Source organism: Phalangium opilio, unplaced genomic scaffold (genome assembly GCF_054372755.1).
Source record: "Phalangium opilio isolate 3A_F unplaced genomic scaffold, DU_Popi_V2 ptg000009l_1, whole genome shotgun sequence".
NCBI lineage: Eukaryota > Metazoa > Arthropoda > Arachnida > Opiliones > Phalangiidae > Phalangium > Phalangium opilio.
Genome location: NW_028324146.1, coordinates 14,932,141 through 15,003,960, shown reverse-complemented (window position 1 = coordinate 15,003,960; position 71,820 = coordinate 14,932,141). Strand labels below are relative to the sequence as shown.

The 71,820-nt window shown below is 38.8% G+C and overlaps 5 protein-coding genes across 10 annotated transcripts in view; all 5 read right to left on the bottom strand.

The window, feature by feature from the left end:
• Positions 1–6,716, bottom strand: part of LOC149716477 (supervillin-like) — a 25,714-nt gene extending 18,998 nt beyond the window's left edge. For 3 of the 5 annotated variants that reach the window (XM_089849173.1, XM_089849178.1, XM_089849183.1), the window contains exons 1-7: positions 4,242–6,448; positions 3,958–4,009; positions 3,660–3,803; positions 2,392–2,865; positions 1,808–1,839; positions 847–995; positions 447–615 (exon numbers count right to left, since the gene is read on the bottom strand). In XM_089849173.1, the coding sequence (XP_089705299.1) occupies positions 447–615; positions 847–995; positions 1,808–1,839; positions 2,392–2,865; positions 3,660–3,803; positions 3,958–4,009; positions 4,242–4,353 (1,132 nt within the window). In that variant the 5' untranslated portion in view covers positions 4,354–6,448. Of the gene's footprint in view, positions 1–446; positions 616–846; positions 996–1,807; positions 1,840–2,391; positions 2,866–3,659; positions 3,804–3,957; positions 4,010–4,241; positions 6,449–6,581 lie in introns of those variants that run through there. The other 2 variants (XM_089849195.1, XM_089849189.1) reach the window with 2 other exon arrangements.
• Positions 6,717–11,741: 5,025 nt separating this feature from the next.
• Positions 11,742–12,675, bottom strand: LOC149716476 (uncharacterized). The gene is made up of 2 exons (XM_089843941.1): positions 12,120–12,675; positions 11,742–12,019 (listed from the first exon to the last, which is right to left on the bottom strand). The coding sequence occupies exon 1, from the start codon at positions 12,476–12,478 to the stop codon at positions 12,173–12,175; it is 306 nt and encodes a 101-aa protein (XP_089700067.1). The 5' UTR covers positions 12,479–12,675; the 3' UTR covers positions 11,742–12,019; positions 12,120–12,172.
• A 3,776-nt stretch (positions 12,676–16,451) lies between these two features.
• On the bottom strand, positions 16,452–25,411 carry LOC149716475 (uncharacterized). 2 transcript variants are annotated; one of them, XM_089849202.1, is made up of 9 exons: positions 25,298–25,411; positions 21,254–21,686; positions 21,140–21,184; positions 20,975–21,063; positions 20,780–20,905; positions 20,285–20,473; positions 17,766–17,819; positions 17,589–17,679; positions 16,452–17,524 (listed from the first exon to the last, which is right to left on the bottom strand). In XM_089849202.1, the coding sequence occupies exons 2-9, from the start codon at positions 21,682–21,684 to the stop codon at positions 17,416–17,418; spliced, it is 1,134 nt and encodes a 377-aa protein (XP_089705328.1). In that variant the 5' UTR covers positions 21,685–21,686; positions 25,298–25,411; the 3' UTR covers positions 16,452–17,415. The 2 variants fall into 2 exon arrangements, 1 of the variants encoding a protein (XP_089705328.1); XR_016371593.1 differs by having other exon boundaries at positions 17,447–17,501; positions 17,589–17,819.
• A 16,883-nt stretch (positions 25,412–42,294) lies between these two features.
• On the bottom strand, positions 42,295–43,449 carry LOC149716474 (uncharacterized). The gene has a single exon (XM_089844865.1). The coding sequence runs from the start codon at positions 43,447–43,449 to the stop codon at positions 42,295–42,297; it is 1,155 nt and encodes a 384-aa protein (XP_089700991.1).
• A 74-nt stretch (positions 43,450–43,523) lies between these two features.
• On the bottom strand, positions 43,524–47,776 carry LOC149716473 (uncharacterized). The gene is made up of 2 exons (XM_089844864.1): positions 43,626–47,776; positions 43,524–43,545 (listed from the first exon to the last, which is right to left on the bottom strand). Exons 1-2 carry the CDS (start codon positions 47,774–47,776, stop codon positions 43,524–43,526), a joined length of 4,173 nt encoding a protein of 1,390 aa, XP_089700990.1.
• Positions 47,777–71,820: the final 24,044 nt, after the last annotated feature.

The window sequence follows — 71,820 nt, the reverse complement described above, 5'->3', positions numbered from 1 at the left end:
TTTGAAAAAAACAACAATACAATAGAGTGGTATTAAGATGGGAGGAGCTACGGGACGTGACGTCAATATTGGTATTCTAAATTGCATGGCAAGAGCTGAGGTAAGAGATAGAATGGTGTGACGTCAGAAAAAGTTTCGTAATAGCAAATAATAAGAGAGAAACTTGTAGCTGATCTCGTTTAACTTATTGGAAGTAATTATTAACTTATGTTGCGAATTACACTTTGCACTACTAGCAAGGCTTACGAGAGCTTTCTATTTCATATGAACCAGGGCCAACACAGAGTATAATAGCGGACCCCAGCCGGTTGCTAGTGTCTTCATATAGGTTCTAAACAAACGTATACATTGGCAACTAGAAGTTTAGGCAACTTTTGACACCCACGCGTCTTTAACTCAAACAAAGCATATCTGATGAGTTAAGATTTAAAAGAAATATTTCTTACCGTGAGCTTCGGATGGAATAGGTCGAGGCTCGTCCAGTACATTGGCACGGTTCAAGTTGGACTTTCGTTTTCCACTTTTATCCATGGCTTTCCCCAAACTGCACACCTCCGAAGCGTCACTGGGTACGTCATCTTGACCAATTTTTGGAAGAGAACCACAACCGGCGATCTAATTACGATTAAAAATAGATAGCAATTAATTTTAAACGCGCCGCGCTAACTAATATCCTAACCGAGGAAAGAATAGGCCACCAATAGGCCTAGACATACTAGAATAAGGAAGACATGTCTGAGGAGAACAAAGCAATTACGCGTTAACAGATAAAGATAGTATATTGAGGCAGACCAAAGAGACATGTTCGTATGATAAGAAACGGAATGAAATACTGTAAGTACTTACATTTTTGGACGCCGTTAGATTATCGTTTAAGTCGTTTACAATTGACTTTGGATTTATTGATGATGAGGGATTGCGAGGGACATCGTTATCGGATGCTTTTATCTTGTGAGAGCACGCGTTGATGTCTGTACCACGAGATAAGCTATCCGCTGTATAAACACAAAACAAATTAAGTCATTATTAATTACACATGCTTATTTTGAAACTGGCTGGTAAAATTTGAGGCCAATTATCTAATTTGTGTTGCTTGGTTTTCGATTTTCTCGATTTTAATTAGGAACTAAAATATAGGGAAGGTCTACTTAATGTCTACTCGATTGTACCGAGCTTTTTTGAAATAGGAAATTTATCAAATTTGGGTATATTACACTATGGAATGTCTACTTTAATGGACTATTTTAAATTTTACTCGACGTAATATAGATTAAAAGATATAATCATTTAAAGAATAATATAGTTTCGAGAAAAAATTTTTTCGTAGGTCCTAAAGTTGATTGGATTGTGGTGAATATACTACAGGTATGATTTTAATAAAACTACAGGATAATAATTAGCCGAATGTCATTGTTTTAGCGGTAATCTCAAATTTTTAAATCTTTATTAGATCAAAAGATATAAGCAATTAAAGTTGGTTGAAAAATATTTCCATTCATCCAATGAAGGACTTTAGTAAGTGTAACTTAGAAATGCCTATACTTTTACATTTATAAAAGCTAATGTTTCACATCTAATTAAGTTTTCAAGGTCCGCCTAAAGTAACCCTGTAAGATGAACTCGAATTGAATGAGAAAAGGCAGAAACAAACAGTCTCGCAATAACCGCTTTCAAATTGAAATTTAATATATTCAAGACATAATTTGTAAGGAAATCGTTAATTCGTTTTTCTCTTTAATAAATCCATTTACGACAGAGGTTAAAGGTAACTCACGAATAATATATTAAAACGTATATTCATACTTACAATTATGTTTTACGATTGGTGTTACGTTGTTGCTAGAAACAAAAAAATTACTTGTATTATCCGACTGAGGAGAGGCGAAATAGCCCGGCCTCCTTTTACCCCCCCCCCTTGTATTTTGAAACGGGGGACTGGAACTATGGCGCGCGCGTGAATACCTAAGTATCTTCTGACTTCACCCTAATAAACTAGATATCACTTCTTGGTAAATAAAAATTAAAAAGTTCAGTATTTGTGGTCTCGAATAACTAACCCACTCATAATAAAAATAAAAGAAATGGAAAAAAGAATATTATTTGTTTAAAAGAAAGTTGATTAAAAAGAAATTTCTTCCATTCAATTAATTCATTTTCTTTGAAATCCTTTCAAAATGAAAATGAAATAATAACAGAACAGGAATTAACAAAAGCAGGCACGTTTCAGCGCAGGGGGTCGAGACCAAATTAACCTCAATTTGTTTCTTTGTAAAATATAATACAAAAAACATTTAGCCCCCCGCCTCTAAAGCCTAAACCCGCACCCATGAACTGATTCAATTTAACCCGGCATCCATTCTAAATATTTGCAAAAATTCAAATTGGACTCACCTAGACGCCCGTGTTGACCTAACTAGTCCAGGGTTGATAGACGCATTGTTGGTCGGCGGCAATGTACCAGTATCGGAGCTTTCACTCGGCTCTCTTTTGATAAATCTACGTTTAGAAGAAGGTGGTTGTTGACTCGATAACAAGGCACTTTCGGCGGTTGTAGTGTCTTGATGTTGTTGTTCCTGTTGTTGTTGGATACCTCCATCGATATCCGAAGCCGTTTTATTCGATTGTCTCAAGGAACGTCTGAAAAATTGGGGCTCGGTACTCAAGGCGTTCGTTTCGGGTTCAAACTTTATTTTGGCTTCGTTGAAACGAGCTTGGTGTAATTTACGACGTTCGTCTTTGATCTTGGCTACCCGGTCAGGGTTAACCGAGGATAAGGTACTTGGCATGCAGTCCGAACGGGGCATGTTCAAATCCAAATGGTTTGAACTTCCTAAAATCGAAGCGGGACTGTTGTTCGAAATAAATCTATATAAGACCAAGAAGAAGAAGGAAATATCTTAACAATTGCCGTCTGCCACGAGTCTGGGCTTAGATAAAGGTTATCATTTCATATCACAAGGGAGAACACTAATTTTATAGCTAATTAATCAAGATTTAATTAATTTGTTGAGCTATTTTCTAAATATATATTTAAATTGAATTGATGTATAAATCTGAACGTAATATTAGTGGTTTTTCGTATATATCACAATATCTAAAACACGTCGTAATTACACTTTCTCTTTGCTAATTACTCAGGTTCTAATTAAGGTATCAATTTGTCGTCAACGTGCACTTGTAGAGCAACAATTCTACATTGTAAATATGTATTTAAATTATACTGAGGTACAAATCTTAATATGAATTTAATATTTTTCAAAAATATCACCGGCCGAAACCCTAATTATATTTAAATTAAGGTGTTTAATTGAGTGTAAAAATGAAATGATAGAGCGATATGTGTACTCTTAGAACGCATACTTAATTATAAATTTAATTAAATTTGAATCCAATAGGTAAACATTATAAAATAAAACGCAAAAATCGAAATAAATAAATTATAATTTAAATAAATGAAAATTTAAATTATTTTGGTTATTAATCTTGATCTAATTAAGGTGTTTAATTGCTTGCAAAATTAAAAATGTAGAACGTAGAACGAAATGTGTACTTTTAGAATATGTATTCAATTATAATTAAATTTGAATCCAATAAGTAAACATTATAAAATAAAACGAAAAAAAAATAATAATTAAAAATAAAATAAAATGAAGACTGACCTATTACTATTAGCGGTGGTGGAATTTGAACGCGTCGATTCAACTCCATAAATGTTAAGTGTCTGATCACTCATGACGTCGTTGTCGACTTCGGAATTACACTTCGGCGGAGGAGTTTCTCGATGGGCACTTAAGGAATTAGGCCTAAAAAGAAAACCGGAATTAAAGGTTAAATAATTATAAATTTCGAAAGAAGGAGCCAGCCAGCGCCGAGGATTTGTTAAACGAGAAGCCTTGTATCGGTTCCAACTTCCACCTAAGGTTAATCAATTTTTTAAAAACAAAATAAAACACTCACTCATTTGGTAACGCGGCTGCTGGTAATGTCGCATTTTCAACATGACTCGAGGCTAATGGGGTAAAAAAGGGTCGTCTTAAATACAAAATAAATATGACATAACGACCTTCGTTTTAAAGTTTAACCTTAACCCTTTTCACAAGGTAAGATTTATTCGAGGGGTAATACACTTTTAACGAAAAATTTTAATAGACCCAAGTGTTTTAATTAATTTATAGTAGTCTGTGGATATTTAATATTAAATGATTTTAACTAATTTAAATTAAATATAAAGAAAGGCTTACCACTGTGGGGATTATCACTTAATGATTGATTTAGGTTAAGGTTTAAGAAGTCATTGTTGTCAGTAACAAAGTCACACCTTCGGTTCGAACCTAATTTAAAAAAAATATGCATAAATAAATATATAAATATTTTATAAAGGCTTATATCTTCAGATCTACACTAGATAGAAAAAAATGTAAAGGCATCCTCAGAAAGTAGACATTCCGTAGACCATTCCCTCAAAGGTTCATCAATTTCTTACTTTAAATAAAATGGCTATAATATTTTTTTATAATTATAACCAGAACTTTATACTGTATATTTTGAACTATAACGAGGTTTTGAATCATAATAACAAGCTTATTTAATATGCCGGGCCGCCCAAGTTGACGTTCGTCGAGTTTAACATAAAACGGGGTCAAAGATAACAGTCTCAAAAATTGATTTGAAAAAAATAACAGTTTTTTTGTTTTCTTGTATTTTATATAGTCTGCTTTAAATAACTAATTTGACGTAAATCTCTACTAACCAGTTACGTAATATAATAGAAACCAGATCCCCCTGATCAAACTAAAATACTTTAACCATTAATTTTAGGAATATATATTACGGACAGACAAACACAGAGGCAAAACGGACGCCCGTTTAAACTAGCTATCCATAAAAATCACAGGGAACCATATAAAAGTCCTAAAAAATAAAAAAACACCCGTACATATTTCAAACCAGGATATCTGAGAATATCAACGCCTTCCTAAAACACCATCCAGAATAACTAACCTTCACGCTAGTATAACACATTTATACAACTTCAAACCCAAATAATTATAAATCGTAATTAAATATTTGAGAAATTAATTAATTTAAATAAATAATGCCGTGGGGAATTTCTGAATTAACTATTATTGTAGGCCTATAACTAATAATTACGAATTACTAAATATTTAGGGAAAAATTCAATAGAAGTCGAAAAATATGAATATATAGTAATGAAATAATATATATGAAAACAGCCTTACTCTTACGTCATAAACAGAAATAAACGGATGTGTACGGGTATTATGAATTATTTTGAAGGTCTAATCGAGCGAAGACATGGACGTAAGTAATTAATAATAAGTTTAAAATGACTTCTATACTCGACTAACTTAAACCATTCTAGGAAAAATTGGTGGAAGTATAGGCCTTTGGTTAATTATTTGTCCCCTTATCAACAAGTAACCGCGATGGAGGGTTCATAGTGAGTAACACCTTTTTTAGGCCAAGATAACGGATAACACTTCGATGGATGACTCATTGTGCTTATATCTTTCTTATAAGCCTCAGGGTGGATTAGCTATGCATAGGTTTTTTTAGTATAATTTAGTAATTTTTCTCCTGTGGTATTAGAGAAATTCATTGGAACCGTGTTTGCGCGTCTAAGGTATAGAATTGACCTCGAATAGCTAAACCACCCTATAATCTAATCCCCGGGCAATTTTGGGGGGCCAACTATACACTAAGGGGCCATAAAAAGTTTCCTTAGCGTAGAATTTATTTAGTTGAACTTTAAACCCACCTTATTTTAATTTAACCTTATTCTTAACTGTAGTTTAATGACATGACAATACCACATGACGTTAAAATTCAAATTTCATTGTTGCCAGTGCCTAGGGCACGTTTCTAGTTGACCAATGAACTTGTTTTAACGGTTAAAAAACATAAATTTTGATATGTACATGTAAAAGGCGTGTTTTTCCATGTACATACACTTTAAGATAAATTTCTAACAAGATTTATAGTCTATGATAAAATTTAAACTTCCATCTTAACCTTAATAATATTTATTATGTCTATGTTGGCAAAGTTTGCATAGAAATAGGCTAAAACAAGGAAACACCTCTGAAGCCCCCTGTAGCACGATTTAGTATTTACGCTCATCTTCCAGGGAAGAGGCGTAGATCTAAGCCTTTGTCATATCTAAGTTAAACGTCAAGTCGTCAACCAGGGACAAACGTAGAGCCTATGTGGTTATTAAGTTAACGAGCTTACCATAAATTCCGGCAATATTTGCTTTTAACAGGTTGAGAGGTTCGTGCAATAATAAACACCACACTGTATCCAATTGACAAAGGCTTAAAATACACACGTAAAATTTAAACTACTAAGGGCGCGGGAGCCGCCAGCGTCTTTAAATACTTTCATATTTTGTCGCTAATTAAAATCTCAAATTCCCATTTATTCAAAATAAAAATTAAAAAATACTCTGATAAAAGCAAAAAATCCCCCCCCCCTTTTTTGTTGAAAAATATATAAGACCCCAAAACTGTAACCTCTTGGACATAATCGGTAAAAAAGAAATAAAAAACAGGTATACCTACGTCACGGGTTTTCTACCAAATTTTCCGCTCAGGCCAAAATCTACCCCCTTTTTTTGTTGTATGCACTCGGACCACCCCTAAGAAAAATTTGTAAAACCGAAGCCAGAGAGTGGCGGAGGTTAAGAAAAAAAAAACTCCTTATCTCACCCTTTCAATCAAAAAAAAACATAAACTGTACAATACGGCGTCTGCAGGCTAATAGCGTTTTCCTTTGGGTCCTCGCGGAGCGCTCCCAAGGAGCAATAAAAATGGTAGTAGTAGTTTCCAGCTTCGTTAAAGACTGTTTTTGAAGAATAGGATCTCCTATTTTTATTCCTCCATGGGAGCGCTCCGAGAGGACCCAAAGGAAAACGCTATTAGCCTTCCGCGCCCACTTGGATTCTCGTCGCTCATTGGTCAGGAGCGAAATTGGATTCTCTCTTCTGAGTGGCGGAAGCGCTTTCGTCACTATTTTGGATTCTGTGACGTGATAGACCGAAAAAACAGGCAGATGCTGTGTGGGAAGTTTAAAAAATTCTACATGGAAAAAGATGTCGTTCAACCTTAAAACCCGGTTAACCACTTTGGGATTTCGGTTACATTTCATTGCTGAACGCACCGAAAGCAGACGACAGCATTTATTCTCTTTCCTACAATGGCCGCGATCGGTGGTGTTCTGCTAGCTGATATTGCTTAGGAAGAAGAGGAACGGTTAATTTATCGAAGAATTAAAGGAGATGGATTTAAGTTACCCAACGCTGAATTTTTGCGCCAATATCGAATGTCGAAGGTGAAAGTAGAGAAGCTGTGCGAGATGTTAAAGCCCGAACTCGAGAAAGAGCGCACCGGAGGCTTATACGTTCTTACTGTTAAAGACGAAGTGTTGGTGACATTGCTTTTTTATGGCTCTGGCTCTTTCCAACACAGCCTTGCCAGTAACTATGAACATGGAATGAGCCAACCGTCAGTTAGTAGATCCATTGGTCGAGTTACTGATGCCATCAATGTCGTAATGCGGCACTACATTCGCTTTCCCACTGGAAATGCTGAAGTGGAAGCTATCAAGGTTCGTATTTATTTTGAGACGACAGATTGCGTTTCAGAATTTAATACTTCTTTTTCAGGCGTCATTCAGAGCCAGGTGCGTCTTTCCTGATGTTCTTGGAGCTATAGATTGTACCCATTTCCAAATTAAAGCACCAGCTGTGGAACCCAATGCCCATCTTGATAGGCATGGGAATTATTCCATTAATGTGCAATTGGTAAATGATATACTATCTAACAATAGGCAAACTGACAACTAACACTTCTTTATCATGCTATAGATATGTGACAATGAAACCCGTATAAGGGATTTTGTGGCTCAATGGGGTGGTGGCACTCATGATGCCTTTATTTGGCGTTTCTGTGGCGTGCTGGAAGATTTTAAGGCTCATAAAATGCCTGAAGGTTATCTTCTTGGAGACAGTGGCTATCCTCTTCAGCCATTTTTAATGACCCCCCTTCGTCAAGCCAGAACGCCGAATGAACAAAGATACAACCAACGTCACATGTCAGGTAATTGATGTTTATTAATCTACGCATTGTTACGTAAATAATATAGGCCTGTAATATAACGCTTCAATATTGTGCCAATTTGTTGTTGAGTTTCTTTGTTAAAAGCAGGAGCTACAGAGCAAGGCTTTGCAAAGGCACACACATTGACGTAAACATTTTTGTTCATTAGGTCGCAACGTTATAGAAAGGGTCAATGGCATTTTGAAAATGCGATTTCGATGTTTGGATTTGTCCGGAGGAGTCTTGTGCTACAAGCCTGAGAAAGTGAATGATATCATAAGTGCTTGCTGCCTCCTTCACAACTTCTTGTTGGGCGAAGCAATGCCTGCAGAAGACGGTAAATTACGTTTACTTATCGCGTTCATTTTAGTTGTCGTGTCCTCAACTGAATGCCTGTGTTTCGTTTTAGTATAGTTTTGTATGAGAGAAACCATGTGATCTACCTTTTCTCTTAGTTCACGTTAATTTCCTTTGTCACGTGTCAGTGTTTGTTTTAGTGTTCAATATTCCAATAAATTCACTATGAATCTCCTTTATACTCCTAAGTTTTAAACAGTTAAAGGAAGGGTGAAGTAGAAAATCAAGTGATTTTTTATTGATCCTTCTACTAATTTTAAGACCAGTTTGCATAGTGAAACCTTCAGGAAATACTTATGAATGATTTTAAAATTCAAATTCGGTTCAGATTTTAAGGATAATTTTAAATAAGGACCTCCGACCAATCGCGTAACCCCTGCCTTTATACAAACAAAATTCCGTGGCACGCTCCATGTCTCGCGCCACGATTATCACGTCGCGCGCGAATTTTATCAAATCTCGTGATAAATTTCATTCGACACGGAACGTGCCACGAGAATTTTGTTAATAAAAAGGCAGGGCGTTACGCGATTGGTCGGACGTCCTTATTTCAAATTATCCTTAAAATCTGAACCTAATTTGAATTTAAAAATCATTCCGAAGTATTTCTTGAATGTTTCACTATGCAGGCTGGTCTTATAATTAGTAGAAGAATCGATAAAAAATCACTTGATTTTCCACTTCACCCTCCCTTTAAGGTGCGTTTGCAAAGGAGCGTGTTGAGGGTGACAATCGAGCGGGAGCGAGAAAAAACCAAAAATTCTCGCACCCGCTCCGCGAGCAACCGTTTTCATTAACGCGATATTTTTTGCGGGTGCGAGTAAAAGCCGCGAGCTGGAACAAAATCGCTACCCGCTCCGATCAGATTCAATTAGATATTCTCGCTAAGCGTTTTTCTTTCACGCTTAATGTTTTTCGTAGCCAATAGGAGCGTCGAAAACTTTGGCGCGTGTTTTAAGTGCAGCGCGGGACTTAAAAGTCGACGTTTTAAGCCTAATTATTCAGAGTTTTAAAAGTGAATATAAAAATGGGTAAACAATTCTTAATAAACGAAAATATATGACTAATTTGAGCTGAGAATAAAAGGATTTCCGATGAAAAGAAAGAAAAATTGATAGATTTAGTTAGAAAAAGAGACATTATATGGAGCTTATCGCCACACAGATTTAAAGAGAATAAATCGATGGAAGTAGCGACGAATGTGGAGATGAATAGTACGTATTTTAGTGATATAGGCGTTTTTCTTCAGCTAAAATGTTTATCATTTTGAAAACGAATGTAAAACATTTACTGAAAAATTAGGCTTAACGATCTCTCTATGTAGGGTTATCGCGCACATGAAAACGGTTGGCAAAAAAGTATCGCTAGCGCAAGCGATAGCGACAAAAGGAAAATTTCTTGGCGAGAAACCAAATATCGATCGTTCCGCTTCTCGCTAAAAATACCCTCAACACGCGCCTTGAAAACACACCTTTAGTCCATTAATTTCCTAGAACTCAATTGTACATGCCCTATTGTTTGATAATAATTCAAATTAGTCACAATGGTCATCATGCAGGAAAATCCCTTCAATAGACACATTTTTAATTAGTTTTATATATATGGAACATGAGTGTTAAAGAAAACTATTCCATTGCAGCTGTACCAAATCCAAACGTGGTAAGAAACCTTGATGATGATGAGGACGACGATGAAGCCAGTGATGGTGATGATGATAATGAGCTGCTAAATGAAGGCAGAAGAATAAGACAAGCCTTGATTGATCTGGAATGTAAAGTCTTATTTATTTTTCATGAGTATCGTCATGGATAAAGAATGCGCGCGAGGAAATTTGTTTGCACGCTACAGGATAGGCAACTCCCTCTCTGGAGCGACCTCTTTTTCTGTATATCCTCTGTTAGAGCATCGGTTGTCAGCATGCGCAAAGCAAAGCAAGGGCTCTATGTAACCTAGCCTTGTACGTACTGTCAAGAGACAAAAAACGTTTAGGATCTTCAGGATTTCAAATATCCGCGAGTTTTCCGGGTCTTGCCAGCATGTACAAAGTTAGCGTACATACACAGAGACTTAGCTTTGCGCGTGCTGACAACCGATATTGTAACAGAGTATATACAGAATAAGCTGTCGCTCGAGATAGGGAGTTGCCTATCCTATAGCGTGAAAACAAATTTCCGCACGCGCATTCTTGATCCATGGTATCGTGTTATATCAACCGCGTGTTAATTCTGCAAGACGTGTTATCAACCATAGCTACACGTTTATGCCTTTGAATGGTAACAACCCATCTACATCAGTCATGTAGGGCTTATCGAAACGGTCAGGATGTCCCTTTCCGAGTGAAATTATTTTTGTTAAATGTAACATACCACAGGATAGGATTACGAATCGCGTGTGGGATAAGCCTTTCACTAGACATATTGAATAGTTTGGAACATACAGGGTGTTTCTGGAAAGTCTCGCACAAATTAACAGGCATGTTCCTTGGGTCAAAAGGAGTCCGAAAGGTCCTATGACGTTTTGGGGTAAAGCGCTCCGTTGCGACGTTATGGGCTCTCAAAAGTAGACCGAAAATCAAGGAGATTTAGCAGAATTATAGCACCAGTATTGTGGTTTTGACCCAATTGTTTTCGATTATTGAGCATAAGGCAATGATCGAAATAAGTTCAAACCTAGTGGAAGACCTTGAACGTGTTAAACGGCCAAAAGCGTTAATCCCTTTGTTTTTATTAATGATTGTATTTAAAGGTAAGGAAAGTAGCTCAGATATCGGTTACTTGTTAGTTCAGATGTACTGGTAACTGACCAGTCTTTAATTCTTTTTTTCAATTAGACACATTACTTTTACAATAATTCGAATGAACCCCTTAAATTTTACAATAAATCAAATCGATTCCATTAATTTTACAATAATTTGAATCGAACCCATTACATTAACAATAATTCGAATGAAACCCAATTACATTGTTCTACAAAAATTGTTCAAAATGGGCGTCGTTTGAAAGATTCACGAACACGTTCAAAGATTCCTGGCGTGTTACGGATGCTATCACATCCATCAATTATCCTTTGTCGTAAGTCTTCGACATCGCGAACTTCACTTCGGTATACCAAGTCCTTGAGATGTCCCCAAAGAAAAAAATCGCATGGGTTGAGATCGGGAGATCTTGCTGGCCACGCAACAGTTCCGCCTCGACCAATCCACCTCCGGGGAAACGCGACATCAAGATACGCTCTAACTTGAAGACTAAAATGGGGCGATGCGCCATCTTGCATGAACCACATTATTTGTCGCAGTCGTAACGGTACGTCTTCTAAAAGCTCCGGTAAATTGTCACGCAGAAAGGTCAAGTACGCCTCCCCATTTAGGCTCGGTTGCAAAAAGTTAGGCCCAATTAAATTATCTCCTACAATTCCGCACCAGACGTTCAAACTAAACTGAACTTGATGTTTCATGACAGTGGTAGCGTGCGGGTTTTGTTGCTTCCACTCGTGATAGTTATGCAAATTAAGCATCCCGTCACGCGAGAAATTGGCCTCGTTGGAAACTAGCAAAGTACGCGGAAAGTCTAAGTCATTTACCCGTGCCACAAACCACTGGCAGAAATCGACCCGTCTCGGATAATCAGCTTCGTTTAAAGCTTGTACCTTTTGCAAATGGTATGGGTGGAACTGATGTCCTCGAAGGATTTTCCAGACGATTACATGGTTAGCGCAGAATTGCCGCCCGACGTTCCTGGTACTGGTTGTTGGTAATCTTCGAAAATTGTCAAAACGGTGTCCTCTACATCCTCGGGAACAATCGACGCACGAGGTTCAGGTCCCGACGGTTGAAGTTTCCCGGTATCTCTCATGCGTCTGTCGACTGCCGTAAATGTTTGTCGATTGGTAACTTGTTGTTGAGGAAAGTGCTCCTGGTACAAGCGCCGAGCTTCCACCGCATTTCCCCGAGCCAGTCCATACATAACATGGATATCTGAGTACTTTGCATTCGTGAAGTAGACCATGATTAGTTCCAGATAAGCTTCCAAATGTCCACGTACGCCATGAAGCACGTTAAGGAAGACACATTTAAGCCGTCTGTAAAAAACCTACAACTTCTGACGTTGAAAACTACCCTAATGTTTAGACCAACACAGCATAATTGGTTTTTAACGGAGGTGGATAGGTCGAGGCGGAACTGTTGCGTGGCCAGCAAGATCTCCCGATCCCAACCCATGCGATTTATATCTTTGGGGCCATCTCAAGGACTTGGTATACCGAAGTGAAGTTCGCGATGTCGAAGACTTACGACAAAGGATAAGTGATGGATGTGATAGCATCCGTAACACGCCAGGAATCTTCGAACGTGTTCGTGAATCTTTCAAACGACGCCCATTTTGAACAATTTTTGTAGAACAAAGTAAATGGGTTTCATTCGAATTATTGTAAAAGTAATGGGGTTCGATTCGAATTATTGTAAATGTAATGGGTTCGATTCAAATTATTATAAAATTAATGGAATCGATTCGATTTATTGTAAAATTTAAGGGGTTCATTCGAATTATTGTAAAAGTGATGTGTCTAATTGAAAAAAAGAATTAAAGACTGGTCAGTTTTCAGTACATCTGAACAAACAAGTAACCGATATTTGAGCTACTTTCCTTACCTTTAATTACAATCATTAATAAAAACAAAGGGATTAACGCTTTTGGCCGTTTAACACGTTCAAGGTCTTCCACTAGGTTTGAACTTATTTCGATCATTGCCTTATGCTCAATAATCGAAAACAATTGGGTCAAAACCACAATACTAGTGCTATAATTCTGCAAAATCTCCTTGTTTTTCGGTCTACTTTTGAGAGCCCATAACGTCGCAACGGAGCGCTTTACCCCAAAACGTCATAGGACCTTTCGGACTCCTTTTGACCTAAGGAACATGCCTGTTAATTCGTGCCAGACTTTCCAGAAACACCCTGTATAAATGATACCTGGAAGTATTCGTTGCCTGGATTTACTAAATCACATTCATCATTTCGTATGTTGTATTCCATACTACACGTTTGCCTACGTCGACCATTGCCCCTGAGCTGTAGTATGCCGGCTATTAGTTACGTGCCGGTGTCAGACAGTTCGCGGCCAGGCATAATGCGCCAAGGCTCGGGCCCCCTCGCCACGACAAGGCCTCTGACACCATCCCCTGGGGGCCACAGGGGGAGGGGGATATATGGAAATAACTGTATTCCAGCGTTTACTTCATCTTGCAACAATATAACTAGCTCGAACTTAATACCGATGTTAGTAACAAAAAGTGCATCAGTCAATATTACTAGGTGCCTTAAAAACCCGACGACATAGACAATTAATGGTTCCAGGGGGCCTATTCTGTAAGCTTCGAAAGCGAGTTGTCGATCGACATCTCTCTCGATCTCGAAAATCACAAAAATGGTATTCTGTAAGAAGTTGTCGAACTTAAACATCTCGATTATCGACAAAGTTGTCGAACTAGATATCGACAGGGTAGTAGCTGTCGAGATCGTCTTTTCGATTCGAGTAACCCTTCTTTCATGAGTTTTAATCTTAGTGTAAATAGTTGCCCTTCTACATTTAGCTCGCTTTGAGTTAGATAATCAAGCTAGAGAAATTATTAGGTGAATTTTACGAAGACACCGTGTTGTCAGAAGTATATCAAATTTCATATATACCTCTGGTGTTGTAATGTTAACGCCCAGGCCAAACAGTCCCCCTTAAATTTTGCAGGGACGTTAAATAAATTGCTTTTAATCTATAGCCATCTTGAAAAATGCTGCAAGGAATGTGGAATAATGTCTGTGCTTTTCAACCGATTCCCCTAACATTAGGTACACCGGTACACGGTATCAAATATACAGGCTTTGTGAGTTTTGGGGTATGATTTGAAACCATATTCTAAAATGGCGGCCCAAAAAGTAACAAAGATGTCCCGACGGGCAACGATGCTGAAATTAATGCTTGAATGCACGGCCATCTTGAAAAAAGGCGGCGAGAAATATAACTATCCTTTCGGAATAACGTCCTACTCTCGAAACCGTTCGACTAAAAATAAAAAGTGTCTTATGGGTTTTTGGGTTTGACATGCCGTCATCTTTTAAAATGGCGGTCGAAAAAGTAACACTAATGTTATGCCCCTTTGCTACTAGTTAGAGATAAATCTATACGTTTAGAGCAGTCGTATAAAAACTTTAGCCTGTAGATCATAGTTCATGGTTATGTAAATAATAATATTGTATTAGCCAAATTACTTTTAAATACTTATTTTTATACTGTCTGCTTCAAATTAGATCGCTTAAAACCTGCAAGAATTAAACTAAACTCTCACATCCTAAACAAAAATAAACGATCTTATTTTTTCGTCCGCTAATAATAGTTTCAAGTTTCGCGCCTCCTAGAGTCCTTATTATGATTGGTCCCATGAAACGGAAGTGCGTTACTCTTTCGACATCTATGCTGTTCTCGAAGATCGAGAACTCCGGTATCGAACTCGAACGATACATGTTATAGAATACCATTTTTCGTTCGAGAAGGATCTCGATCGATACGACTATCTTCGAGATCGTGTTCGCTTCGAGATCGAGATCGACATCTAAGAAAATTACAGAATAGCCCCCCAGGTACACTTTTAGTGGTCGAAAACTTTACACCCTCGTTTGTTGAGAGCTTAACACTCGTAAAATTACTGTCGTTATCCCATTCAATAGCATGTTACAACTAACGAAACTCCTTTCACTCCGGTGGTGAATTTCCCTTTTCAAACGTGTCCCTAAAGGTCGGTAAATAACAACATGGAACCTATAGATGATTGGAACGGTAATGATCAATGTGGTAAATACAAAGTAATGATATATGAGGTTTCTCTTGATGATATTACGACCTATTGTAGCAGAGTACCATGCAGGTGTGACACATGTACGTGATATTGGGATGTAAATGAAGTGTACCTTTATGCTTTTTGTGTAGGATTGACGAACGAGACAAGGCTGTGCTGACAAGAGACTGAGCCATGGAACAGCAAGGTCATTAGACCTTCGTCCTTATTGTATTGTATTGTATTGTATTGTATTGTTGAAGGGGGTGACGCGTCGCCGCGTCGAGCACCGATACCAAAGGTATATTGTGCGCCCCGAGCTGGTTAGACTGCGAAGAGTCCTGTCGCCTCGATGAATCGGAGAATCCGATTTGCCGAGACAGTGGAGAACTGGTTAGGTTCCATAGTATGCATGTCAAAATGTTCAAACCTCATGGCCGCGAGGTAGTCGCAGCTACAGACGATATGGGAGGAGGTTTCCTCTACCTCCCGGCAGAACCTACAGAGTGGGTCATCGTTGATGCCCAATAAGTGCAGGTGTCTATTCAGCCGGCAGTGTCCAGTGAGGAGACTGATAACCAGCCTAATTTTACTTTTGGTAAGGGCAAGCAGTTCCTTTGCCCTAGTAATGGAGGGACCCGGGATAAATTCCTTGGCTTGTCTCTGTCCATCCATGTCAAGCCAGAGCTGCAGTTGAAGTGCAGACATCCGGTAGTGAATCCTTAGGCGAAATGATGCCATGGGGGATGGGAACCGCAGGCTTAGGTCCGAAGAACTTCGCCTCAGCCCCCCTTTTGGCATACATATCAGCCCTCTCATTGCCCAGGTATCCGCAGTGTCCTGGCACCCACAGCAATTGAACCTTGTTGCGGGCAGCCAGTGAACCCAGCAAATCCAGACAACTGAGGACTAGTCTTGAGTCAACAAGGCACTGATTCAGTGCCATGAGGGCGGCCTGACTATCAGAATAAATCTGAATCGTCCTTGCGCGGTAATTGTTCTTGATGCAGAAATCCGCGCATAAACAAATGGCCATGATTTCCGCTTGAAAAACACTGGCAAAATTGCATCAAATGTCACGCCAAGGTATTTGACCTCGGTGGACTTCTTCAAAACCTGTCCAAAAAAGGAAACATCATTGAAGAGATAATTGGTCCTCTTCCGGGTAAACGGTATAAGGACAGTCTTGTTGGGATTGACGGTGAGGTTAACTTCCCTACACCATTCCTCAACAACATGCAAGGCAGTTTTCATCAGTGCAGCGATAGTTGCAGGGAACTTCCCTGTAACAATCACTGCGATGTCATCCGCATAGCCAGAGCAGTGACACCCCCCCTCCCCGAGTCGGCCCAGCAGCTCATCCACCACCAGGCACCAAAGAAGAGGGGAAAGAACCCCTCCCTGAGGACAGCCACGGTCGGTGGAGATCTCCAAGGATTCCACGAGAAGAGACGCCGTCACCCTACGATACGTGAGCATGGATTTTATGCAACGACACAAAGTGTCGTCAATACCAAACCGCTCCGCAGCGCGAAGAATAACTTCACTAGAGACCCTATCAAAGGCTCCCTCAATATCAAGGAAGATGGCTAAAGACATCTCCTTGAACTCGATGGCCCTGTCAAGGCAGTTTAAAATGCCATGGAGCGCCGTCTCCGTAGATTTGCCTTTCTGATAGGCAAACTGAGCAGTGGACAGGGGAGTATGGGAGAGAATTCCATCCCGCAAATACCTGTCCACCAATTTCTCTAAAATCGTTAGGAAGAAAGAGGTAAGACAGATGGGTCTAAATGCCTTGGCCTCAAGATAGCTCGTCTTCCCAGGTTTGGGAATAAAGATAACCTTCGAGCGCTTCCAGATATCCGGAATATGCGCCAGAGCAATGCAGGCCCTCAATATCCTTCGTCCTGAAGAATCCCAGCGTATAAGCGTCGGTCGAGCTCTTCGCGAGTTAGAACCTTAACACATCACACAACTAGTGCTCATCTAGAATGCGCCTCATCTAATTCGAGAGTACATTTCACTCATGCCTGTTGGGTCCCGAGGCTGCAAGGTCGACCAGATACCAAACCTATAGACCACGGACGTTCGGAAGCAACTACTAGATGATCCATTGCATCCTTCAACCCATAAACCAGATTTGAGTCGATCTCCATGTCAGAATCAATCTACCCAGGCACAGTTTCCATGGCTTACAGTCTTGTCCCTCTGGTCCAGAAACATGCATACATCTGTTTTATTCAAGATGTGGTCCTACATAAGAAGTAAGAACGCATGCACACGGAACTCCCCTACCGTGCGGGAAGTGCCCGTTGCGATGCAGTTGACGTCCAATGTGTTACACCTACATTCCACAATGGGTACCCAGTGTTTCCTTGATATGAATCTGGCAGTGTGATCAAAGTTGTAGTGTAATTAATGAACATTTTGTAACAGTGTTTTACATATCTATACGGGTGACGACAAAGATACTTAGGCAAGTATTGATGAGTTTGTACGGATTGGACAGCAGTGGAGGCAGCTCGCCTGTAAATGCAACGCATAGATATTAAATTATTAATAGCTTGCTCCATGTATTGGATAATAATATCTATCAATAAATTAACAGTTAGTGATGTGTAAACGGTGATGAGCGTGTACACAGTACATGCAATTTATTATCAGTCGCCGGGTTATTAATGGTGAAGGTACTGCATTTAGTGCATGCAATAAAGTAAATAACCATCAGCGTTAAACGCGATGGAAATAGTGAATGCACACCAAAGAAGATAAAGAAATCTTTGCGAGCACCCCAAGAATTAAAGCACATAAACAGTATATAGCCGTACACATTGAGTGAGAACAAAGACTTGATATAGCAGAAAGGACAATAGCTCAATAAATTAAATAATAATAAACGTTAAATGCCACGCATGTAATGCACGACATAAATAAAAGAAGAATACTTGATAAATGCATACCAAATAGAGCAATTAATCGATAACAGTTTAATTGAATAAGGAATTACACGCCACTAGGGCAAACGATGAAACAATGTCAAAAGCCTGGATAATTATTTTGCAATAAATAATGTATATTCTAAAGAAGCCAACCAGTAGCATGTTAGGTGGTTAAATCAAAGATAAGAAACCAAATTGACCAATAAAGCAAATAATTGAATAAAACATTACAATACATACAATTTCAAGGTCAAATTGCATGTCTATTTTAGCATGCAATAAATAAAGCTATTAATTCAAGAAACACATTAAATAATGTCAATACCAAAAGCGTGAGGAACTTGGCATGCAGTAAACAAAGCAAATAATTCAATAGAAACATTAAAGTACAATTTCAATACGATAAAGCGTGAGGAACTTAGCATGCACTAAACAAAGCAAATAATTCAATAGAAACATTAAAGTACAATTTCAATACGAAAAAGCGTGAGGAACTTAGCATGCAGTAAATAAAGCAAATAATTCAATAGAAACATTAAAGTACAATTTCAATACGAAAAAGCGTGACGAACTTAGCATGCACTAAACAAAGCAAATAATTCAATAGAAACATTAAAGTACAATTTCAATACGAAAAAGCGTGAGGAACTTAGCATGCAGTAAATAAAGTAAATAATTCAATAGAAACATTAAAGTACAATTTCAATACGAAAAAGCGTGACGAACTTAGCATGCACTAAACAAAGCAAATAATTCAATAGAAACATTAAAGTACAATTTCAATACGAAAAAGCGTGAGGAACTTAGCATGCAGTAAATAAAGCAAATAATTCAATAGAAACATTAAAGTACAATTTCAATACGAAAAAGCGTGACGAACTTAGCATGCACTAAACAAAGCAAATAATTCAATAGAAACATTAAAGTACAATTTCAATACGAAAAAGCGTGAGGAACTTAGCATGCAGTAAATAAAGTAAATAATTCAATAGAAACATTAAAGTACAATTTCAATACGAAAAAGCGTGACGAACTTAGCATGCACTAAACAAAGCAAATAATTCAATAGAAACATTAAAGTACAATTTCAATACGAAAAAGCGTGAGGAACTTAGCATGCAGTAAATAAAGCAAATAATTCAATAGAAACATTAAAGTACAATTTCAATACGAAAAAGCGTGACGAACTTAGCATGCACTAAACAAAGCAAATAATTCAATAGAAACATTAAAGTACAATTTCAATACGAAAAAGCGTGAGGAACTTAGCATGCAGTAAATAAAGCAAATAATTCAATAGAAACATTAAAGTACAATTTCAATACGAAAAAGCGTGACGAACTTAGCATGCACTAAACAAAGCAAATAATTCAATAGAAACATTAAAGTACAATTTCAATACGAAAAAGCGTGAGGAACTTAGCATGCAGTAAATAAAGCAAATATTAATTAAACAATTTAAAGGCCAAAGTGCATGGGATTTTAGCATGCAGTAAATAAAGCAAATATTAATTAAACAATTTAAAGGCCAAAGTGCATGGGATTTTAGCATGCAGTAAATAAAGCAAATAAAGCAAATATTAATTAAACAATTTTAAGGCCAAAGTGCACGGGATTTTAGCATGCAGTAAATAAAGCAAATAAACAAATATTAATTAAACAATTTAAAGGCCAAAGTGCACGGGATTTTAGCATGCAGTAAATAAAGCAAATAAAGCAAATATTAATTAAACAATTTAAAGGCCAAAGTGCACGGGAATTTACCATGCAGGAAAAAAAAAGAAATTAATTAAATAACCAAAATTTAAATGAAGCGAAGAAAGGCAGTGGAATAAGTATATACAGGCAAATAATAATGTACGCATGTGTCTTTAACATGCAAATTATAAAGAAATTAGAAAGTCCACTTAGGAAATGATTATGATTAGTTTTTAGGATCAGATTGATTTGACTGTCGGCTCAATAATGTCCTAATTTTTTCGGCTTCTATAAGCCTGGCCTCAGCATTTATTCTGTCCGTTTCACGCCTAAAGCCTAAATTTTCATTAATACCTTCAAGTACGTGAAGAATTTGACGCTGAATATCTGTTGACGCTTCCAGCGTAAGCCTCTGATGTTTCACCTCTTCCTTCGTTTCCTCCGCTGCCAACCTCTGACCTTTGGCCGCCTCGGCGCACTCATTGGCTGCAACAGCGATCTTTTCCTTATGAGTTAGAGGTCGTTTTCTGGCTTCCAATTGAGCTATAAGACACTTATAGTTAGTTTATAAAACCTAACCAACCATAAACGCTTAGGTTAATAGCGATCTGTCTTGTGACATGGATGATGGAAGCAATACTAATTAACTGGGGTTTGTCTTTGTCCCGCCTATTTTATTAACAGGTCGTAGTGCACAATAACCAATACAACCAGTGTTTCAACAAAAGAAGCCAGTGGTATTGGATATGTGTCACAAAAGAGAAGGAATATTTCCAATGTCTGTAACTGCTTTCATTGTGTTTGGGGATAATAACACCAATGAACAGAACAGGCTAAAATCAAACTTACAAGTTCCTGCTGCTTCACTGTTGGAGCAGCTTGCTTCTGCCTCTGGTGCAGGAACTACAGGATCAGTAGCGGATTTAGGAGGGCCACTACCGGAGCAGCTAGCCTCGGCATCACTAACGCTAGCATCTAGGAACATACATGCATACTATTAATAACCATTCATTAACGGAATAGAAAGATAATTGTTCATCGTACCAAAGACGGACGAAAAGGATGATAAAGTTGTGGAGTCGTCTATGAATGGTTGCAAAATGGCATTTATCTCCACATCCAAATCCTCATTACTAATTGAATAATAATCCCGCCATGTTAATTTGGTTAACAACAATACCAGCAAAACTTAAGTTTAGTTCCACAAACCTTTCAGCCAATGGGTCCGGAGTTGATGGTGCAATGCAAGAAGACCTGTGAAAACAATGTTTTAACTGTTTCGCTCTTGATTATATAAACAATGTTCTGAGAAAAAGCACGTACGGGTCATATTGAGGAGCTGACGATGGACCTGCAACAGACTGTGCAATCCAGTTACGACCAAAATCATAGGCTCGAGAGATCCCTTGCATTGAAACTTTAGGAATCAATGCGGCAATCCTCGCCTCAATTGGTGTAAGCGGTTCTGATGCATTGGTACCACCACCAGTTTTACGTCTCTCCTGAGCAATGGTTGCCGCCTTCTTACGTACAACTCCTTTCAGGTTGGACCACTTCTTCTTGACCTCCGCGTCCGTGTGCTGCTGTTGTTTGACAGCATTGACGCGTTCGGCGATGCGGCTCCACATCTTTTTGCGCTGCTCAGGGGTACAGCCATACTCATTCAAGACGAGTGAAGGAACGGCCTCGAGCTGGGTCACCAAAGTTTCAATTTCATCTAGGGAAAATGGCACCTTCTTCGAAGAACTTGACATTTCTTGAAATTTCAGTGTAAATCATGAATAAAGGGTTAGAATACAACATACTCAAGTATACATTTCTAGCAGAAAAGCTCAGTGGAAATGTAGTAAAACTATATATTACTACAGCTTTGTTTTAGAGGACTAACACATGTTCCTGCAAACACTAGTATAGTTAACAGATTACAGGAAGAAAAGCGACCTAAGGGGCGAAACATTGTTGCAAGATAACAATGAAACGTATTGCAAACATAGAGCAAATCAGCAAACCCAAACAATTCATTAGCGATTAAAAACACATATTGAAAGCAGATAGTCCACTATGATATATGGACTACTTTTGCCTGTAAAGGTTCACACTGCATTACGTTCACAGGCCTGCCTACAGCCACAAATAATTGCTGAAGATATTAGCATTATGGTAAACGACTTGCTTACTTGTAGAGCTCAGTAAAATGGGTTAAGAACATACATGGGGTGAATAGAAAACTTTACGGTCATTAGAAGTATGTATTTAATTAAACATCACAAATCGCTGAAGATTTCTGTTTGAGGCTTAGTAGGCACAGGCGTGCGCACGGGTCGGGCAGGGTGGGCCCTGGCCCGACATGAAATGTTTCAAGGGGGCGCAAAAGCCGGAAAAATAAGGACGCAAAATTTGGGTATTAGTTCTGCAGACTGCAGGAACATCAGCGAAACGCCGAAAGGGAACGGAAATGTGAATAACAGAGCCACTATGAGAAATGCGATGGTCAGACGGGGGACGGGAAAATTTTGTGTTCTCTCGTATAGTCTCGGGTGTTAACCCTTACAAAAATCTTCTTTAGAACTCTTTAGAAAATTCCTTGGGAAATTTCTTTAGAAATCCTTAAGCAGTTCTTAGGGAAATTGGGGAATATTGGTTTCTTTTTCTTTGGAAAATGCTTTGGAAATAACTTTGGAATTTTCTTGGGAAATAACTTTGGAATTTTCTTGGGAAATATCTTTGGAATTATCTTTGGAATTTTCTTGGGAATTATCTTTGGAATTTCCTTGGGAAATAACTTTGGAATTTCCTTGGGAAATAACGTTTGAATTTTCTTGGGAAATATCTTTGGAATTTTCTCGGGAAATATAGGGAAGATTATGGGGTAAATTAATCTAGCCCTCTAGAAACGAGGATAGTTCTCACATGCAGAACCATATCCCAATGCAGGGAGTGCAGTTCTAATATGCTGAACAACACTTCTTATAGCACGGGCAGTTCCCGCATGCAGTGCGAAACTGCTTATAAAGTCAGACATATAATCGACTTAAAAACATCCGTAAACGGCAGAAAGTTTTAATCTTGTGCAATTGTATGGGTTACTAAGGGGGTTTTGGAGGCTTCAATGGCCAAGCAGTAGATACAGATGTAGTTGTTAAGTTTAATAATGTATTTTCACTGAGAGTTTTTTGAGTACCAGAAACGCGTTTAACCTAATTTTATCTACAATATTTTTTAAAAAATATTTATTTGGGACTCTAATTACGCTCGAAATAAAGATAAAACATGTCACAAAAGAATTAATTTAAGGTTAATTTTACTTTTCAAAAGCGAAAGTTTCGACTGCCAGCTTATACTCCCTGCATGTAAATCTAAACAACACGATTTTAATTACGTGTATTTTACTTTTAATTTAATTTATCCTTTGCATAAACACCTCACGAATTATTAAAGGAAAAAAAAAACGAAAATAGGTAAATATGATAAACCATTTCAGCAATTGCTGAGCCTTAGCTACGGGACAAGCCTTTGTGAAACGTTTTTAATTATTTAGCTATCAAGTCAATGCCTATGCAGGAAAACTTAAGCAAAACAATTTTGGGTAAAATATTTTGAGATAATTATATGTAAAGCATAATTGCTAATATATCTGCTGGTCCTTTGAAATTCATCTCTAGAATTCTAAACGAATTTCATTGGAAAATTAACCCCTGACCTTCTTTGGAAATTTATCTCAAGATTTCCTTAAGAATTTCGTTGGAAAATATTCCATAGACGTTTTTTGGAAATTTATCTCAATAATTCCTATCGAATTTCTTTGGGAAATTAACCCTAGACTTTCTTTGGAAATTTATCTCAAGAATTCTTTAAGAATTTCGTTGAAAAATATTCCACATACGTTCTTTGGAAATTGATCTCAAGTATTCTTGAAGAATTTCGTTGGCAAATATTCCCTAGATGTTCTTTGGAGATTGATCTCAAGAGTTTCTAAAGAATTTCTTTGGAAAACAAACCCAAGACCTTCTTTGGAAATTAATCTCTAGAATTCCTAAAGAGTTTCTTTGGAAAATAAACCTTATACATTCTTTGAAAATTTACCTCTAGAATTCCTAAGGAATTTCTTTGGAAAATATTCGTTAAACCTTCTTTGGAAATTAATCTCTAGAATTCCTAAAGAGTTTCTTTGGAAAATAAACCTTATACATTCTTTGGAAATTTACCTCTAGAATTCCTAAAGAATTTCTTTGGAAAATATTCGTTAAACCTTCTTTGGAAATTTACCTCTAGAATTCCTAAAGAGTTTCTTTGGAAAATATTCGTTAAACCTTCTTTGGAAATTAATCTCTAGAATTCCTAAAGAGTTTCTTTGGAAAATAAACCTTATACATTCTTTGGAAATTTACCTCTAGAATTCCTAAAGAATTTCTTTGGAAAATATTCGTTATACCTTCTTTGGAAATTAATCTTTAGAATTCCTAATGAGTTTCTTTGGAAAATAAACCTTATACCTTCTTTGGAAATTTATCTCTAGAATTCCAAAAGAGTTTCTTTGGAAAATAATCGCAAGACATTCTTTGGACATTTGTCTCAAGACTTCTTTAGGAAATTCCAAAGAAAGTCTTTGGGAATTGTTCCTTTAGGAAATGATCCCAAGGGCTCCATAGGGTTCCAAAGAATGGCCTTTGGAATTCTTAAGAACATTTTTGTTAGGGGGTAGGGGCGCAAAATTAACTAGGCGGCCCGACCTTACTGAAAACCCTGCGCACGCCTGTGACTACTTGTTCATTTCGTTATGAGCGGCTAAATGTGCGCCTGTTTTTGTTATTATCAACTGAATAAATTTCCCCCCTTTTCCAAAATAATACTAAATTTTGTATGTTTTCACCTCAAAATGTTGGAGTTTTTCCAAACTATTGCTAATTAGCTTGTTTATTGTCACCTTTTTCCACAGTATTGTTATTTTACGTCATATCTACCCTAAAAAGCTGCCCAGGTTTAGCCACTGTATCTCTTTTCATATATCAAGCTCATTGATTTGAAACCTTCTTGTCCCAATGAATTTGGTTTCCATTATTCATTTTTATTCTATATATTATTGTAACTTGCCAAATGTATTATTATTCATTTAATTCAGTTAAAGGTTCAGGATATTCGACATACATAGTAATTAATTGTTTCATAGAGTCTTACCCACCTTAAGGGAATCAAATTTGACGAACACAAATAACCCTTTACTTACTTTCACAAGACACGTGTACTAACTACTTATTTCAAATAAATGTAGCAGACGAAATAGAACAGGCTTGTGCGGTTTGTAAGTTAGATGGCGCTATATACCTAAATTGCACCGACCTTTAACGATAATTTACACTGTGCACTGACCTTACACCCTCGGTTCAGTGTCAATTAAAATAAAACTGAACTGAACCTCAATCTTTCCTCGATTGTAGGAACACCCAATCACGTCACAGAATCCAAAATAGTGACGAAAGCGCTTCCGCCACTCAGAAGAGAGAATCCAATTTCGCTCCTGACCAATGAGCGACGAGAATCCAAGTGGGCGCGGAAGGCTAAGCCTGCAGAATACGGCGGCTGGTTTTCGAAAGAAAATCTTTGGCACTCTCTCTCCTGACTCGAAAGGGAAGAGTCACCCAAAAAAAATAATAAAGAAAAATTTAAAAACTAAGTTCTTGCGGAAATAATATCACCTAAACTAAATTAAAAGAAATAATAGAAAGAAAAAACCGAGTAGTCAGCTTTTTCAGTCGGGCGATCTACTAAAAATTAAAAATTCTCTCCAAGAGTAAAATAAATAGAAACAATAAAAATCGGCGATAAGAAAAAAATCGGATTTTACTAGCAATTAAAAAATATTAAAAACAAACAAACAACTGCTGCGTATCTTCATGGTGCCGAAACCCGGGAGTAAAAACTGAACGGGCGTTTAAAAAAAATGAGCAAAACATGGATAACGAATTTCAAGACGCGGACGAACACAGTGCCGCGGAAGCCAGGCTTGAGGCTGAAATTAAGAATGCGCTACGCGAACGACAGTACGCTCGAATACTACCTCGGCAATAAACGCGTTAAAAACTTTAATTTCTGCGGCTACCTTAGACGCGGATGACATCGAGGACCAATGTGCGATATTGGACTTAAAAGAAAATAGTTTAAATTCCTTAAACGACAAAATCGCGGAGTGTCTGGATCCGGAAAAACATGACTTAAAAAAGGAAAATGATAAGGTGGAGGAATACAAAACCGCGATTCATCTCATCAAAACGCAAGTAAAAAGAAAATTAAAACGGGCGGGAATCACTTTGGATGTCAACAATGGACACGAAGCCTCGTCAGCCAGCTCAACGGCCTCAAATCAAGAATTCGCCGCTAATCTACTTCAGCAAGTGGCCAACGATTCGAGGTTGCCGCCACTCATCATCAACAAATTCTCCGGCGATTTTACCGAATGGACCGGATTCTGGAGCCAGTTCTCAACCACCGTGGATAGCAAGGCAGGTCTCTCAAAGGTACAAAAATTTTGCTATTTGAAGTCTTATCTAGTAGGCGAAGCTCTACAAACGATTAAAGGGTTAAACCCTTCGGAAAAGAACTATGATTCGGCTGTAGTATTATTACGTAATAGATATGGCAAGGAAGACGTAATCTCGAATATCCATATGCAAAAATTAAATAATTTAAATCCTGTACGTAGTTCAAACGATTTACGTGCTTTAAGAGAATTTTACGATGCATGCTAAATTAATGTTAGATGTTTAGGAGCTCTAGGCTATGATACAATGGAAAATGGATCATTTTTATGCCCAAAATTAATTGGGTGTCTACCCCGAGATATAAGATTAGAATACACTAAAAAACGCGGCAGTTCCGCTGAATGGTACCTACACGCTTAAATTGATTTCTTAAAAGGGGAAGTAGAGAGTAGGGAAACGTGTGACCAATTTGGCGATATGCATAATCAAAGTGGTTATCAAAAAAGTGAAAATAATGCGGAAGAAAGATTTAAATTTAAACCCCCACGTCATGAGTTCAATCGTCCCATTGACCAAAATCACCAAATTGACCCAAACCGTCGTTTTGAAAACAAAAACCAATTTCGAAATTCCTCCGCGGCCGTGTTAAATACCTCAGTGAGAACGCGTAACGTTTTCTGTATTTTCTGCAAATCCACTTGCCATCCTACTACCAACTGCGCTAATTTCACGCTGGACCAAAAGAAAAGGATGATAACCGAAGATAATCGTTGTTATATATGCACGCGATTCGGGCACCAAACGAGCGAATGTCCCTCACACTATAATAGCTGCCGAATTTGCGCGGGAAAGCACAATGCCGCCCTCTGCGAAAGAAATGAAGTTAACAAGAAAACTATCAAGAACAAGATGGCCCCGGCCATATTAACGTTTTGCCTTGGCTAGCTAAATTTATTGTAAGGTGACCCCGGCATATATACTTTACGATTATTTTTTTTCTTTTAAATATCAAATATCATTCCAATTATGAATAAAAATAATCTAGCTTGATTTTGGGTTAAAGATTATGAAACGAGTAAATAATCAACTTCTGTCCAATGAACTGGAACAATTTTCTTGATATTTTTGTTGCAAACCTAATATTTGTGGGATAATTGATGCGTTTGGGTACTAAAATTATTCATTGATTGAACGCTAATAGCAATATGCAACAAGCGCTTAGAATTAGCCCCGAGTCATGTTCTCTTGAAACTTGACGCAATAGAAATGAAGTAATTTGCATAAGCCCTAAAGAACAACGCTAGACGGGACACGGAAACGGATGGTGGAGATAAAGAACAGAGAAAATCGTACTAAAAAGAAGGCAGGCCCGATATATATTACCGCCAAAAACAACCTCATTCCTTTTTGTTTATGACGTACTAAGCGTTAATTAATCAGAGAAGCTGGAACCGAAAAAAACTCACAAAAATCTCATAATATTTGTGCCAAAAAAGTTAATTTAAAAACAATTTTATATATTTTAATTTAGTATAAAACAATTTTAGAACTAAAAATGGGGTTGAAGGGAGGCCCAGCCTGCCAGCTAGGGTCGGACTAATACTTTTCCGAACCTCTAAAACGCGCGAAAGTAAAAACTTAGTAAGGAAATAATTTATAAATAAAAATGTGGTTGAAGGGACGCCCAGCCTGCCAGGCAGGGTCGGACCAATACTTTTCCGAACCTCTAAAACTCGCGAAAGTAAAAACTTAGTGAGGAAATTTTTCTCAGGCTTACAGGATTGGCAACTCCCTATGTTCGACGGCAGCTTATTCAATATAAAATTTGTTCTAGCTTTGGTTCTCAGCACGACCCTGGTTCCTATACTGGAGTGATTTTGCGGTAATCTATAACCTAGTTTTAAGCGTGCTGACAACATACGAAAGAAATATTTCGAGACAAAAGACGAAAAAATACTGATATTTAGGATTTAAAATCTCGACGTTTTAAATCGGAGTGAAAGAACTTTGACTGGTAGATGGGCCCTGATTAGTAGTAGATTCGAACACCAACTGCCTCTCTAGTAGAGGACTGCAAAAGCTTTGGGAAAACTCCAACTCCATAGAAAGCCAAGGGACTCCCTCATTTTTGGTCGGAGTTGGAGTTGGGTAAAATAAACCATTTGGCTTTGGGTGGCTTTGAGAATATTATCTCTGAAATGGAACGGAGTCGGAAGGGAGTGGAAATATTTCGAAAACTTCTACGGGAGTCGGTCGGGACTGGATTATTGTTGGATTCAGATTCCGCGCCAAGAACGAAAAAAAGTTTCACTAGTGCCACCGTCCGGAGAAAACGCGGAGCTTGATCTAGGGGGAAAAAATGGCAGGCCTGAGACCTGTAGCATCAGCGGCAGTGTATGTGACGTTTAAACTTATAATTCAGTGCCAAATGAAAATTAGTACTCGAAATTTCTTGCAATCAGAAGAGGATATTTTCAAAAATGGTAAGTGTTGAAAACCTAATCACCCTAATATTAACCAGATTAGTTATGTAAACTCTGAAGCCTTGGTCATAACATGAGTATAAAAATTGGTAATACTGTTTTGTTTTGTTTAGTACCTGTTGCTCTCTCTCTTGTCAAAATTGCTACGAGTATTACACATATTTTCCAAAAGATCCTACTGAAAAAATTCAAAAAGCTCTTCAGTCAAACTTTAAGGGATATGAATTCACACAGTGTGGAATTAAAAACGAAAAAAAAAACACTTGTTGCTTTAAAAAAAGTCTAATTTAAAAGTACCGAAGATTGGCTTTGAAGTCAACCCTTCTTATCCATTCTTGGGGTGTTCCCCTGACGGAATAGTCAACGATAATTTGGTCGAAATGAAGTGCCCAGTCATTGGTGATGTAACCGCTTTTCTAGTAACTAGTAAAATATCAGATTCCCTTCTGGCGGTTAACATAAGATATGCGTTCTCAAATGAGCTCCGGGTCCAATTATTGTCTAGGGTGTGATGGCTTCATGGAAGAGAACAAGGCGTACGAGGTTAAATGATTTCTTTTATTTAAGCAATTACTTTGGTATAATTCGCGGTATACTCTTCGCGACTAAGGCCCAGCAGATCGTCTTCTGCTGGTACCCAGGGTGTGCGGACCCTCCGTATTCTTCGTTTGTACTGGGCCGCGACTCGTTCCGTTCCCAAACTTCGTCTGTCTTTTCTATGACTGTCTCTGTCTTTTTATTCATTGGCGTCAAGTGGTTTCTTCCCTACTTAGAAAAATTATAATACTCTTCGTTACTTAAAAATTTGATAATTCAACTCTTCGCTTCTTAAAAAATTGATAATACATATTGAGAGATTAACTATTGCTACATTGAACTATACTTTGATGGAGAGAGGTTTTGAGAGATTAACTATTGTTCCTTTGAACTACTTAAAAGATGATAATACAATTTGATAGAGAGATATGATCACACATGCTTCATAATTTATAATATTATAATATTAATTATAACAAGAGTAATTTTATAGGAATAACGTATATAAAGAATTGATTTAATATAATATCTTAACACTTCATATTTTTAATCGTGACACTCCCTCCCCCTCGAAACCGAACGTCCGCGTGAGGTCAACCAAACAGAAAGGACGCGGACACCAGGAGCGCGTCGCGACAGTGAACCTAAGATGTTGAGGAGTGCGGGATCACTCGGCCGGTGGCGGGGTCGCGTGGCCGAAGTGAGCGCGTATGAAGGCTATCAGGGTACGAGGGAAAGGAAGCCGGGGCCGCAGGGAGAGGGTCCAGGGAGGCAGTGTCGGGGGCGAGGCGGGGAACGTAACGCTTTAGTTGCGTAATCTTGTGAGTCCCTTTCAATAGCTTGTTGGTATTAGGCTTCGCCAATCGATACGTCAGAGGCGACAATTTTTCCGCTATTACATATGGACCAGCCCATTTTTGTCCCAATTTATCCATGAAATGAGAGTCGGAGGAAGACTGGAGGTGGGTTCTTTGCCAGACGCAATCTCCAACTTGAAATTCTGCATTCTGCCGGTGCTTGTCATAATATACTTTTTGTCGCCTCTGAGCCGTCATTATTTTCGCGCGAGCCGCTGCGTGCGATTCGCGAATGGTATTGCATAAGCGTAAGGCATGAACTTTCTGTGCGGCTGTTGAAAAATATTCTGGAAGGTCCAGATCGTCAGGTATGGGGTAGTGAGGAGGTCTCAACTCCCTTCCGTAATTGAGAAATGCTGGGGTGTAACCCGTGGTTTCTTGAACGGCTGTGTTCATGGCGAAAGCCAGCTGTTGGAGTCCAAGATCCCAATCTTGATGGGTATCTTTAATGTACATTGCCAACATTGTACCCAACGTCTGATTCATCCTTTCAACAGGATTACCTTGAGGAGAGTATATGGAGGTCAAGCGGTGTTTTACCCCAAACTGTTCGAAGGCAGTTTGCATAATTTTGGAAACGAAGACACTTCCATTGTCTGATATAACACGCGATGGCACTCCATATCGGGTAAATACCTCGTCCACTAGCGTGTTGGCTATGATAGGAGCGGTAGCACGTTTGAGGGGAAATAGTTCCACATATTTAGAAAACGTGTCGGTTACAACTAAAATCTGTGTGTGGCCTCTTTTACTTGGAGGAAAGGGACCTTTTAAGTCGACCGATATAACCGACCATAGTTCTACGATGGCTGAAGCTTTCATTAGACCCGCTGGTTTTTGGCGTTTTAGTTTTTAGTTGTTAGTTTTAAAGGTGCCAAAATGTCCTGAAGTCTTATTGTCATGGCAGCAATACAAAACACGAGACCGAAGGGATTTCGGGACCCATACACGATATCCGACAAAACCTTTATTTTTGTATTTGTGAACAAATTTACACACTAGACCGTTTTCCATTGCGCACTGAGCTACAGTTTTAACAAAGGCAGGGGGGACTTTGATAGAGGGGTCTAAAAGAAACTTTTTCACAGCGTTAAGTTCCTCATCTTCATTTTGTTTTGAAATCAGGGTGTCGAGATCTAAACTAACCGCAAAGGCGGTCTGTGGTTGAGTGACGGTCGCAGCGGACAAATGTTCTTCTGCCCGTGTGGGGGCTAGAAGACTAGGCTTTTTGCGGGTAGCTAAAGGTATGCGGCTCAAGGCGTCCGCTACAAGGTTAGCTCGGCCTGGAACATAGTTTATTTGGAAAGGTTCGAAAGCCTGAAGTCGTAGCATCCATCGTGTTAATTTACCAGTGGGATCTTTAGCCCTATGTAACCATTCCAAACTTTTATGATCGCAGAATACCGCAAAACTAGATCCCTGTAGATACGGGCGGAATTGTTCAATGGTTTCTACGATAGCCAAACATTCTCTCTCCGAGGTGGAATACTTTCTTTCTAAATTACCCAAGGAACGACTGAAATATTGTATGACCCGTTCTTCCCCATTGATCTTTTGGCTGAGAACACCACCGATGCCAACGTCGGACGCGTCCGTCCTAACTAGGAAAGGGTAGTTAAAATCGGGTGTACTAATTTTTCGAAGGTGGTCTTATGTGTCGTCAACACAGTACAAAATCCAACAATTTCATCATAGTTCTCAAACCAAGCTAATTTTTTAAAGAGCCTAGTTATTCTAATGCTAGCTAAAATCGTCAAGAAAACATTAACGATTGTCAATATTTATATTTGATTTACGCTATGTCGTTTCACAAGTACAGCTCTCTGTTGTCATCTTCGCAGGAAGTCATAACGTGTTAAGGCCCGTTTTCAATCAAGCTTTTTTGATCAAAATTGCAAGCTTTTGCTTGAAAAATCACAGCAAAACGCAAAAGCAAAATATTTAGCCGTTTTCAAACGCGCTTGGGTTGAAGCTTTAAGCTTTCATAGGCGCCGCTTTTGCTTGAAAGTTTGTTCAAGCAGATATCTATCCCGGGTAGATATTTGCATTAACTTTTTGCTTTGCTGCACGATGGAGGTATATAATCTCTTGACGTCACAGTTTAGTGTCCAATAGAAGTTCTCTATTTTTCATGCCTCTTAGTGTGTGTTGACCGTTCGACTCTGAGATTTTAATGTTATATTTTACATTGAATAACTCGTAACAATTATGTTGTTATTGAAATTGGCAAAAAAATAATAATAAAAGTAATGCTATGGGTAGAAAGATAGGCAGCTAAAAAGGTAGTGCCGTTAAAAATTGGTGAGACATAAAGCAAACTTATGGAACCAAGCTTAACATACGCCGTATTTTCGAGGCGACCGCCATGTTTATTTATAGTTTTAGGGGCGAAAAGGTTTTGGTACCCGCCCACTATCACGTGATATTGGTAACCGCACGCTTTAAAAGCCTTGCGCGACCACTTTGAAAACGGTTAGTAGTTTTGCAGTTTGCTTTTTTCTCAAGCGGTAGCGCGCTGATTGAAAATAACGCTTTTTTGCCACCTCAATCGTAAGTAAAAAGCGTAAACATTTTGCTTGAATGAAAACGAGCCTTTACTATCCAGAAAAATATTTAATTGTTATTCATCTTTGATATGGGAGCCCATTTAGTTGACAAGGACATTACAATGGTGACTGAGATGCACAAGTGCTGCCTAACCTGAAATCCTAATATTATTTTCTATCAACCTTGAATGTTGGTTCCAGAGCTGAATGGAAACGAATGAAGGAAAGGAAAAGATTGATAAGAAATAAAATAATCGACTTGACACGGCTTCGATTTCTACTTCCTTAATGACTCGGAAGTAAGAAAAGAAGGATGTGGATTTGTGAGGAGAGACCCCGTTATCGTGGAAACGACTACCGTTTCCAGGCAACCCCAGGCAATGGGCTCCGTACCATAAGACCATAGCAGGAGCAAGAGGAGACAGAGAATAAGATAGAAGACGTAAGTTCTCATGGGACCAGTTAACCTTCTTTCTCTAAATACGATTGACCTTACGGATGGCGTTTTTTTTCGCTGTAGGTCTAGTCCGTGTGCCTATCATGAGCAAAATCGAGTTTCATAGACCAAAGTAGTGTTGAAGATCAGGATGAATATTCTCAACATCGAAATGTCAGCCTCAATCCTAGTTCAAAATTTTTATGTTGATCATTACAGTATCACATTACGAAATTATTCGCATTTTACGAGTTTTGAATTGGAACACTTTTTCCTAATAAAAGAGTGATTTACCAACTTAACTTGTTAACACGTACAAGCATAGGTCCCCTTGGTTTTCAACCAGCACGAACCCTTCCCAAAACAATGCAAAATTTAATGATAAAGTATTTTGGGAAAATGGAATTTTGGTGAAAAAAACGAAGATAAGTATTTTTTTTAAAGCATAGATGTTTTATAATCATGTCATTAGACTGAAAACGTTTAATATCTGGACTTAGGTCATTTCATTTTCTTCTCTTATCGTTTACTTTTTCTAGTCTTTGACCACTAAGACAGTTTTTATTAATTGTTTTTGATGCAACTTTGAAAAAGCACACCTTGAGTAGTTAGTTGTCAATTTAAAAGTATTCCGAAAGGTAACTTCGTTGCAGTTTCTAAGTTAATCGATGTGCAGGACCACCAAGGACCACCAAGATTAATCAAATTCAGCCTAATTAACCAAACCTAACCGAACCCAACTCAAATACAGGAGAAATTACATTTCGGACAATAATACTTGGTTTATTTTCGTTCCTGGTCTCACCCCGAACATAAATCATGGTCAAAGGGAAGAACATTGATTTGAAGTCAAACATTTTGCATTCGGATCGATAGTATTATAAAGCTTAGTTCCCACTTGACCGAAAACACGACGGAAACACTGCGTAAGCATACCTCTGCGGTAAAACATCTTCCGCAGAAGGCGACCGAAACAGCTTTCTGTCGGATAGAATTGGTGTTCTATTTTTGACGCAGAGGCCGACGTAAAATTACTTTCATAACCAATCAAAATTCGTTTCGGGATGAAGCTTCTGTTGACGTCATAGTAGGGGAGTTTTTTATCGCCGCTTTGAGTTTTTTTCAACTTGCCAGTCGCCATTGCCTCATTAGCATGTTTTGAACTTTTTAGTCTGAATTCTCTAATCGGATTTGATCGCGAGTCGCTATTGCCGTGTTTGAAATTTGAATCTCTCTGACCTTCATTTGGTCCCTAATTAAGATATTATCAAGGGAAAATCAAAGGCCAAGGCTTAAGTTCTTCTGGACCCGAGTCCCAATTCCAACTCGTGCCACGTGACTTTTTGGTCTGAATTTGGTCCTATGTGTGAACCGAACTAAAATCTTGCCGTCGAAGGCCTGCGTAAAACTCAATTTTTGACGCGGCGCTAAAGTTTTCGGTCGTCATTTTCGCTCAACTGGGAACGTAGCTTAACGGTAGAGACGGTTAGTTTTTCGTAATATAGGAAATCAACAACGAAAGCTACAGAAAATATTAATCAAAGTGTTCACAAGCAAAGAGAAAGCGATAATACACCGTAGGCCAAGATAAATACGATTAAACTTGGCGTTCTTTCTCGTCTTATGTGAAGAGATATTAACGTTTCAGCCTGAATTGAAAGACAAATTCACAATTTAATGAATAATAAAAGATATTTTAATAGAACTAAGAGTCATGACTGCTATAAGATCGCCTTGATTATAGGTCTGATCGGCCAATAGCTTCCATTCTTCAGTGTATGTTTCCTTTTGTACTGTTAGAGATAACATATCTTTAGCAATCTTGCAGGTTAATTAAGAATATTGTTAAAGTGAAACGAAAGGATAGTATTTATAGGCCAATTGAAATGTCAATGGAACTCTTAATAACCCTCGCATTCATTTTTTGAATTTTAACGCCTATGTCATCAATAAATAGTAATAGTTGCAGATCCAGGTAATTAACTTGTTAGATAGTCCTCATCACGAATCGGGGAGGTTATCATTTGGTTTCGCAACTTGTTTCACCTTAAAATAATTTTCAATTTCAATTAATGGATCATCAATTGAAGCCACAGTCATTTTACTGACCATTAACGTATTTATCTTCCGTTTGGGAATTGCCACCACCTGTTTGTAATTACGGTAAAAACTATTTCAATACTTTGTACTCCTTATGATTAAACACAACAAATTTAGTACTAATCATATAAATTGTTTGAGAGCAAAATCGGCAAAAAAGGTTTTCATATGGGGTTGCGAAATGTTAGCGTTTTCGCCTCGCAGTAAAAGTGTCTTTGGTATCCGTCCGCGTAGAATTTGCAAGTTTATCTCCCAATTGTTTGAAGGAGTTTTTTCCCGTGGTTTTCCTATCCATTATACTTTGCTGAGGATAATGGTATTAGTTAATGTAATGCGTAGTCGGTAAGTGGTAGCATAGGAGCTAGCCACCACACAGCTACGCATTCAAATGGTGACCAAGTAAATGAAAGCTCTCTTGGTGTTATGAACACCGAATAATTTGTTAAATGAAGGCTAACGGTTGGTTACCCATATGAATTTTAGCGGAGCAGGACAATTTGGTCTCGCCGAATTGGTCTCGCCATTTTGGTCTCGCCGAATTGGTCTCGCCATTTTGGTCTCGCCGATTTGGTCGCGGGACTAATTGGTCTCACCGATTTGGTCTCGGTACTATTTGGTCTCGGGACTATTTGGTCTCGGGACTATTTGGTCTCGTGATTATTTGGTCTCGGGACTATTTGGTCTCGTGATTATTTGGTCTCGGGACTATTTGGTCTCGGGACTATTTGGTATCGTGATTATTTGGTCTCGGGACTCTTTGGTCTCGTGATTATTTGGTTACCTAATTAGTTGCCTCCTTTTCCAAAGCAATGGTCCCAATAATTCGGTGCCACCTTTTCCAAAATTTTCTCCTATTAATTAGTTGCCACCTTTTCCTAAATATTCTCCTATTAATTAGCTGTCACCTTTTTGCAAAATATTCTCCTATTAATTAGCTGCCACCTTTTCCAAAACATTCTCCTACTAATTAGCTGTCACCTTTTTGCAAAATATTCTCATAATAGTTAGCTGCCACCTTTTCCAAAACATTCTCCTATTAATTAGCTGCCACCTTTTCCAAAATATTCTCCTATTAATTAGCTGCCACCTTTTCCAAAATATTCTCCTATTAATTAGCTGCCACCTTTTCCAAAACATTCTCCTACTAATTTGCTGCCACCTTTTCCAAAACATTCTCCTACTAATTAGCTGTCACCTTTTTGCAAAATATTCTCCTAATAGTTAGCTGCCACCTTTTCCAAAATATTCTCCTATTAATTATCTGACACCTTTTCCAAAATATTCTCCTAATAGTTAGCTGCCACCTTTTCCAAAATATTCTCCTATTAATTATCTGACACCTTTTCCAAAATATTTCTATTATTGCTAATTAATTGTTCGTGGTAAGAGGCGGGCTTTTAATACTAATATAAATAATCTTCTTACCTCCAAACAAGGTTGGGTTGGGTTAGGTCCCGAGACCCATTTGTCCCGAGAAACAATTGTCCCGAGAAACAATTGTCCCGAGACACAATTGTCCCGAGACCCATTTGTCCCGAGACCCATTTGTCCCGAGACCCATTTGTCCCGAGACCCAATTGTCCCGAGACCCAATTGTCCCGAGACCCAATTGTCCCGAGACCCAATTGTCCCGAGACCCAATTGTCCCGAGACCCAATTGTCCCGAGACCCAATTGTGCCGAGACCCATTTGTCCCGAGACCCAATTGTTCCGATACTCGTTTGTCCCGAGACCCATTTGTCCCGAGACCCATTTGTCCCGAGACCCATTTGTCCCGAGACCCAATTGTCCCGAGACCCATTTGTCCCGAGACCAAAACGGCGAGACCAAAACGGCGAGACCAAATCGGCGAGACCAAATCGGCGAGACCAAATCGGCGAGACCAAGGGTACGTTCAGTAACCCTCTTTGATGACAGCGCTTACTAAGCGATGTGAGATTTTTCCTACTGTACGCTTTTTCGCGTTTCCGGTTTTGACGTCATGATGCTCAGCGCTTGCCCATCAAAAAAACCAACTAATCGATATGGTTTTTTTGATGGCGTGACGTAGCGTTTGACTGATGAACACTTGACAGACGAAAAGTTGGCGCGGGATTTGAAAATTAAATTCCAATAATGTTATTCCTACAGTAATTGTATTAGTTTTCATTACAAAACTACTTCTAACATTCAAATAGACATAATTTTCTTAAACAATTTCATTATTTGTAAGCTCGTTTATACTTAAAAAGAGCCATTTGTGCTTCGTAACGTTTTGAGGCCCAGTAAGACCTTTCCCCAACTCCATTTTCTAAACCAGCGCTAACTTTAAAGTGTCACTTTTACGTTCAACAGCCTTTTACGTCACTGTGACGTCTCGAGCCCATCAACCACACATCAAGAAAACAGCGATTTCCTTGAGATTTTCGTTACTGAACGTACCCCAGATTGTCGCGTACCGGAATTTTAGAGTCATTTGTTTTCGATTTTTGCATTTTTATCAGCAATAACACGAGTTCATAAGATAAGTTCCATAAGTTTTTCACTGGTTACGAAGAACTTGTCTTGAACACCTAGTGAGGCGCTGAGAAAGGCTTAGTAGAGACTAAGTTGGAAAAGGGACTGCAAAGCCGAGTGCAGTCAATTATTGCGTCGTTCTCGAACTAGCTCTCAGTAAGTCTCTAGCTTTACGAAGCATTGGTTGTGTCATACCAGAAGTGAGATGAGACTAGAAGTACTGAGCTAACCAAATTCTTCACTTGGCGAAAGTGAACACTAACGGTTGGCCCTCTGGTTTCTGAATTTTCCCTCCATAACAGGAGACGCTCGTGGCGGTAGACGGCCGAACTGGATTCAAGCACCCGTGTCCGTGTTCCGCGGCTTTAGGTTCAGAGAAAGGGTAGGAAATGCTTTTGAAACTCGACCAAATTTTTATTCTCTAGTGTAGGCGCGATGGAAGCGGCATAAAATTCTCAAATTTGTTCACTAGTGCCAGTATCTACTACCAATGCTAAAGCTCTTTACTTCTAGTCTCATCTTACTCCTGGTCATACTTATGAATCACATCTTATAAACTTAACATTTTAGCTTGAATTTTTGCTTAAAATCGTATCGCTTAACCTCTTCCTGTTCCGATGATATTTCTTCTGTGTCACATGCATCTTCTTGAGCAGGGTGTTCAATTGTTTTTCACTCACTTCGATGGCTTTATGCTTCAATCCTTGACGTGACAATTTCGATTATACAAACAAAAGTAGCTATTATCCATCAAAAACTAGTCCTCCAAAAATGAAGTTAAGGTCAGAAAACACAATGTAACTGATTGAATCTTGCCGCGCGTGTTCTTTGGATGTATTCTGACCAGCCAATTCTAAATCGTTAGCTTCCCACCTCGATAAGAGACCGGAGCTCATGAAAATAGTTAACCTATATAGAAAAAGTTAACTTATTATAATGAACGTGAAAATATGAAAGAATCGCATAATGTCACAAACCAAAGATTAAAGACGGTTTTGCATGGAAATTCCTTTTGAAAAACGATGCATATTGGATCAAGGAATAAGTAAGTTCGTGCGAAATGGAACATGGCCAAAGAGAAACTTGATTTTAGGACAATGGCTTGTATTTCGATTTTAGGTCCAACTACGGTGATTTTATTTTTCAGAGTATCTGAAAATGATTCCTTATTGTACGGATGTCCTTCAAAAGGATTATTTCTCAAGTTATCGGCTAAAATCTTCATGTGTCCACTACGTGACACCTACAATTTGAAATATTGGTATCTTTAAAATCTCTGTGACTGTCTGCACGAATATGCGTGCAACCAGAAGTGAGATGAGACTAAAAGTGAAGGGCTCTAGCATTAGTAATAGATCCTGGCACTAGTGAACAAATTTGAGGATTTTTTTATGCCGCTTGGTCGAGTTCCAAAAACATTTCCTAGCCCCCTTCCCCTCAACGTAAAGCCGAGGAACACGGACGAAGCGTGTGCTTGAATCTAGTTCGGCCCCCGTTTACCGCCACGAGCGTCTCACGTTTTGGAGGGGAAATTCTGAAACCGCTACCAGAGGGCCAACCGTTCGTGTGTTATGAAGAATATTCACTTTCGCCAAGTGAAGAATTAGGTTAGCTCAGTACTTCTAGTCTCATTTCACTTCTGGTGCAACAAAAACCAACCAGTAAGTACAAATAGTACGAGCTTCCTCTTCGAGCTCTGACTTTAAACTGACGTTTTTCAATTGCTTCAACCATGTCTTTCAGGTTATCGATTGGTTTTGAGGATGGCAAAATACTTGTCGATGAAGTGATCATGCACTCGTAGATTTTCGCTGTACAACCGCTCAAAATGATAAAAGTAGTGAGAACAATCAAGTTGAATGCCCTTCGTGTAAGGACCTTCGTTGCAACATCTGTGTGGATGGATTTCATTTAGATCATATGGCGCAACGAATTTCCAAAGAGTGCAACAAACCTTGTCTTAGTAATATCATCATTAGGTTACTCAACTCAAAGTCACAGGGTACAAACAAAGAACAACGGTCAAGAATTTGAATTACTAAAATTACCAAGGTCAAGAAAGCAACTATGCCTATCCAAATCTGTGGAAAGAGATTCAAAATAACCTTTAATAAGGTGGTTAGAGACATGTATTGTAATAACAATAATAATAATAATAAATACTTATAGTCACCATAGACACCGCTCTTTTCAACCCTTTTTCTCTGACATTCGTCAGGTTCGGGTGGTAAGGAAGTTTTACGGAGACTTCGGCCTTTTCAGCGTCGGTGGTAAAACCATTATGCCAACCTCGGTGGTATACTTTTAATAATAATTCGAGTATTTGTAGCGTAAAAGGAGGTAGATCCGGACGACCCGGGATGGGACCTAACATGGCGGAATAAATGAGGGTACAGACGGTTTTGAAGCCAGTCTTCACGCTATCGTCTCGTTCCATAGTTTAAATAGTCTTGAGAAAAACTGTTATTTTAATTTAAACTAAGAAGCTATTTATACTAGTCAGATGTGTGCGGAGTAGAAACTTGAGTCTGATAAGTAAATAAGATACGAGAAGATGATTTATCACAAATTTTTATTTTAAATCGGAAAATACATCATTTATAGGTTGATTTGTTTTAACCATTGCGTAATTCTATACGCTCTTAAGAGACAGCAATTGGTGTTATTATAATGGTAATCACATTTCAATTCTGGAGGTTTGGGGAGTGTACCTAATTTTGGGCAACCTAGATCTTCTATATTTCGAACTGGTTTGCCTATGTGTTCGGTTAAAGTTAGGGACTTTTCAGTCCCCTTGGTGTAAAACGTATGATTCATAATGGATATCTCGCGCATTATATCATTGAGTAGAATGTAGTCGTACTTCCCTTCATACCACTCAATTGAGGTGATATGTTTCGTAATCCACGAGCATAATTGCCGGTCCTTTAGCGAAAGTTTTCTATATGGGAATGGAGGTGTGAACGTATACACCCCACTTTCTCCCGTTTCCATAACATAGTAACCGAGTTCTTTTATATAGTATCGACCATTGGCACGCAGGAAACTTATTTCCACGACGCATGATTTCTTCTTATCACTTTCGAATCTTTTTAAATAAAAACATTATTAAAACACGATTTTATCAGGAAATTTTAATTCAATACTCACTCCATGATATCAGGAGGAAATATTCTAATTGATGAAACCCCAGCAAACTCCGGTGTATCTTGTGATTGGAAAACGTACGGGCATCTCTTTTTTATACCCGCGGTCATATGCTTATCTTAAGAGCTCACATAATGGGGTTCCTTAAGATGGTTAAGTGTATATTAAGTTAATTTTAAGTATGAAATTATTTTCTTTTAATTTAGGCTTATAACTATGGTTAAATCAAACAACGCGATAAAACGTTCTATTCAAACATCGAACTTGAAATCAGGTGAAATTTCCGATGATCATAAAAACCCTCAAACGCGGGTTCCACTTCAATTCTTTCCTTTTACACGCGTCGTCCTAATGTATAACACCCTAATATAAATATGAAATCCCCGCTTTCTTATCTCCTCTATCATTTATTCTCTACCGTCGTGTGGTATATAAGAGATTATACCCAGAGATATCCCGACATCGAATTATCCCCCTCTACGATGGTAGCTATAAAAGTTGTAAGGCTTTCTCCTAACGCTATTCTGCCAACGTGGGGTTCTGCCGATTCAGCCGGTATGGACCTACACAGCCTGAAGAATATCCGCACCGGTAGGGTAACGAAATCCTTTGTTTAGAGTTCTTTTAGGGGAGAGCTGGTGTAAGTTATAATAACCGGACTGAAACAGTTACTATAACTGTTGGGATAATTAATAGCGGCCTTATATTAAGGAATTGCGAATAGATTTAAACGTAACAAAAATAACTGTTTAATTAAAATAGACAAATACAATAAGGGTTGGTTGGGCTTGGAAATTTCTGCTACGGCAGAGAGAGGTCTATTTGGTGGACCTTTCGAGTCGCTGGTAATGCGTTATCTGAGTTTTTATTTGTTGGTTGTTTTCTCTTTTTGAAGCTCGCTCTTTGGGCTGGTGAAAGAGGCCCATGCAGGTGTGGTCAAAGAGACTCTCTTCCACCAGCTTACGGAGGGGCTTTCCCGGGGTTTTTAACCCTTTGGTTCTCTTCGGAAAATATTTTCGGTTTTAAATTGTACAAAGAAAGCATGAATTTAGAGTTTTACACAGGAATATTGAATGAATTTTTAAAGGGAATTGAATTAGGTTAAACATGAATATTGGAAAAATTAACATGAACTTTGAAATACATAACAAGAAATTTTACAGAATTATAAATTAAATACAAAAACAAAATTATTTACACTCGCGTAATCAATTTTCTACACTCCCCCCGGTAATATATGACATAACGGTAGAGGTTAAATATTACCAAGGGTTTACGCGCTCCTACTAATCGTTAATTTCTAAATTGCACAGGTGCTGTATGGTGCGACTGATGCAATTTCCGTTTGTGGTTTTGACGAGACATGATCTTATTTTACCGTCCCGCCCTATTATCACTTCTTTTATTAAACCAAGGTTCCACATGTGCCTTGGCACTTTGTCTTCGTGGATTAATACCACGTCTCCGATTTTAAATACGGATTGATTTTTCGCGGTTTTCGCGTGGTGGGCGGAACGCAGTTCCATTAGGTAATCATGTCTCCATCGTTTCCAAATTTTTTCAATTAAATGCTCGCGATACTTTAATCTTTTGGTTATCTCAAGGCGTGTTTTTGGAATTGTTTGGTTTTTACAAGTTATTGGAGGTAATGACATTAATCTACGCCCCGTTAGAAATTCGGATGGCGAGAGTGGAGTGGGTTCATTTATATCGTTGTAAGAATAGGTAATGGGTCGTGAATTGATTAAAGCCTCGGTTTCGATTAGAATCGTTTCTAATTCGTGGTAGTTTAGGGAAGCTCTGCTTATGCATTTCTTGAGACAGGTTTTGGTGGACCGGACAAGCCGTTCCCACCAGCCCCCGTACCAAGCGGCACGTTCAATAATAAATTTCCACTGAATGGTTTGGTTTCCAAAAAATTCTTTTAATTTTGACTGGTTAAGGGTTTGCCAAATGGTTTTAAGGTCTGAATGAGCTTTTTTAAAGGTTTTTGCGTTGTCTGTGTAGACAACAGACGGCACCCCCCTCCTAGCTATTATTCGCCTGAAGCCCAAGAGAAAGTCCTCTGTGCTAAGCGAGGGTACGAGTTCAAGATGGATTGCGCGCGTTACCGCGCAGGTGGCTAAACAAATATAGGTTTTCTGCTCTTTATTATTAACTTTCGCTATCAATGGTCCTGCAAAATCAATCCCAAGAATTGAGAAGGGTAGGTACTCTTGAATTCGGTCCTTTGGTAAGGGAGCGGTTGGCATTTCACCCAACTTAGCTCGGAATCTTTTACAAGTGACGCAGTCTTTTACTGTGGTCTTGGCCAATTGCCTTACTGCTGGAATCCAGTAACGTTCCCTGACTTGGGCGACAGTATCATTTATCCCCCCGTGTAAAATTTGGGAATGGCTTCTGATAACAATGAGTTTTGCTAGCCTTTGGTTTTTGGTCATAATAACGGGGTATTTCAGCGTAGGATAATGATGACTCTTCTAGTCGTCCGCCAGCACAAATTAAACCTGATTCGTTAAGGATTGGTCGTAGGGAAGCTATTTTGGAATTGGTATTAATTTCTTGCCCCATTTTTAATGATCTCAATTCAGGTCCAAATTCATCTAACTGAACTGACTTAATCCAAATCTTTTCTGATTTTATTAATTCTTCCGCGTTTATTGGTCCTGTTTCTTTTCTCAAGCCTTTGGCGTTGTTTATAAAACGGAAGAGGTAGGCGGTGATGCGCAAAACTTTATTCAGGTTGTGGTGATTGTTTAGGTCAATTAAATTTTGGACGCCATATTTTTCATTTACTTTAACGGCTAAGGTAATTTTCCTCCTTTCCTTCTCTATGGACTCTACATCTATATCTGGTTGTGGGGATTTTGGCCAGTTTTCCTTCGGTTGTTTAAGCCAAGCTAGCCCTTGCCACCATAAACTACTGTTTTTCAAATCCCCTGCCTTTATCCCCCTGGTTGGTAAGTCTGCGGGGTTGCAAATTCCGGGGCAATGATACCAATTATCTTTTTTGTTAGTTTTTGTATTTTGGGTGACGCGATTTGAAACAAATGGTTTCCATTGGTTGGTGTTACCGGTTACCCAGGCTAGAGCGATCATGGAGTCAGTCCAATAGGTAATTGCAACTAACTTCTCTTTGAAAGTCTCTTTGACATTGTTTGTGAGCCGGGCGCCCAAAAGGCATCCCATCAACTCTAAACTTGGTAAACTGAGGTCTTTTAAAGGGGCTACGCGTGCTTTTGCGGTAACTAAGGCAACCCCAACTTGGTTATTTATGGTCCTGAACCTAACGTATACAAGTGTGGCGTAGGCTTTCATGCTGGAATCACAGAAACAATGAAGCTCTAATTCGGTTATTTCATCATTGGTTGTGTAGAAATAGTGCCTAACAATTTGAAGGTTTTCAATTAGGGGTAGTTCGTTGACCCAAGTTTCAAATATCTGCTTAGTTTCGTGGGGAAGCTCTTTATCCCAATCCTCCTTTGACTGCCATAAAATTTGTAAGAGCATTTTCGCCCTGATTGTGTATGCTGACAAAAGACCCAAGGGGTCAAAAATTTGAGCTACTAGGCTTAGGACTTGTCTTTTGGTAGCTTTTCCCGTTTTCCCGGCCTTTGCCAGTTTTGATAGGTCGAAGGTAAAATTGTCATTGTTTGGGTCCCACCTGACACCTAGCACTTTGGATTCTACTATCTCTGTCTCTTGTTCAAACAACTTATTTTTCTCTTCTTCATCATGGGAGGCCCACATTTTTCGCAATTCTAAAGAGTTTGTACACCATTTTCTCAATTTCATCCCAGCTCCTTTCACTAACTGAGAGGCGCCCATGGAAATTTCATACCCCTGTTGGACATTTTTACCCCCGGTTGTGAGGTCATCTACATAAATATCGTTATTTACTATTTGCCTGACTATATCTGGAATTTCTTTGGTTTGTTGGGCGTGGTATTTGATGGTGCATGCCAACAAAAAAGGACTGGAGGTAACCCCGAAGGGAACACGTGTCATTCTAAGGACGTCATACTGGCCAGGAATAATATTGCCTTTGTCATCCTCCTGAACCCACAGAAAACGAACGGAATCTTTATCTGAGGCGTGAAGAGCCACCTGCAGAAAAGCTTTTTCGATATCTGCTATGATAGCTACTTGATTGTATCTAAATCTTAACAATAGGCTTAGTAGGTCAGGGTTCAAGTTAGGCCCAGGGAGGAGGCAATCGTTAAGGGAAGGTTTGCCGTACGCGTGCGATGACGCATCAAATACCACACGTAGTTTTGTGGTTTTTACGTGGTCTCTTACCACCCCCTGGTGAGGAATGTAGTAGGTTCCTGCTATGGAAATTTTCGATTGCTCTATAGGAATCTTTTCTGCCACCCCCGTGTCCAACTGCTCTTGAATTACACCCTTGTATTTTTGATAGTAATCTGGGTCCTTTTGAAATCTTTTTTCTAAGCCTTGCATTCTTTTTAGGGCAACTTGGTAATTGTCCGGTAGGACGGATTTGCTAACTTGCCAGGGGAATTTGACGCTATAGCGTCCCTGTTCTGGGTCAAACTCTACATCTTCAAAGTATGTGGTTAAAGCCTTATCGTTTGGGTTTTCCTCGATCTCGGAACTATTTATGCCAAGGCTTTCTAATTCAAAGAAGGTTTTTAGCGTATCATTAACGCGCCTTTGTCCAAGGCTAACTAACATAGTGGCTACCGATTGGGTTGAATTTACAATATTGCTGTTTTTCTCGGGCCCGCTAAGACACCATCCCAATGTTGTTTCTAGAGCTACCGTTCTTGGTCCTAGCCTTTCGGTTTTTCCGCTAACAATAGCCCAGTAAAAATTCGCCCCAATTAATATATCTATTTCGGGGTTCTCTAGGTTGGAGATTTGGTCTGAATCATCAGCTAATTTGATACCTTTTGATTCTAATGCCTCGTCGATTTTTACGTCACTAGATTTAGTGAAGTCGTAGGTTAAAAACTTTTGCACTATGGCTATGATTTCTATGGTTTGACTAGGGTTTTCTCTATTCTGGAGCGTGACTTTAACCCTTTTAAGTTTTTCTTTGTGGGGATTACTGTTTCCAAAGCTAAAAACATCGAGGTCTTGATCCCCAACTATTGGTAGTTTCAACTTTTTTGCGAGTTCTTCTCTTATAAAGGAACCTTGACTCCCCCCATCTAGAAAACATTTAGCTAGGAGGTAATTTTGGGGTTGAACGGGGTTTTTGGCCACAGCCACCGCTCTTTGGAGCATAATATTTTCGGAAGGGGATTTTATTGGCGCCATTGCCATGGTAACTGATTCCGCCTGGTTATCAGGGTTACTATTTGGTTTTTTGTGTGCGGGATTTCCCTCGCACATGGCGAAATTGTGTCTTTTTGGACAATTTTTGCAGGTTCTAAATCGTGATCTACATTGTCTCGTATCGTGCCCAAAGCGAAGGCATAGGTAACACCTACCGCTCTCTCTAACTACGGTTCTCTTTTCTTCTAGGGTATGGTTTTCGCAATTAATGGTTTTGTGACCAGCGATTTTACAAAAGAGGCAGAAGCTATTTTCGGGTGCTGTGGTTGGGGCTATAACAGTAGCTAATTGGGAAGCTGACGCTCTAGGGCGGTTATTTTCAGCTCTAAATTTAAATTTTGGTTTCTCTTGGTAATTTTCTGATCTTACTACATTATTGGTTGCGCCTGCGCTTAGCATTTGAGACATTTCTCTGCATTCTATTTGTTCCCTGAGGAATTCTAACAATTCCTCGGCGTCCCAATCTGACCCAGGTTTTCTTTTTAAGCAACATTCTGTTCTTATATCATCGGGCAAACACCTTAGTAGGGCGGGGCTAATAAACGAGGCTTTGTCTTTCGTTTCGTAACCCAATCCCTTCAAACTTCTTATACTAATTTCACACGTGTCTAGGAGATGACGAAGTGATTTAAGGTCTTTGGAACTAAGGACGGGCTGTATGTTCATTAAATTTTGAATATGCGAATGCATCGCGAAATCTTTACAATCATATCTCTTTTTGAGAGTTATTACAGTCTCGTCGTAAGATGCATCAACTTCGTCATAACCTTTAACAGCCTGAAGGGCTTCGCCTTGTAAATAACCAACAAGATATATAAATTTTTCTACTTTCGTGAATCCTTGGTTTTCGATGACTGCGGTGAATCGGCTCCAGAAGCTGTTCCACTGGGAACGGTCTCCGGAAAACATTGGAATGTTGATTTGTGGTAATTTTGGGTGACTTTTTGGTGCTGGTCCTGGTGGGTTGATGCCGGTGACTACGGTCGATCCACTGTAGTTTGACGCCGTTGAGTTTGGTTGCGTCCCGTTGATTTGGTGTGCCCTTTGGAGGGCTCTCGTCGCCTTGAGTTTTATTGACGAGAGGTTTTCTCGAAGCGTGATGGCGTCGTCGGACTCCTTTTCCAGCGCGGTCTCATCGTCGATTAGGTCGAGAAGTTTGGCATCTGCTTGGATTAGGTCTTCTTCTTTTTGGTTTAAAATGGTGAGGGTGTCCTCTAGATCCTCTTCGTTGAGGGTGGTGTCGTTAAGCAGGTTTGCTAAGGCATCCATTTTTCTTTTGGCGGCATTTCGAGCGCTTTTTTGGGCAGCTCGAGCGAGTTTAAAGTCCTTGGTCGTTGGCTTGGTTGGTAATGCCGGTGGTGGTACCGTGTTATTGGCGGCATTTTGTGCAGTTTGGGTGGTCCTTTTGGTTTGGTTACCTTGGTTGGTTCCGGAAGGGTTCAAGGTATTGTCTATTGGGTCCGACATTTACGCGGTTACGAGTTTACCGTTTAAATCTAAGGTGTTAATAATCCCGGGTTTCGAAGCACCATGAAGAATATCCGCACCGGTAGGGTAACGAAATCCTTTGTTTAGAGTTCTTTTAGGGGAGAGCTGGTGTAAGTTATAATAACCGGACTGAAACAGTTACTATAACTGTTGGGATAATTAATAGCGGCCTTATATTAAGGAATTGCGAATAGATTTAAACGTAACAAAAATAACTGTTTAATTAAAATAGACAAATACAATAAGGGTTGGTTGGGCTTGGAAATTTCTGCTACGGCAGAGAGAGGTCTATTTGGTGGACCTTTCGAGTCGCTGGTAATGCGTTATCTGAGTTTTTATTTGTTGGTTGTTTTCTCTTTTTGAAGCTCGCTCTTTGGGCTGGTGAAAGAGGCCCATGCAGGTGTGGTCAAAGAGACTCTCTTCCACCAGCTTACGGAGGGGCTTTCCCGGGGTTTTTAACCCTTTGGTTCTCTTCGGAAAATATTTTCGGTTTTAAATTGTACAAAGAAAGCATGAATTTAGAGTTTTACACAGGAATATTGAATGAATTTTTAAAGGGAATTGAATTAGGTTAAACATGAATGTTGGAAAAATTAACATGAACTTTGAAATACATAACAAGAAATTTTACAGAATTATAAATTAAATACAAAAACAAAATTATTTACACTCGCGTAATCAATTTTCTACACAGCCCGAATAATCACACCATCCCGCCCTTTTCAACGAGACTTGTAAAAACCGACCTTCAAATTCAGGTACCTGAAAATTGATATGGTCGAATCGGTATGTTTAAATTTATATTATACTAGATACAGAGATTTTTAGATGTGTGTATTATAGCCGGTCGCTCTGGTTTGGCATTACACAACTCCATCTCTATTGGAGGGGGCGTCATTGACCGTGATTATACGGGCAATGTGGGGGTCGTGATGTTTAACCATTCGAGTGAAAACTTTGTTGTCGAGAAAGGTGACAGGATCGCCCAATTGATATGCGAGGTCATATTTAAACCAGTTTTGGTTCATTGCGAAGTGCATTACTCCTTATCGTGATACCCGCGAATTCCGGTAGTATTATTTGTTCTTACAGGCCATCGAAAAGACTCTTCGAGGGTGCGGCGGTTTCGGGTCCACCGGAAAATAATAAATATATATACCATATAAAATATATATCATTGTAATCTATCCATTAAAAATATGTTCCCTTTTTCCCAATTTTTATAAAACCTGTTTTCTCCTACACCGCACACAATTATTTTTGACGCAAAAAATGTCTAAGTCTTTTTGAGGTGAAAAACTTTCTAAGTCTTTTTGAGACTTGGACTTTTTCTATGGCACCCGAACCCCATATAAAAATCATTATGGACTTTTTGCTGTGTGGGGCTACTAAGTCATTGGGTACCCCATAGCACCCCATATGAAAATGGCACCCCATGATAGAGTCCCCCCCAATATATACTACTGACAAACGTTAGCAATTATATTGGCAAACGAAGTACAACGCTAGGGTCTTGTTTTAATTTAACTACCAAAGTATAACGAGAGGGTCTACAAAAAGAAGTGAGATCCTGTGAAAAACGTTGCCATTTTTGCCAAAGGTATCGTCTAATCGACGAACACTGTGCTAAACTTGGTTGAGGAAGATATTCACTCTGAAGTGCATCCCACAGAATACCGTACGATTCTCTGATAATCTGAGAAATGGTGGACCTTCCTACCCTCATTGTGAGCGACACAGTTTGCATGCTATCTCCTGTAGCCAAATATCTATTTTTAAAGTAAAGCATTAAAGTAACGAGCAAGAATAATGGAAATTTTTATTAAATATTATATACTGTATATATTTATTAGGGATGAAACCACAAATCTCTATTTGTACGTCTTCATCTTCTAATTATAATTATGGCAAGAACTAAATCATCCTCATCAGAACTCGAATCCATTTTTGAAAATACAGTTTCCTGCCAAGACGCGAAAATGTGAACCCTGAAACCGTCGCGTGGCGCAACGTACCTACCACCGACGTTGATTTCGTCTAAACCGAGGGGGCCGTCGCTTGTTCAAATCTCGTACACAAATCATCCAAATCAAGCAAATCAACCAAATCAACCAAATCACCACAAAATCAATGATATCGATTTCAAATCTACCAAATCATTCAAATAATCTAAATCAATGTAATCCATTTCAAACCAACGAAATCACCGCAAAATCAATTTCAAATCAACCAAATCATCCAAATCTTCAAATCCATTTCAAATAAACCAAATCTTCAAATCCGTTTCAAATAAACCAAATCTTCAAATCCGTTTCAAATAAACTAAATCTTCAAATCCGTTTTAAATAAACGAATCTTAGTTTCAATAAACATGGTAACCCTTTTCCAATTATGACGTCCCTTACCACTCCCGGGGTTAATGGGTTCGCGGCATGCAAAGATTCAGTGACGTGTCGTAAAAATATATTTGTCTCTGTATTTTTAACTTGCATACTTACATTGCTTTAGTCAGTTGAATTCATTTCATATACCAATTTTATGGGGTTTCGCAATATATTTATGTATATATGTATATATTGTGCGCGTTGGTGAGAGACATAGAACATGTGGGGACATCTATGTAGGCGTCTTATGTTTTTTTTCTGTTTTTTATGTTTTGGTTTTAGTTTGGGTTATAGAATATCAGAGTAGCGTCAACTCGTACTTTAAACGATTGATTAATTAACAAAAACAGTGTGATCATGTCTAATGAGCAAGAGGACAAAGACAATATCATGTTTCAGCAAAAATTTAAGGAATTGCCTCTTCAATTGCGGAAGTGTTTGGAATTAACTGAATGTTCGGACAAAAACTTCTTGAAATCCATAACAAACTTTTCCTTAGGCTTGCTAAACATGATGCAGAAATAGCGTATGGTCTTTTTGCGTGTGAACCTGGAAGTTTCGAGTTTTTGCCTGGCCATAACAGTCTTTTGCAATCTTTCATAAAGTTTTAAAACACCCGCTACATGCGAAAAGGAAAATGCGACCAAGTGAAGATAATAGTAGTCAAACTCTCGTCATGGATATTACTACTGAAAGTCATCCTAAAAAGCGAAAAACAACCGAGGTAGTGCCTTTATTCAGTGAAATAACCAAGCAAATGATTAAGAACATGAGTAATTGGTGTGCTCGAATCGCGAAAGAACCAAACTTGAAGAACCTTAAGGTAAACGAACAATTTACGCTTAGTATGGGAAAAATTCACAAAAGATGATATGTCTGCCGGGTGGGAAATCGATAACACTGTCAATGTATAATGGAAGTGCAGTTTTATCAAACTATACGAGACACGCAATGATATGTCAAAAATTGAAGACACCAGGCCCCGCGCATATTGGAAAGGATACGCACGAACCTATTGCAGAGTAATTACCTTAAACACTTATCTCGACAATTACAGCGTAACTAAATTTTAAATTTTACGGCAACCATGTGCTTCATTTAGCATTTAAAAAATCTTAATTACCAAATAGTACATTGGTTTAATTACAGGTTTTGCCGTTAGTAAATTGTCCTCAATGTGTATAAGCAATAAATATTACCGAAAATACTTTTGAATTCGTTTACTAATACTTCGATTTTTACATAATCTCTGGCTTGATGAAATACCTTCTCGCGCATCTAGCTCAAAATTTTACCCCAATAAATGGTCAAGAACCGAAAGAAATAATCGCAAGCTTCACGAGGCTGCCCAGGATTGTAAAACAATTCTTTCTTATCTTACCTCAAGTGATCAAGACCAAGTATTAAAGCTACTTCGGGAAAACAACTCCTTGAGAGAAGAAATGGATCGGTTGGACCTCCATTTAGGAGACACTTTAAATAGAAACAGTTCACTTCAAAGAGACAAGAATAGTGGAATTCAACCAATGTTACGAAGTCTATACGAAAATAGTGTTCAAAACTCCCAAAAAAAACACCAAGGCACTCGGATTCGGTCAAACATTTTGCAAAATTGGTTTTCATTTGGTATGGAAAGTTGTCTTATGAATTCTTGTCGACAAATTTGGGTTTAGCCTTGCCAAGCGTAAGACAGGTGGAAAGATATGTAGCATCCACAGACAAAGCTGAGGAGGGAAAAATTCGCTTAGATGGTTTAAAAAAACACCTTGAAAGGTTCGGGAAAAAGCCCTTTTTGGTTAACTTGTGTGAAGACGCGACTAAGTGTACCGCTAAGGTCTCATATGATTCCACTACAAACCAGTGTGTAGGATTTTTACCACCCTTAGACCATAATGGACTTCCACTTATACAACAGTTTCCTTTCGAAAGCTTCGACAAAGCGGAGTCTTTCATGCGGTCTAAAAAGAAGTCAGAGTTAGTTCACACAATTATGGTACAGAACCTTACTAGGGGCAGGAGTTCACAATAACCCGAAGTACGAAACTGGTTAAAAAGCCCGTAACAACAAAGTTTCGCCGTAAAGCTCAGCGGATTCATACACCGATTAACTCCCAAAGAAATAGTTACCCCATTTTTAGCGCTCACGCGCATTAACTTCCACACTTCCGGTTTGGCACTATTTTTATCTTGTGATTTTGAGAGCTCACGTCTGCTTCTGTCGGAACGGTGTAAATTAAGCCTTGGCTAAGAAATTGGCTTTTAGTCGGGGTTTCTAGTTTTCTACAAAACATTTAAACGATCGTCAATAATGTTTTGTTGTGATATTTGTGAGTGAGAATTCCGTGGTTAAATTAAAACGGTTTGGACAAATTTATTCGTAGTATCTTTAATATAAGAATTGCAACGTGTTTCTACGTCCACCATATCGCCATTTTTCTTTTCGATGGAGATCCCAGCCAACGAAAGTTTTGGAACGAAAACCAAGGAGCATAGATACCACTACGATATAGTGTAAGGTTGTATGTCCATAAACAGGCTAATACTTTCTATGCGCAACGACAGAATCTTGTTGTTCGCGATTTTTACCATAAGCTCTATGGCCAGTTTCATACTTCCCCCCGAAGGGGGGTTATTATTAACTCCTGCTAGGGGTAATCCTCCATACGCTATGCTGATATTTGGAACTGACAATAAATACACCAAGGGTACAATCCAAACTCGTTGGAAACATTTAATTGATTTGCTTAAATAAAGGAAAATATTTGTAATGGCCGTGGGCTCCGACGGTGACCCTAAGTATCTTTAAGCAATGAGCAATAGTTTAAAGGCTAACAGAATCTTAAAACAAGTCAACCATTTAATAAAGAATGCTTTTAACAATTCTGGACAACCTTTTAAAGAGGAGATGCTGTGTTTCCAGGATTCTATACAGTAGGAGCTAAATTTCGAACAATACTACTTCAACACAGTATCCTACTTCCAATGGGACGCTTAAAATGCACTAGAGGCCACTTGACAATTTTGCTTGAAACTGAATCAAAATTTGACCATAAATTGAGAGCAAGTGGTTTAAAATTGAAAGATCGACAAAATTTTCCGCTGCCCAGAGAATTTGTTCCAATTCTGTTGATGAAATTTTGAAAAAGGTCGTTGAATGTCTTGGAACAGCAGTTTATTTGCAAATGATGCAGTACAGAGTTGAGCCCTTCCTGGACAAAGAAATGCATCCCTCTGAGAGCATTCGAAAAGTCTGGTGCGCAGTTTATTTCTTTCGAGGATGGAAGCTATGGCTTTCACGACTAAAGGAGTATTCGGTTCAAGAAAACTTCATTTCTCGAAATCTTCATATATGTCTTAAAATTAATGCTCATTGCCTTCTAATGATGTCAATTTACTTGAAAAATTCAAACAAAAAAGAAGTCTTTTTGCCCACATTACTTGGAAGCCAACAATGCGAAGGATGTTTTCGAGCTTGTCGTAGCATGACGAGTGTTTTTTCAAACGTCATAAATTTTTCTGTTCAGGAGCTTGTGTATCGCTTGAGACGACTCGATATACAAATGGAACTCTCAACTAGCACGGAAAACGACACATTAAAATTTATTCGACACAAAAAGAAGGTTTGCACTGAAGAAAATAACATCAAGGAACTGCCGGACTTCGTAGATTTGTCAATGATAATTTCCGAAAGTCAAGTTCAGGCGTTAGACAGTGTTGGTATTAACGTAAACTCAGACGAGCTTATCTTATTTATTTAACAAGGCTCGAGGGATACGGTCGTGAAGCCACCAGGGCTTGGGTACGACCCCCCTCCATGACACAAGGGGCAAGAGTCAATACGGGAGTAGGTACAATATTACAAACAGAACACGTACAAAGGAACTAACAAAAATAGAATAATAAATTGATAAAAACAAAGCATAGCAAAAATAAAAACAAATCATAGCAAAAACAAAAACAAATCATAGCAAAGATAAAAACAAATCGGAGCAAAAGTAAAAACAAGTCATAGAAAAAATAACGACAGATCATAACAAGAACAAAAATAAATCATAGCTAAAATAAACACACATAAAAAACCCCAGGGTAACCACGGGCGCGAGACTTAAGGGACCGAGGAGAGCCAGGACGATACAGCGGACCGAAACGACTTGCGTCCAGCGGAATCGAGGAGGGCGGGAGGCAGTGCGTTCCAATCGGTCACAACGCGGGACGTAAAGTGGTTTTGGCGATGGCGGGTGCGGGCTCGTGGCTTACGGAGCTTCAGCCGATGACCCCGAGTGTGCGACGCAGAGTTAAGGTCGAAGTACTTCTCGACCGGGGCATCGATGGCCCCCCGAAACAAGTCGAACACGTACACCAGGTCATTGACCCAGTGGCGGAGGGTGGGCGGCAAGACACTGAGCCTAGAGTCGCGTTGGGCAGGGAGGAGACGTTCACAACCCTTGGTTAGCTTCGTGAACCGATTGTGGGCCTTTACTAGCGAAGCGCGTGGCCCCGCCTGCGGAGGAGACCATATAATGGACGCGAAATCGACGGACGGGAGAAGCAGCGAATTGTAGATGGTGCGCATGAACCGGGGGGACCGAAAATAAAAATTTCGGCGGACCAGCCCCGAGATGGAATTCATGCGGCCGACTATTTTGGAGGTGTGGTCGCGAAATAGGAGGGCGTCGTCGACAAGGGTGCCAAGGTCGGCAGCACACGCTGAAGGTGGAAGAGGGGCCCCGTCAATTCGATACTGGTGACGCGGATTACGCGACCCGAGGTGTAGGACTTCGCACTTCCCGGCGTTGAAGTTGAGGCCGTAGGAAGTCGCCCAAGCGAGGACAGCGTCCAAGTCAGCCTGGAGGGCGAGGCAGTCGGAGGGGTCAGTGATTCGTCGGGATAGTTTACAGTCATCAGCAAATAACAAGATCTGCGAGTCCTGAACCAGTGAGGGAAGAGAGTTGATGAATACGCCGAATAGGAGCGGTCCCAATACGGAGCCCTGCGGGACCCCACTATGTAGGGGCAAAGGCGCCGAAGTATGACCCTGAAAGACGACACTCTGCCTGCGGTCGGACACGAACGAGGTCAACCAACGTAGGGCCGAACTGGAGATACCGGCGCGTTCGAGGCCCTCAGTTATGCCTAGCGTGGGGATGGTGTCAAACGCTTTGGACAGGTCTAGGTAAATGACATCAACCGAACCTCCATCGTCGAGCCACGTGGCCCACGAGTGAGTAGCTTCCAGCAGGTTGGATTCACAAGAGCGGCGGGTGCGAAAGCCATGTTGGGAGGGATGCAGGAAGGCTGTGGTGGCAAGGTGGGCATCGACGAGGCTTTTGACGAGACGCTCGCAGAGTTTGCACGCCACGCTAGTGAGGCTAATGGGTCGGTAATTAGAAGCCTTGGTGCGACCGCCCTTCTTGTATATTGGGGTGACGTTGGCCAGACGCCAGGCCAGCGGCACGGTGCCCAGAGTGAAACTAGCGTTAAAAAAGGCTGACAGCGGCCCGCACAGGGTCGGAGCGAGAGCGCGGAGGAGGTAGGGGTGAAGACCATCGGGACCTGCCGATTTGGAGGGTTGCAGTAGCGTTAGTTGACGAAACACTTCAAGGTCGGTACAGGCGAACATCTCCAGCTTACAACCGGTAATGGCAGGTGGGCAACGTGGCGGGCGGCTGGGAGGCGAGTTCGAGGCAACACTAGCGAAGTGATGGTTGAAGATATCAGCAATTTCGCCTGGGTGGGTAGTAAGGCCCCCGGAAGCGCGCTCCAGTTCCGAGATGGTGAAGTTGCACTTACGTTTGCTATTCACGTGGGCAAAGAAGGCTTTCGGGTTGGACGCAACCAGAGACTCCAAGTGCCGTTCCGAATTCGAATCTAATTCAGCTTCAGTTGACTATAAATCTGGCGATCTTATAGCATATGACAAAAGCTTTCATACTCTTACCGAAATCGAATCAAACGAGCAAGTTAACGAACCAGAACCTGAAGATCTAATTTTAATAAATAGCGTAAGCTCTACTCAAAGTGCTTATTTTGATGGCGACCTGTCTCCCAAAAGTCCTTTTGTGAAATACACAAGAAATGGGTCTACCAGGATTATTAAAAAAACCACGGCACTGTGGTTACTGCACGACCTCGATAGGCTGTCCAACGATCGGTCAATAAGGGTTCGTTGCCCTTCGGTCAGAAATGATCATAACTATGCAAAATCAAAAGACTGTGGTATACGCAAAATATCCTCAATCAATGTAGGCGATTTTTGCGCATTTTCCCTAAAAGGCGAATATTATTTAGGCCGGGTGCTACAGTTTTCCTATTTGCAAGGAAAGTCTAAATTTGACCGTACTTGCAGTAGCGCGTACGTTAACGTAAAACCTCCCCCTAAAAGGTCAGTCGGCTTTCTGTGTAACTGGTTTGTTTTAACAGACATATCGGACAGATACCTTTTTAAATTATCAGTTAAAACGTCATTTATGGACTCTAAAAATTATATATGTACAGTCTCGCGCAACCTCTTGGAGTTTACCAATGAAGGCATTTCAATTCCAGTAGAAGTCTTAACACTACTCATAGAATTGCAGTGAGTTGACCTTCACGGTCATCATTGGTCATGAGATGTTACATTCTTTTTTAAATTCAAATAGAAATAATGTATTTTAATACTGAAATGTTTTAATTTACTCTCCATTGATATTCCTAAGTACTGAGAATTAGTCGTGTACGATTAGATGAAAAGTGAAAATAATTGAAAGTCTTACCACATGAATTTTTAAAAGTCAATAATCTAAATAAATTCTAAGATAGATTAAAGCAACCCCATATGTTTCGGAAAGTTGATTTTCGTTCATATAATAACTTTTAGTTCATCTAAGAGGATGATTAGCTTATGGAATATCTGAATCATCCAAATCGAATTGTAATTAGCGAACCTTGTTAAATGAAGAAAATCATATACATAAGCAAGGCACACATATAACTTAAATCATCAATATATCAATCAAATCCATATCGTCTACCTAATCACATAATATTAAGAACATATTAGTGTTCGTACGGGGTAAAAATTTAATCGGGGTCGGGGTCGGGGGCAGGTTATCCCCGAAAAAAACAAGTCGGGGTCGGGGTAAGACATCGCATGCTGAAAAATTTTGGAAAAATGATAAAAAAAATCGTTAAATTTCTGGGTGTTTGGAAAGAAGCTTTATTAATATACAAATTCGAACTCAGTCTAAGAGAGACTCATCACTCATATTATCAGTCTCCGCCGATCCACGAGAGGGAGGATGGTGAACTTTGGAATTTTGGTGACTGTTTTTACTCTATTTTGTTTGTTGTTAGTTACCCCCTTGCCCTTTTTTTCATAAAGGAGAAGTGGAGCACTTATTTGAGACGAATGAGATGATTGTTTTTGGCGCAGGACAAAAAATAATTTGCTAAAATAAACCTAAACAAAATCTAACCCCGAAAAAAACCCCGACTACATTTTACATGTTAGGTACCGGGGTCGGGGTCGGGGTCGGGGGAAAAAGTCGGGGATCCCCGGTTTTCGGGGTCGGGGTCCCCGTACGAACACTAGCAACATATGACTAAGTCATATAAATCATCAAAGTTAACAAAATGATATCATAAGTGTAAGTTTCGTGTATCTTAGTTAAGTATCGCTTTCGCGCCTGCTTGTTGGTTTTAGCGTTCTACGTAAGTGTAAGCGGGAAGCCCTCAGATGAGCCTTTCCCGTATGAGCGGATTCCATAATAGCGGTCCTCATATCAGCAGTTCCCTAAATAGCGGTTTCCCGAAATGGCAGTTTACCCGTTACAACAGTTACCGATACAGCGGTTCTCGTAAACGCGGCGTACCATTACAGCAGTTCTCTAAAGAGCAGAAAAACAGGAATGCGAAAAACGAGTGTTGTTTGTTATAGTAGCCAACAGTTCAATACAATTTTCCAAATTTCCGTGAACTGTAAATGCGGTCCGGAAATTGAGAACACGTTTGCTCCGATTTGCAAACTGCGAAAATGTCCCTTGGGGTGTACCAACAGACAGATCTACACAGATACGTCGAGAATTCCAACTGACTTTACAGTTAGTATTTTAAATCCGGCCACAAAAGCAAACAAAAGCCAGCGATTCATCAAGTTTTGAGAATAGAATATGAGAAGATCTAGTCAGACTCTCATTCCATGAGGCAAAACACGCTACACCGCCAAAAAATGACATTTAGTTGATTTCTTAATTTGGCTTCTGACTTTACAATTTTTACGTTAAATTGCAGTAGAACCCATGTGTTCGGTGACTTCTTACTCCATTGACGATCAAATTGTTAAAATTAAGTTTTGATCCGCTTTAAACAAAAAGCGTGTTTGTAATTTTGCTTGAAAAGCTTCACTTCTTTTTGCGATTCTCAGAAGAGAGTGGAAATAAAACATTAAACCTTTGTTGATTGTTTGTTAGGTTTTTCTCAATCCGGCAAGAATCTTCCCATTTGGTCCTTTTTTATTAAATTGTCAAAGAATTTCCCCATTGGGTTAGGTTTTTCTCAATTCGGCATGAATCTTCTCATTTGAACCCATTTTTAAGCTTACATTGGTGGAGGACTTCTTTATGGAGTTCACGGGGAGGTAAATCGCGAGCGCGATTCCTAAACACGTGAGTCCCCTTAAAAAATTTGTTCAACCCGCTGGGCTTTGGTTTTCGAATTTAAAAAATTTTAAGGGGTCATCCGTAAATGATCCTTATCATAACTTTTAAACGGTGGCCTGGATGACAAAATGCCATAGAACATTTTCGACTTAAAATCGCTCATAGAACCCGCAGTAGTTCGGTTATACCACCATTTTTGAATCACCCTGTACACACCAGTCGGTTTTAATTTGCGTCGAACAACAGCTCCATGTACTAGTTTTTCGTATATTTCACATACACACCAATCTGTACTAACTGATTTTTATGGGGTCATACCCATCCGCGTTCTTCCACCCCATCCAGTAGCCTGGAAACTACCCCCTTGCCCAGGAGTCATAAAACCAAATCGCCTTTCTTCCTATCATGGGTAGGTTTTTGGAGAAGATAATACTTCGCCGTTTGGATTACTTTTAGGCCGGAGCTAATGCCCTGCAGCCGAAACAATACAGTTTCATCAGAGTACGAAGACTTTCGGACAACACCCACCTGACTGAGGCGGCCCAAATGCTGCACGCTTCCCACCAACAGTCCCATTTCTAGCCCTAAAGGACCTTTTCGGTATAGTGTGACCCATCCATGCCTTCTATCTAACCTTCAGGCTTAAGAAACTCAAAGTTTTTCTGGAATTTAAATCCGCAGTCGCTAGGGTTGGTTGGCATGAATGTAGGACTTAATACAACCGGACATAATCCCCCCATCAGAGAAGAAACGCACATAATCCACTCACGTAGGTGACAATTTCCCCCTGAATGTACGTCGAGGTAAAACTCCCCCGGCTCCAGGTCAAATTCCCCCCAAACTGGGTTTGATGGGGAGGGAAATCTCTATTAAATTAAGTATGTAAAATAGAGATCAATGTTATGCAAAAAGGAGTAATGATATATCGGAAGTAAATATAAAATGTAATTTTTTGGAAAGGCCTATTATTTTAGGAAGTCAATGAAGATAAACAACAATATTTTGGAAAAGGCATACTATTTTGGAAATAAACAACAGTATTTTGGAAAACGTATAATATTTTGGGATGTCAATGAACATAAACAACAATATATTGGAAAAGGCATACCATTTTGGGAAGTCAATGAAGATAAACAACAATATTTTGGAAAAGGCATATTATTTTGGGAAGTCAATGAAGGTAAACAACAGTATATTGGAAAAGGCATACCATTTTGGGAAGTCAATGAAGATAAACAACAGTATTTTGGAAAACGCATATTATTTTGCGAAGTGAATAAGAATAAACAACAATATTTTGGAAAGGGCGTAACATTTAAAGTTATTTATAAAATATTTCTAACCCAATCCAACCTATCCTAACCGGACCTAACCCAACCGAACCGAACAAATCCTAACCTAATCCAACCCAACCCAACATAACCAAACATAACCTAACCCAACCCAACATAACCAAACCCAACCTAATTTAACACAACACAAATATCGACAAACTGAACGTAAATATTGAATGTCATTGACACCACCAATAAACAATTCCAAAGCACAAATTGTACCGTATTTGCAAATTTTCACCATATTTACTCCAATAACCTTTACGTAAACCTATTTATGCCCTAGAACTGAGTGAATGTCAACGAATTAATTAGAAATAAGTCAAATTTAATTTTAATAATATTTACTTGCATTCGGGGAATCGAATCCACCATTCCTCATTCCACTGTTCTACGCTTTATCCACTATGCCACCAGATCGCTGAGGCCTCTAGCGTTATAGATAAATTTGACATGTATTTTTACGACCTTTTTTAGTACAGGAAAAATAGGTTTTAACCCTGAACAAATTGAAACAAAGCTGAAAATTTCAGATCTTATAGATTTTTGGACGGTCTTTAACGTGGTGTGGTCTCCCACACTCTCCCATTGGAGGAATTTCCGCCATTTTGGAAAATGGCGGACAAAATCGAGAAAACGTTTAATAACTCCGGTTCTACGTAACCGATTAACACGTAATTAGGCTTCAATTGTAGATTGCCTTCAAACACATAATTCACCTCTTAAGATATTTTGTCCTACAACTAACCGGAGTTCACAATCTGACCCTGAAGATTAGCCTCATATAAAAAATGGAGATTTAAAGCATTTATGGTTTCTGTTTTCAGAATACGTTTCCAATATTAAACATATAGTTCCTATTACTGACAAATTTTGTTTCTTTTCTGACATGGGCTATAATGTATAGTACGGGAGAGGGTAAAACAGCCTTTATCCCATCATAAAACTTAATGTTTTAATATATACCATTGTTCGGCCACACTTGTCAATACGGCTAAAGTTGAGTTAAAGCGTGTGAAAGCAGCCTAAATGCCAGAGAATGGGGTTGGAGACAGGTAGGATCTGAACTCAAACCAATCGTTACCACTCTACAACCTGCTACAGATGAGCTTCTGCAGATGATCCCTCGTAAATGCAAGGAAGTCTGTGATTTGAAATGTGAATGCGGTAAAACTGGTCCAGTCTGTTCTTCAATTTGTAGAATTAGAACAGGGAGTATCTTGTTCAAATGAACATAGAGATTTTGAGGCTCAACCTCAAGTAGAGGACTATGATTAAACTTAAGCTTAACCAATATTGATAAATACACAAGTATACAAGAACTTTGGTAAACCAAAATAAACCTCTCCGATACGAGACGCAATTAATAATATTAAGAAAATAATTAAGAAAATATAATTGCTATTAATTACTTTAGTCGTCAGTAGTTTAACGTAATTCTACTGAAGTCGTTTTAAGAAACTTAATTCCTAAAATAATTTTAAACATAGCTATTGTTGACGTTTGAATTCTAGCGTATGCCTCTTTTACAATTTTTGGAAATTTAGGGTATATAAGGCGATTGATTCACAATAAATGTTAAGAAATCCGCAATTGCATGAACCTTTGGTTGAAGCCCTGCAATTAGGAGGCTAGACGTTTCTCGTAACCCTCGCCGATCGCCACGCACTTCTTGATCCTAACCTTGGGAGTAGAAGCAAAACGTTTGCTCCGATTGGCCAACTGCGGACGCGGTGACCGACACACAGACACCCCCCCCACACACACACACACGTCCAGTATAATAGCTCGCGTGACGTCATCATCACTTAAAGAGGTAAAAATATAGTGGGAATAATATATTTTACGTTTAAAACCCTCTTTGCATTTATTTCGCTTGAAACCGTTTCGAAATACTCAAAAATTAGATTTGCCTTACTTTCCAGGCTGGATTGTGAATTTCCGGTTAGTTGTAGGCCAACATATCTTTTGGATGAACTATGTGTTTGAAAGTAATGTACAATTGAAGCCTAATAACTTGTTAATCGGGATAGTAGAACCAGAGTTATTAAACTTTTTCTCGATTTTGGAAATGTATTCTGAATTTAGAAACCATAAAATGCTTTAAATTCCCATTTTTTATATAAGGCTAATCTTCAGAGTAAGATTGTGAACTTCCGGTTAGTTGTAGGACAAAATATCGTAAGAGGCGAATTATGTTATTGAAGGTGATCTACAATTGAAGCTTAATTACGTGCTAATCGGTTAAGTAGAATCGGAGTTATTAAACGTTTTCTCGATTTTGTCCGCCATTTTCCAATATGGCGGAAATTCCTCCAATGGGAGAGTGAGGGAGACCACACCACGTTAAAGAGCGCCCAAAAATCTATAAGATCTGAAATTTTCAGCTTTGTTTCAATTTGTTCAGGGTTCCCTCTGTTTTTGGGCTAAAATGACTACTATTTATTCTACACTGACGGGGATTAAGACCGGAGGTTTTTGTCTAGATAGTGGGGGATTATGTCAAGAGCGTGGGGGGATTTTGTCTAGAGCGTGGAGGGATTTTGTCATGAGAGATGGGGGATTTTGTACTCTTTCCTTGGATGGGGGAAAATGACCGGGGGTCTTTGTCTTGGGAGTATTTAGTCCGTATACCGGTTGGCATCCTCAGCCACTTTCTTACTGTAACGCGTGGGTTTTGTACTATCCGTCTTGCTGTCTCATAGTTCTTCCTAATGGATGCGGCTAGAGTGTTTTTCGGCTCGCTCTAAACCCCGGGGTGAAAAATGGCTACTAATGTATTATTTTAAAAATAATTTCCCGGTTTTGGAAACTGCGATTATTGCTACAGTTAGTCAAATATAGGATAGATATGGTTTCCTGATGTCTGATATGAAGTGCCCAACCTTGTTCCGTGTTCCATGTTTCGAGTTGAAACTTAGTTGGCAAGCCAAGGAAGAGTTGAAATAGATTCGTTTTGTGGGTTTGTGGGATGAACTAATATTGTACACTGCGAGCCTAGACTAACTCCCACATTAGGAGAAAGGGCGACTTAGGAGGTTAAGTTGGTACTTGGTTCCTTCTTGTCACGCAGGTTACAATTTGTATTTTATATATTGAGCTACTATGTTGCGCCCATTCTCTGACAGAAAAAGTATTCTTTTCGAAAACGTCTCGTATTGATTGCCGAATTACAGCCAAATGAAGCTGTTCTTCCTTATCAAGATTCTCACGCGAGTACAGTTCTTCGTGCGAGTTTGCGGGAACTCTGATGCCACTTGCGACGTGACAAACGATAACCAAGTTTTCCAACTTCCCCATTTTTCCCTTTGTGAAAGTTAAGATTTACGGTTGTCATTCTAAATCGTACAAGAGGCCACTCGAAAAATCCTTCAAGGTCAATTTTTGTATTTTCGGAAACTGGGAACTTGACAGCCATGTTCACACATACGTTGGAAACCAGTTCAAGCGATTCAAAAGGTTTCCAAAATTAAGTGTGTTCTAAACTGTTACTCGAAAATCTAAATACAATAGCGGTTTCATCAAATTGTAACGCTAACCAACTTAAAGCGAGTTTAGAGGTTAGTTTCTAGTTTTCAGGGGTATTTCACATGGGATGAGATGAGACTAGACTGAAGGATAATTTCGCTTGCCTTAGCCGACAACACTAAAAATTACAAATTTCTTTACGAAAAATGGAATTTTGGTATAATAACCAGGATAAGTGTTATTTTCTTCATAAATATATAACTGCTACTTCAGGGATTTCTTATTTTACTTAATGTAAAATAGGAAATCCATGAAGTAGCAGTTCTTTTATAAACAAGTTCTTAATTAGACACCACCAATTAACAATTCCAAAGCAAAACTTGTTTTGTAGTTGCAAATTTTCACTATATTTACGCTAAAAGCTTTTATGTAAACCAAAAATGACCAGGGGATTATGTCAAGAGCGTGGGCGATTTTGTATTCTTTCCTCGGATGGAGGAAAATGATGAGAGAAGGGGGATTTTCTACGTTTTCAAAAATTTGGGATTAGGAACGGGGTCTTTTGTCTTCGGGGTATTTAGTCCGTATACCAGAAGAAATAGTTTTTGTACAATTAACTGTGCAATAGATAACGAGTTTTTAGCCACATCGTAGTATACGATGAGGCTCTTAGTTTGACCCGAGACGTCGTAGTAGTAGTAGTAGTGGCCGGGGTTGTCGCTTCGTTATCGTCAGATTTTAGCTTAAAAGGAACTCGATAGTACCTAAACCCACCAATAGGGGTAGCTGAGCTCTGTTAGAGATTTTATTTTAATTAAAATTTTTTCACGTCGCACCCGGGAATTGAACCCGGGTCGCTGGCGCAGCAGTAAGGCTCGCTACCACCTAACCATAGAGACTCGATAGAACATTCGAGTTTTTATCCTTATCTCTTAAGTGTCGGGGATGGGTGGAGGGTACTTCTCTATTTTTGGGGTCGGATACTTTGGAATTTTTATCTGTGGGGTCGGACACTTCTGATTTTTTGTTTTAGGTTTTTATATTTATTTTCTTTTTATTTATGTGCTAATTAAATATATAACGATTTTCTCCGTTTCCTACTGCGCTCCTCGTGTGTTTCGTTCTCGTTCGGTAGTTTTGGCGGTTAATTCAAATGTGTCTCAAGAGTCGAGGATGGGGACGAAGCCCTCTTATTTGTGGGGTCGGATACTTCTGAACTTGTATCTTTTGGTGTCGGATACTTCTGAACTTGTATCTTTTGGTGTCGGATACTTCTGAACTTGTATCTTTTGGTGTCGGATACTTCTGAACTTGTATCTTTTGGTGTCGGATACTTCTGAACTTGTATCTTTTGGGGTCGGATACTTCTGAACAACTCATTAGGGTAGGGTATAGAGGGGTTATCCACTCTTTAGGGTAGGGTATAGAGGGGTTATTCACTCATATGATGTGACAACTATTACGAGCCCTTGGGCCGTCTTGTTTAAAAGTAACTTTACAAATATTTATAAGAATAAAGCATATTATAATAGACCATTCCATTTATTCCATTAGAGAATTAAACACCACAGTGCATTTCTCTAAAGCCAAGAGGCAGCTCTAAATAGATAGTCTGGCGTTGCCTCTCGGCGCCAGGGGAAAAAACCTAAAAGGGTGACAATCGTCCTGTGTGTAGGTTTTTTGGCAAGTTGAAAATATAATTGTATATTGTAGTGATAAATTACTTCTCGGGAAACCAGCTATTTCGGTGTGGACACTTCGGTGTATGGACACTACAAGAAGCTGCGCGTAATTTCGACGAAGATAACATCATTCGGTACTTGAAAGGAGTGGCTCACAACATTTCATTTTAACCATTATTATTAGTGTTATTATTATTGTATTATTCAATTATTATTTTTAAATTTATTTATATATTTATTTATTATGACAAATAAAGTTTTTGCGTCTAACCCATACAAATTACTTAGTACACCGAAATGTCCGCACCGATATGTCCTAACTACGAATTGTCCACACACCAAATTGTCCGCACCGATATGTCCCACACCAAAATGTCCTACACCGAGATGTCCTAGACCCACTTCTCGTCGTCATGCTTTCGTGAAGGATATAGTTTATTAAAACCTACTTGAAAGTTTAAACATATGTCTTTTTAAGGTACTCGCTTGCGAGTTTTTAAACAAAGCGGAGAAAGCATTCCTCAAAACAAAATTCTACAACAATTATGAAGATTTTCAAACTTTTATCAGATTTTTCTACGTGGAAGACTGGATTTTTACCGGATACCTAGAAAATATCATGAAATTAGTTAATAATATTAAACTAAAACTTTTTCCCTACAAAGGCCATTATTACCTTCGCCTTGGAAAATCTTCAAACAACGTGCCAATGGGAATTTCTCTGGATATCGAAAAAACGTTTAGTGTGGATATAAAAGAAGAATTTGATAAAGTGTACGTAAATATTTTCTTAAAATTCTTTCTAGCTTTTCAATTCTTGCTGAAAATATTGTGTAAGATTTCCCGATATACTTATAACAAATGAAATTACTTAAATTGGGTTACAACTTTATTTACGAAATGAAAGTTTTAAAAGTGAGCACTATCGAATGTGTACGAGCTTCGGTGTCGTTTTTTATAATTTCGATTGCTTTTTTCAGTGGCTTTGAATCACCTCACACTTTTTAAAAGTTTTCAACGCGCAAGAAGGGTTCTTTTTTCAAAATCATTTTTAAGTTGAAGGCGATAGCTCCGTTCACCTTCAAATTAAACTTAAATGACACAAACGTGGATATTTTCAATTTTCTTTGCTTTGTTTGAAAGCTGCTGTCACATACTTTTAAGTTTTGGTGAGAGACATACATACATACCTAGACTTTGGTAAGAGCTTTGGTAGATTAAACGATACACCATGGAGGCAACGAAATAGCCTCAAGGTATAAGGACAATTGTTTTTCCTTATAATTGTAAAAATAGTAGTAAAATTGGACCAGGGCTAAGATTTTAGGATACCCATGGTAAATATTCCAATAAAATGAGTCCCAAAAAATGTTTTTCATAGCATGAAAGCCCTGCCATTTATTTCTCAAGATCTCGGCTATCTGGTTCGAACAAAGTTTTGTCCTTGAATAACTTTGTTGGAAAATATAGTTTGAAAAGGGCAAGTCGCATAATTACGTCATGATTGTGTAAATAATATTATTAAGAACAAATCCACAAGGTTGAGTTTCTTGTGAAAAAACAAATTTAGAATGTGCATTGCATAAGCTTCTAGGAATAGAGAAAGGATGGACCATGCTATTATCCTTAAGCATGGTTTTCGCATGAACGAAAAAAAAAACTACTTTTTGGCTGGATGTCAAACTTCAGATTTGTTTTTTTTTCTTTTTCGCCAACAGTTATAGTATTTCACTTAGCGGAGCCTGCGCAATCTATCTGGGCCCGTGCATTTCGATTTTTAAGGGGGAAATATCCAGTTTCATAAGGAAAATATTTTTATCATATATGTCTATTAGATGGCTCTTTTATTACCATTAGGAGAGGGGTTTTCCTTTAACTATCGTTGAAACTTTGAGTCAATTAAAATTTTTATGATAGAGAAAGTTTTCACAATTAAATTAACGTATAGGAGGATATTCACTTATTATTGAATCTTCTGGTTAGATTTTAACATTGTTACTTTTAATAAGCAAAACAGTTTGGAACCAGGCGAAAGAACCATGATTCTTTAAATTAAGTTCGAAGCTAAATTGTTTCATTTGAAATAATTTAATAAGAGTAATAAAAACCTATACTTACTATTCGCGACCTACTCTTCACGGGTTGAACGTTTTTTAGTTCACGGTACTAAAAGCGCCACCGAGCGTAAAACCACGGCGAACTCAAATCGGTTTAAAAATTTCTCGCTTCGCGATAGGCACTGACCTTGATAGAATGCGTTACCGCAAATTATCCGTAAATAATGTAAACAAGGCTTCCCAGTTAATCAAATCTAAACATTGCACCAATTGGTCCCATCTTTTGTCTTTCTTTTTTTTTCGTCTATATAATCTTTGTGTTCCATATCATAACGATATGGATGGTTCCAAACCTATTCAATAAAACTTTCATCATTGAACTTCGGCTGTCTTAGGGATTTGTACTAGTAACTGACTCGATTCGGAAAGAAATAAATAAATAAAAACATGGCGGACCCCGCACCTCGGATGTTCTCTCCCGAACACACGTGGTCGAGAATGACGACACGACTCAAGGTTTTCGCTGATTGGTTCGCGTTCGAAAAATAGAAAGTTAATATTGCCACACTCAATGTAATTTCGGTCCAGCGTTGTTTTTCGGTTGCCATTTGACGTCAGTCGAAAAAGTCGTGATTTTCACCAAGTGAAATCCATACTTTAAACAAAATCAAAGGGAAAAACTCAATTTGTCTTTTAGAGCTCTCATGTTTCAAGAAACGGCTCAGGATATACGTGTAGCACGTGAATTGCATTACACAACAAAGTAGTTATTTGAGGAGCCATCACGAAGCAATTCTTGGAGTCCACTTGGCATTCAAATAATTTTTGAGGCATCAAAGCTATACTTCGTATTATCCACAGTGGCGATAGTGGCACTCGTACTTAAAAGGATATTAAAATAGAATCGTCGTTGTTCAGATGCCAGAAAATTTGCTGGCAATTGTGTTTCGGTTACTGAACCCGTTCACTCGTTTAAGTTATAATATCGTACTTAGAAAAATAGTGTTTAGAAACTAAACATTTGCCTAAACACGAAAATGCAACTCATGTTTGATATAATCGTGCTATTTTTATGAAGTCGTCAAAACATCTTTGGCTTAAAGGCTTTAAGATTAATAATCTCTTAAAATTAAGTTCAATTCTTAAACGATGCTTTTTCGAATCATTCAAATTAAATTCTTGTGAAAAGTCGGGGGTAAAATAGATTCTGATATTCGACCACAATGTTTTTTTACTTAATGGTCTTAGAAGTAAAATACTTGGGTCAAAATTTAACTTTAGTCCTGCTTTCTACGTCGTTTGAGGGCCGTCCTGTTTTTTACTGTTAAAACTTCAAGTAGCCTATCTGGAGGATAGGGGTTAGATATTTTTTTTGGAAAGTAGCACTGCTCAGGGATTATGAGAGAGGGGGGCCCTGCTCGTCCTCTGCCTCTAAATTGATTTTTTTTTCTCACTAAAAGCTGTAGTTAGGCTCTCCTGTAGGGGGTCATAAAGGTAGAGCGGTAGAAATCTAACACCTCTAACGAGACGCAGCACGCAGAGGCAAAAGTATTATACTCTGTTCTGTTTGCTCTTGCGTAAGTTGTGGATAGCTATATAACGTACTGAAATGCAAATTTCCGAATATTTGCGGACTGTGATCTGCGACGTGCTTCGGAAAATGAGAACAAAATTGTTCCATTTCACCGCATCATACGCTGTGACAGACACAGACAGAAAGGTTTAATGTAATACCAGAAGTTAATGACTTCTTATCCTGGGAAGTATTGGACACTAAGGCTTTATATAGTATCAGGAGTTCATAATAACCCGAAGTACGAAACTGGTTAAAAAGCCCGTAACAACAAAGTTTCGTCGTAAAGCTCAGCGGATTCATACACCGCTTAACTCCCAAAGAAATAGTTATCCCATTTTTTAGCGCCCACGCGCATTAAATTACACACTTCCGGTTTAGTACTATTTTTATCTTGTGATTTTGGTAGCAAAAATGGCTCACGTCTGCTTCTGTCGGAACGGTGTAAATTAAGCCTTGGCTAAGAAGTTGGCTTTTAGTCTGGGTTTCTAGTTTTCTACAAAACATCTTAACGATTATCAAGAATGTTTTGTTGTGATATGTGTGAGTGAGAATTCCGTGGTTAAATTAAAACGGTTTGGACAAATTTATTCGCAGTATCTTTAATGTAAGAATTGCAACGTGTTTCTACGTCCACCATATCGCCATTTTTCTTTTCGACGGAGATCCCAGCCAACGTAAGTTTTGGAACGAAAACCAAGGAGCATAGATACCACTACGATATACTGTAAGGTTGTATGTCCATAAACAGGCTAATCCTTTCTATACGCAACGACAGAATCTTGTTGTTCGCGATTTTTACCATTAGCTCTATGGGCAGTTTCATACTTCCCCCCCGAAGGGGGGTTATTATGAACTCCAGATAGTATCCATCCCTGCTAGTCAAAATTGCCTATGGCAATCGTAAAAGAGGGTAGAAAGTTTCCTCCCCACTAGGAAAACTATCTAATCTACTGAAAAAAATCCCACGCCGAGAGGCTGTGGCACTCAAACTGTGGGGCGTGTTCAAAACTTCTTCAGCGCCAATCGTTGAAAAGCCGTCTGTCTAGAACTCTATGAAAATCCATTACAATCCGTGGGCCTAGGACCCCACACTAGTTTAACCGGAATTTTTAACAAACTCTTTTAACAGCTGTTCATGTCACCGTTTCTGATTCGTTACCTCAAACCACAGGACACATCTTAAAGTTTCGTTACTTTCCCGCTGCTGGCGCGCAAATCAACCTGCCAGCTCAAAATGAGAGAATTGCCGTAGGTGGCGCGGTGATCGGACCTAATAAGAAGTTGTCTTACAGAGATGGTTCCGGATATGGTTAGAGTGCAATACTTCCCAGGATAAGAAGTTATAAACTTCTGGTAATACCTCTACACGACGTCATCGTCACTGGGAGAGATAAAAATAACTATGCCATGCATCAAAATTTTACCATGTATGATAATGATCAAAAACAGTAAAGTATGTTTATCGTCAACTATGTTTCATCAACAGTTTTAATTATATTCATGATGTGGACGGCTTGGTATGTAGGTGGTTTAAAAATTTTGATAATCATGAAAATATAACAGTTAAAATTAAGCAAACACATTAAGCTGTATTCATACGCGGCAGTAAACCTCAATGAAATATAAATCATGCCGGCGAAATTTATTTTCTAGCCTCCGGAGTCCAGCGTTCAACGATTACCATAATCTATGTGGCTAGGACGAGGGGCAAGTCACTAATCGGTGTACACGGCTGTACCTCTGTCTTTACTGAAACGATTAAGACAGTGCTGATATGAATATGTGTAATCCGTAATTGGTGAACAGGGACTCCGAAAGGCTAGCCCCTCGTGCTAGGATCATTGGGGAGGGACCGCATTCAAACGTTAATCGACGTTTCACTGGATAATGGTAGGCAACATTGTGTGCGTACGCTATTTCGCTTTACGATCGATTAATGACCACAATCATTAGAGCAGAAATATAACTCCGTGATATTAAGGTTCAAAACAGATGGTTAATAATTTCCAGAGCTTCGTGTATCATAAAGCTTATTAGGTGTGTAGAACCATCTAGAGAAGCAAGTAGAATTTTGGTTTCTGCTTTTCATTAATAATAATCTAGCAAGGGAGTAGGACTACCCAGGTAATAAAATCAAGATGGCACATTGTTTTAACGTTAAATTTAATATACGCGTATTAACTTCTTTTAAACGATGGTCATGACAAAAATACGTTGATATTCCGTTTATTTGACGTTTTAAGGACGTGTATTACTGGGAAGGTTAAGGTGTTGAAATCGTGGAAGAAACCTTTTCAGTTGTAAATTATACTGGTTCTATAGGCATATTCGAAAAAACTTAAAAATAACCATGGATTGGCACACACAATTTGGGTAGATGAAATATCAACATTGCCAAATCGTACATCAACAACGCAAAACAAACGGTCAATTTAAAATTATATTCAAACGCGTTGTCATCCTAATTTATGGACTTGAATTAAACACTATAGTTTTCTCATGGTATAAAAGTGTTATCAACGTTTAGAAAATGCTAAATGTCTTGAGATAACTTATATCCCGAAAATAAACGTTCCATCGAAAAACACTTGAAACGCTTTCAAAACATTTTACCCAAAATCAACTTCAAATCAAAGTTAGTTTTATGCCTAGGAATTTTCCCGGCAATAAGTTCTGTTTGCGCATTCCAATGTTGAACTCTCCTTCTAAAAAGATATGCATTAATTAACAAGTTGGGAAACCAAAATCAACCTCTCCGATTCGAGACGCAATTAAGAGGTCTTTCTTAAATAATAAAATAAAAATAATTGATATTAATTATTTTAATCGTCATTAATTTAGTTTAATTATACTTAAATCGTTTTACGAAACTTTATTCCTAATATA

Excerpts from the sequence above, each read along its gene's own strand:
- LOC149716476 (XM_089843941.1), bottom strand. The coding sequence starts at position 12,478 with ATGGTCTACTTCACGAATGCAAAGTACTCAGATATCCATGTTATGTAT.
- LOC149716475 (XM_089849202.1), bottom strand. The coding sequence starts at position 21,684 with ATGTCAAGTTCTTCGAAGAAGGTGCCATTTTCCCTAGATGAAATTGAA. Across the intron at positions 21,185-21,253 it reads TCAGCTCCTCAATATGACCC|GTCTTCTTGCATTGCACCAT; the intron begins GTACGTGCTTTT and ends TTGTTTTCACAG. Across the intron at positions 17,680-17,765 it reads ACTCATCAATACTTGCCTAA|ATTCATATCAAGGAAACACT; the intron begins GTATCTTTGTCG and ends TCACACTGCCAG.
- LOC149716474 (XM_089844865.1), bottom strand. The coding sequence starts at position 43,449 with ATGACCAAAAACCAAAGGCTAGCAAAACTCATTGTTATCAGAAGCCAT.
- LOC149716473 (XM_089844864.1), bottom strand. The coding sequence starts at position 47,776 with ATGTCGGACCCAATAGACAATACCTTGAACCCTTCCGGAACCAACCAA. Across the intron at positions 43,546-43,625 it reads TCAGAAAAGATTTGGATTAA|CTTCCCTACGACCAATCCTT; the intron begins GTCAGTTCAGTT and ends ATTCCAAAATAG.